At 33.5% G+C, this 72,089-nt stretch overlaps 2 long non-coding RNA genes across 2 annotated transcripts; one reads left to right on the forward strand and one right to left on the reverse strand.

Annotated features, from left to right (window-relative positions):
• The first annotated feature begins 19,729 nt into the window (after positions 1-19,729).
• LOC107937379 (uncharacterized) lies at positions 19,730-23,150 on the forward strand. Its single transcript, XR_001694652.2, has 2 exons — positions 19,730-21,193; positions 21,318-23,150. It is a non-coding gene; the product is annotated as an uncharacterized lncRNA (long non-coding RNA).
• Positions 22,613-23,989, reverse strand: LOC107937378 (uncharacterized). The gene is made up of 2 exons (XR_001694651.2): positions 23,264-23,989; positions 22,613-22,949 (listed from the first exon to the last, which is right to left on the reverse strand). It is a non-coding gene; the product is annotated as an uncharacterized lncRNA (long non-coding RNA).
• Between the last annotated feature and the right edge of the window lie 48,100 nt (positions 23,990-72,089).

Raw genomic sequence — 72,089 nt, forward strand, 5'->3', positions numbered from 1 at the left:
TCATAACACTATGTATCATATGAATACATGAATCTAATTACATGCATTACAACATATATGTATATAATTTTAATTTCTCTTATCTTTATCTCTATATGTTAATGGAAACGTGTTGACTTGTTAATTGTAATTACCGTTCTTTGAAATAGATAAGATCAAACTTCCTCAATTATATGTTTTATAAGAATATATGTATTTGTCTATTTATTTAGTGACAAACCCATTGCTTCAAATCACTTCCGATTACTACTTTTATACTTGCTTAAACAATATAATTATAAATTTATAATCTAATGGAGAAAATCATTTAATAATAAAATATTTTCGATGATTAAATTAATCATAACTCAAATTTATTAAATTAAATAATGAAGAATTATGTTCGGTATAGATTGTTTTAGTATCTATATTTTAATTTGATATATTTTATTCCTCTACGTAATATCATTTGTTAGTTGAAATATATAGTTGATATCTTTAATTATTCTGGTGAATATGTTGAGGTCGAATTTGTTTTAAAAAATATCCGTTCCAACTTCATACAAATAATATATATTGCGTTAAAAATGTGTTTTTAAGAGAAATTCATATAATGATTTTAATCAGAATGGTTATGAGGTTAATTATTTAGACTAACTAATATCGTTATAAAAAGTATAGGATCAATTTTTTTCAAATTAAAATATAAAGACTAAATCCTAAATGTGAATATAGTAGAGAGATCGAAACTACAATTTTATCATTATCTTATAATGACTAAAAAAAAGAGATGTAATTTAACACCCTTAATAATTTCGGTAACTAATATAATTTATAAAAAAACACTTATTCCAACTAATTATGCTAAAATAATTTTTTTTGTTAAAAAAAAAAGAAAAGGAAAAAGAAAAAAAGTATCAGACTTTCATTATACTTCTCTGAAACTTACGCAAAATCTTACGACCTTTGATTTGGAACCTAAAACTTTACATCCCAGATTTAATATTTTTATTTGCTTATTTGACATTTCACGCATGTAATATTGATCACGTGAGCACTTTTTTGTTTTTAAAAATGCTACATAATTGAGTTTAATCGAATTTTTATTACGATATTATCAAAATAAAAGTATTAAATTCTTAAAATTAAAAAGAATAATTTCTTATAAAAAAGTATAAGGAATAAAAGTTCTTTGCAAATTTTGTTTGCAAAGTGAATTAGTATTTTACTTCAACTAGTATGGAAAATGGAATTAAAGATGTTATATTATTATAGATGTAGATAGTTTTTTTTTCCCTTCCTTCAATGATTGAGAGTTCTAGCATAGATGGTACAAGACAATTTGTCAAAATTTGGAGCTTACCTACTTAATTTAACTTTCTTTTTTAGTTAACATCATTCTAAAATAGAACCCAAAGAAGAAAAATAAAAGAAATGAGAAAGATGCATATGGTTTGAAGCTCATTGGTTAGCATCACTTTCATTCACCAGCAGCCCCATGTTATAGATCATTTAGACAAATATGGTGAAGGATTGACAAAATATATTCATATTGTCTATATTCTACTAAACAAAAGGCATTATGATTTGTCGTATCCTATATGAAAGATAGATACATAAGATACCCAATAGTAAATAGATCAATCATTTTTATTTTTCTTAATGGATGCCAAGAAATGTAAATTTTACTGATTATTAGAATTTCTACACCGGTGAGTGGAAAATTTAGAACATTTTTCGTGTTGTTTGTGTTTTCTTTTCCCCTTACACCTAGTCTTGTCTTTGGTGTACTATGTATATATTGGAAAAGGATTCGGTCTATTAATTTCTTTCATCCATTAATATTTGATGTTGAACATTCAAAATTATAAAAATTAAGGAATTAAGTAGATTGAGTTTTAATTTAATTGGTATCAGTATTGTTGTCAATGCAAGATGATGTGGGTTCGAGTGTACTATAAAACATTATTCTCCTATTTAAGAGTTGGGGAGAGGTTATGAGCAGTTCTAGGTATTGTATAAAAAAATAGATATAATAAGAACTTATAATGTTAAAAGAAAATTTATATATTAAATGCGAGTCAATTTTTAAAAATTAATTATTGATAGACAAAAAGGTAATGAAAGAAAGTCAAATTTGTTTACTCTTTACCTTATAATAATAAATTATTTAAACTAACTAATATTAATAACAATATAAAAGTAATGGAACTAAATTATGCCAAATTAAAAAATAAGTACTAAAACTAAAATATGAGAGGCACCAAAAGTGAAAACCAATCATTACCTTACAAAGACTAAAATTGGGGCAGCGACCAATTGTGCCAACTTAAAGTGTAAAGACTAAATCAAAATTTTGAATATAATAGAGACACCAAAACTGAAAATAAACCATTACTTTACAAAGACCAAAAAAATAGGGCAGCTGTCGCTGCCTCCTCTCACGGGGAGAATTTATACAGTGTGGTAATTTATTTATACAATTTTAGTGATCTATAATATAGTTTGATAAAAAGAAGTTGATATGTTTTGCTGCTAAACAAAGCATCAATTTTTAGTTAACAACAGCCTGGTGTTGGTTTAATTGTTTGGGTGTTTACTATTTTAAGCATGGACTAAATTCGAGTCACGCTAATTACGTTGCTATTAGAACTTTACCTTCCTCTTATAATTCATTTAATTCATATTACATAAAATCAGATTTTAGCTCTAAAACTATCATTTCACTTGGATTAATATTTTCATTTTTCTTAAAATAAAAGACTAAATATTAACAGAAAAAAACAATAATTGTTTCGGTTCAATAAACAAAGAAAAGAAAAGGGTTTCGTTTATTTCCTATTTCAAAAGATTTCAAAATTATCGGATGATTGAGTGAAAAATATCAGGTAACTGGCTTTGAGTTTAACCCAAATTTTGGGGCTTTTGAAATTTTCTACTCAATTCATTAGGAGAAATTTTGGGGATTTGACAATCAAGAAATCCTTTGAAATTCAGGGTATTCAGGGTTTGGTTTGGTATTTTTAAATAAGATTAATATTTGGTACCTAAATTTCATACTGTTTCTTAATTTAGTACCTAAATTTGATACTTGTCAAATATTTTACAAATTACTCTAATATACTAATAATGTTATTTTTGATTAAGTAGTAAAAGTAATTAATATATGGCCGACATGTGATAGATGATATGATATTTTTTTGTATTTTATTTGTTCAATTACTTTTACTTTTATTTTATTAATTGCAAATAATGAATTTATTTTAATTTGGAGTTTTAAAAAAAATCTTTTTTTCTTATTTAATATTAATTTGTTAAGCATAACTCCATATATATTTTTTAACATGAATTTCCTCTAATACTGATAATATTTTTTGTAGCATAACCAAAAAAGATTTAACACCGTTAGTGTTTTGCATAATTTGTATAATATTTAATAAATTTAGGCACCAAATTGAACCTAAAAAAAATTAGGTACCAAATTAGGAAAAAAAAATAGCAAGTTTATGTACCAAATTGGGTCCAAATTAGGAAAAAAGTATCAAGTTCAAATACTGAATTGAGCCAAATAAAAAGTTTAGACACCAAATTTTATATTAAATCTTTTAAATAAGAAAAGCTAACTAAAATGAAGGACAATAATCATCTTTTGTTTGTTTAGATAATTTGTTTTTAGTAAGAGAGGGAAAGTAAAAGATATTGAGAATTCTTCATTTTCCCTTGCTTTACTTTATTTGTATTAACTATTTCTTACATTACTAAGAGTATTTAATTTTCAAATTTATTTGTTAAAGTCGATTGAGTCTTAGTTTGATTGGCATCGACATTATTGTCAGTGTAGAAGGACATGGGTTTGAGTGCGTTGAAGTGCATTATCCTCCTATTTAAGGGCTGATAGGGGTTATAAGTAGTTTTAGGCATTTTATCAAAAAGAGCAAATATGATAAGAACCCGATTAATATTCAAATTTATTTCTTAAAAGATTTTCAAATTTATTTGGTATATATTGTTTAGTTTATTAACTATTTTTTAAATTAATATTAAAAAAATAACAATCTTATCTTATCTTTATCTAGAGATTAATGTATCAAATTATTTTTTAAAACTATTTTTCTTTGTTAAAAATATTATTCAAATGCTACTTATGAAAAGGCCACACACAAGATAAAATATAAATATATTGTTTTATATTTTAAATTTAATTTAATTATTCTTATTGTTATTTATGTAAAAGGATGAAATTGGAAATTTCATTCAAAATAAATCTTTTTATTTCTTTTCCTTTTTTAGTTTTAATTGTCCAAACAAAATTTAAATATATTGTTTCCTTTTGTTAACCTTCTCTTCCTTTAATAATATTTATCTAAACATAGGGTTAGGTTTATGATAAATTTGTTTCATCGATACAAACTGAGAAATCTCTTAATCGATTTTTCATATTAATCGATTTAGTTTTCGGATATATGCTATGATATTTTAGTCTTTTGGTCAAATTTTCATTTTTTTAATAATTTTAGCATAATATTTTGGTTTTTTTTTTGCTTTTTAGATTTCTTATTTTGTCTTTTTTATACTTTATGTGTATATAGTACCAAATATTTTAATAGCTATTGTATTTGACACGGGTTCAAATTGCTTGCAAAGAATCTTTGGCTTTTGGGGCAATTCTACAGGCCATTATAGCAGGGATTTTCGAAAGAGGTTAACAAAGGTTAGTGTGTTGTGGCAGACAAAAGTCTTACTATAGGTCCCATATGCATTTTATATTGGATTGAAAATTTGTATCAAAAGTACTATGTTGGTCCCATTTGCATTTTATATACATAATGTTCTTAGGATTGATTCACACTCAAATCCTCTTTTATTGACTTCGAAAACTATCTAAAACTAATGGAAAATTATATTTGATTTGTCACATACATGGCAAATGTTAGTTGATTGTGTCACATACATTGCATGTTTGAGTTTGAAAACTATATACAATGAATTGGAAAATTATTTCATGCAATGTAGTACCATGGCTTGCCAAGAGAAAGAGTTTTGGAAACTATTAGAAACCCAAGTTTATCATTGTTGGGGAAGGAGTTTGATTTTGAGGTTGATATCGATTACTTAGAGTCTAGATATGTCTTAGAGAGTGGTATTAAGGTCATTCATGCCAATAATTCCTTTATTGATATGATTCACTCGGAAACATTTTTAGCAAGTTGGATTTGTATGTGGAACATATAATTACCAGAGATGATTAAATTGTGATGGTTCCATTATTGCCAAATATGGCAAATAAGGATCCTAAGTATTCTAATGTGGTAGATAAGCATTCTAGGGATTCTAGTGAGGCACATGATGATCTTAAGTATGTAGGAGTAAATGTGGGTAAAGTGGGTGGGTCTACTACGGATGTGGAAGTAAAATGTGGATGAGCATAATTCAAATGTTGTTAATATAGCCACAATTTCCACTGCCCATACAATAAGTGACATAAATGATGATACTATGTTTGGGTCCCATAGGGGCAATAATGAAAATAATGATGAGTTAGGAAACTTTGATGACATGGGGATTTAGGATGAGAACTTGTTGCCTAATGATGAGATTAGGGAAATAGGAGAACTAAAATAATGTTGGATCAGTTGCAGGTGAGGAAGATCATGTAGTTGGGGGCAGAAAAAGCTAGATCTACAAGATTGAACAATGGAGGTGTAGGTAGTAGTGATGATACAAATTACTTAGAGTCATCAAATTATGGTGGTTTTAAGGTTAATGAAGATGGGAACTTGTATGAAAAATTGTAAAAAGGTATTATTTAACCTTGTTGATTTAATGCTTAGATTTGAACTTGAAATGATATTGGAGGGTTCAAATTAGTTCAAAGAAACATTGGACAAATATTCAGTGGCAAAGAAGCTTGATTTTACATTTCAAAGAAATGATAAACATAAGGCTAGAGCCAAATGTAAAGCCAAATATTGTTTATTCTAGATATTCTCCCCTAAGGATAACAGTGATGGGGTTTTCATGGTAAAAACTTTTTGTAGATCAACGTAATTATTACATAACCTTTTTAAACAATAAATCTAAATCTAAGTTTTTAGCAAAATATTATCTAAGGCATTTGATAATTATGCCTTGCTTGAAGTTAATAGAGATGAAAATACATGCTAAGGAAGAGTTTAATATCGATGTGAATATGACCATTTGTAATAGAGCCAAAACATGGACATTGGAGCTAATCAATGGTAGAGTTGGGTATGAGTTTTCCACGTTATAAGATGTTATAGTCATTTTAAAAAACAAAGATCCAAAGGCAATGTGGATTTGATGATGGAAAGACCAAAACCAACTGAAACCCTTAAGTTTAGTGGACTATGTATGCTTTAGTGCTTTTAAAAATGGCTTTAAATAATTTTGGAGGCCTACTATTCATTTGGATGGTTGTTTTTTCAAGGGCCTCTTCAAAAGTGAGTTGTTATTTGTTGTTGGTAGAGAGTATAACGATCAAATTTATCCTATGGCATGGGTTGTAGTTGAGGTAGAGAACAAGCACACATGGGCATGATTTCTGCATTACCTTTAGAGTGATCTTGAGTTGCTTGATGATAAGGGATTCACTATAATGAGTGAAATGAAAAAGGTAATTATCCATTGCCAATCATATTTGTGTTATGTGTTGATTTTCCATTAACCAATTTGAATGTTTGTTTTATGCAGGGTTTGAAGGAAGTGATACCCCCATTGTTGCCAATGCTTGAGGAAAGTTTTTGTGTAAGACATTACTTTTGTCAATTGGAACGTGAAAACAAAGGAAATGATTAGTCAATCATCTTTTAGGACAATTGCAAGTAAAAAATATATGCCTTTTTCAAGACTGAGGCAAGTATGATTGGTTTCATTAAAAATTAGCTTTAGAAATCCTTTTTTAAAAAACCTTAAATGTCGGTCTAGGGATTTCTTCTTAACTTATTATCATTATCATGTATTAGATAAAAAAAATTTTAAGGCTTTTAACTTTCCAATTGTGTCCTAAGATCAAACAAGCTCAGTTAAACATAGTAGCACAAAAACATGCCAACAATGAGTACGGATTTACAGATTAGATTTGTCACTTTACAAAACTTAGCATGCTTTTAGAAATTATACTAGTAACATTAACATACCAAATAGTCTTAATTAGTTACAAAAAGATCATTATTCCTAAACTTACAGCCCAAAACACAACCCGAACAAGTCTAGCCGAGATGGGCTCACACGCCCGTGTGGCCAACAAGTTGTAACCTATTGGGCCCGTATGGCGCATACAATCAGATAAACGGCCGACACACCCGTGTTGCCCACACGACCAACCAAAAGCCCATGAGGCTCACAGGGTTAGCCATACGACTGTGTGACATGTCTGGCAGATTCTATTCCGCACACTTTTTATATGTTTTCGAGTTTAATCATACCCCTGATTACTTCCGGGATGTTGGCAAAACAAAAACGTACCAAATTTTGTACGACATCCACAAACAATCAATTAACAACTTACAATGATTCAACCCAAACTTCCTAAAACATTTGGTCATTAACAGTAGGCATTCGACCTATGCAAGCTAAATCATTGCAAATCAACCCCTAAATTGACGTTTTGAAACTTACCCTTGAAGAGAAAAGGAATTGTTAAAATCCTCAACTCGCCGAAAGAGTATACACCTCATGATCCACGCCTAGCAAAATCACAACCAAAATTAAACCGATAGACCTCCCAAAGATACTGAAACAACCTTCCTAAGAAGAAACTAATGAATTATACTTACTTAAAGATTTTAATAAGAAAATCATAGTCTAGATGACGGCAAGATAGAAGAGAAGATGGCAATGAAGAAATAGCTGCAAGCATCAGTATTAGAGAAAGATGGCAACAAATGAAAGGAAGGAGAAAGAAAAACGAAAACAAAAAGGAAGAAAAAAGTCAGAGAAAACAAAAAATGGGAAGAATGAGAGTAGTGGGAGTAGTGGGAAGATAGGAATGTCAAAGTGGGGGAGAAATTTTAAAAGAAAAATTCTCAAATTCTTAAAAAATAAAATATAATAACACCAAATCCTAACCATCAAATTATCTACTAACCCTATTTGACTAATCAGAGTTTGAATTTGACCCATACACTGACTATCTGGGTAGAAGAATAGAACAGGAATAAAATCTAATTCAATTTTGGAAACAACGAGATTTGAACTAGTAACCTAAGGGTAAACTAAGGTCTTACCACTGAACCAATAAGCTCATTCTTATCAACAAGCTAACAGGAATAAAATACAACTCACATGTGAACAGCTAAATGAATGAACAAAATAATAATAATTCAAGGGAAGAGATTTAAACACAGAACCTCAAACACATAAAAAAATCAATTTACTTGATACGATTCTTACAACATTTATTAAAAAAAAAAGGATGTGACCACTCTTAGTTCACTAACCAATTCCTACCAACCTGATTTTTAGGGTGTGATAGTTTCATGAAAACCATTATATAAAAAATTGATTATGCTTATAAGGCCTAAATTAACAATTATGGTTATGTGAATATGAAAAGCACCCAACGTGCCTTTCTGTATGATTAAATAATGAGTTGTCTGACAAATATTTAAACACTAAAACTAAGAATTATGCCTATATATGAATAATAAATGTGTTACTGGCCTCAATTAATATAAACTACTTATGAAGATAATGTACCCTGCTAACCCTTCATTTACATATATTCTCTACTCCCTTTGAGTTTTGCACTCACATTCTCTCTTGTATGTTTTAGAGGATTTGTAGTTATTTTCTCTCTAATGTGTTTTTGAAGGAAGTTGTGCGATGCCTAATTGCTAAGCGCTTACGTGCTCTCTAAATGGGTCCCGTGTAACAACCTGTTTTTAGTCAAATCAAAGCAATGGTTTCAAGATCACAAATCTAATATAAAAATATTTATTTTATTATTATTTTAATTTTTACAGTATGATAGAATAATTTTGTGAAAATTTCGTTAAAAAATTTTATCGTTTGATTAGTCAATTTGATAAAAAGGACTAAATCGCGTAAAGTGTAAAAGTGTTGTTCTATTAGCTAAAGGTGTCAAATAGCTATAGAACCTTAAATTTAAGGTTCTTATGTGGTAATTAGTCCATTTTTTAGTAAGTGGACATTTATGGGCATAGAATGGATGATTTAAATTGTTTATCATTAAGGGTATATTTGTAAATTGGTAAATAAACTTAAAATAATAAAACAAAACCAAATTTAGTCTTCATATCATCTTCTTAAACCAATTATTAGGGCTAGAAGAATCCATTTTAATGCTCTTCATTTGGCTATGCTATTTTGCTAATTAAGGTACGATTTTTGTTCCGTTTTTAATGATTTCTATATTTTTAAGATCGTTGTAGCTAGGTCTAGCTAGCCTAGGGACTATTTCGCAAAAATTTTAAAGAATTTGAATGTTTCCATTGATGAATAAGCATGCATTGTGAATTTTCTTGATAGATTATGAATGCTTGTTGATAAATATACAAGTTTTGTTAAGTGATTTTTAATGAAAATGCAAAATAGGGATTAAATTATGAAATGTGTAAATGTAGTGGTTAAAATGTGAAATAAGTGAGAAATATGGGCTGATATGGACCTATTTGAAATTTGGCTAGCATGGGTTGTGGTTGAATTTTATGAATTTGTGATTTTATGAAATAAAGACTAAATTGTAAAAGTTGTTAAATTCTAGGGGTAAAAGTGTAAATGTGATTTAATGTAAATATTGGACTAAATTGAATAGAGAGATAATTAAATAAGCTATTTTTGATTATATGTATATCAAGAAAAGTGAAATACAGACTTAGATCGGGGAAAGAGCAAGGTTACAGAATAGTTGACTCGTTTAGCCATTTTTGTATCCGAGGTAAGTTCTTATGTTAAAAGTTTCATTAGAAATGTAATTTATATTCTTTGATATTGCATGAACTGTGAATATGAGACTACGGATATGTTTGATAGTGATTCGACGACAATTCGGCATTCGAAATCTAGATTGAACTTATAACAACCTAATTTTCAGTGGTGTCAGAATAGTAATTCGAGATTACTAAATCCGATGAATAATATTAGAAAATTAAATAAAAATAATATTTATAAGTGACTGAGATATTGTAAATATTTTTTTAAATAGGTGAAATTAAAATTAAAGGAGAAATAATTAAATAAATCGAGTCGAAAATGGGGTAGCGAGACCTCAATTTCATAAAATTGAGTCAAAAATATTTTTATAAATATTTATTGAGTGTTAGTAAAATGTTATTAAAAGCTCATTAGAAAATTTTAAATTGAGTGTTAGTAAAATGTTATTAAAAGCTCATTAGAAAATTTTAACGTTTGGGTGATCAATTAAATAAAAAGGACTAAACTGAAAAAGGTGTAAAAGTTTTTAGAAGGATTAAATAGGTTAGTTGACAAATAATTAAGGATCTAAAGTGTAAATAAGCTCAAGGGAGATATTTTGGGTGGCACAAGCAGAGAAAAATCAGAAAAAATTGAGGAAATAAGGGTAAAATTGGAAAATTACAAAATTAACTAAATAAATATAGGACTAAAGTGGAAATATCTAGATTTCTCTTTATTTTATTCATTTTCATCAGCCAAAAACACCATAGGAGGGTTTTTCTAAGATGGTTTTTCATAATTTTTGCATCAAGTGTGTAAATTCTTGCCTTTTCTTGTAATTTTTGTGTTTTTAAAACTTTTGCAACTACTAGCTTTTGATTCTATGGATGATGTTGGAAGTTGCCATGGATGAGTGCTGAAATTTTATGATGAATTAGGATGAAATTGAAGCTTTAATTTGGCTGTGAGATGATTTTATTAAGTAATTTCAATAGAAATTGATGTTTATGACCTAATTGTGAAAAATGTTGAAATTAGGGTTTGGTGCTGAAATTCTAATTTTCAAAGGTTCTGAAGTAGTTTAAAGTGATAGAATAAAGTGTTAATTGAGAAAAACCAGCTAATTGAGAGGTTAATTGAATAGGGACTAAATTGTAAAAATTATAAAATTTTAGGTAAAAATGTAATTTTAAAAATTGAAGGGCATAAAGCATGAATTGAATTTGAATTGAAATAGATCCTAATGATTAAATAATTTTATATTTTAGATCAAGTATCTAAAGCTAAACGAGGAAAAGGAAAAGTTGCCGAATAATCCCTGAAATATTACAACTTTTACAAATTGGCCCAGGTAAGTTCATATGGTTGAATTGTATGATTATTTTTTAAGTTAGAAATGATGTGATGTTATCTACATTTTTTTAATGTATAATTAATAATGTGAAACATTATAAAGATTGTATTGGAAGTTCAAATTGAGGAAAATGGAGGATTGAGTACGTTTGTGTTGTGACAACTGATGAATTGACGGATAAGATCATGGTTAATCCATGGCAAAGTTATTACACGTAGGTATGGTATTATCCATACTGAGCTATGATTAGAGGTGTGCATGGGTCGGGCCGGGCCGGGCCGGGCCCAGACAAAATTTTAGGCCAGTTTTTTAAGCCTGGGCCCGGCCCAAAATATGGGCCTAAAAATTTGTCCAAGCCCGGCCTGGCCCAGCCCATATTAAATTTTTTTAGCTTATTTCATTAAATAAAAAATTTTTAAAATATAATAAATCAAATACATTTAAAACAAATATTAAAACAAGAAACAAATAAAAATGATACTAAAACAATTCTTAAAACAATACACAAATTGAAAATATAATAAAAAGTGATTATATTAAAATTGAAAATAAAATATAAATATGATTAAAAATAAAAAAATATATTTAGTATATAGTTCGGGCCAGGCCCGGGCCAAAACAGTTTTACCCGAGCCCGGCCCGTTTTCTAAACGGGCCTCATTTTTTTGCTCAAACCCATATTTCGGGCCTATATTTTTACCAGAACCCTTCCATTTTTCGGGCGGGCCTTCGGGCCAGGCCGAGCATGCACACCTCTAGCTGTGACATATAGGTATGGTATTATCCATACCAAGCTATAATACGTAGGTATGGTATTTTTCATACCGAGTTGTGAAACGTAGGTATGGTATTAACCATACAGAGTTGTGAATTATAACACTGAGCAAACGACGTACTCAAATCTGCAAGCCGTCCCTTAATTTGACATGTATGAGTAAGTGATAGTTGAGGTTAAGTGTTGAATTATGAATTGATATTTGGGTATTAACCTCAATTGAGTGAACTCATCATTTGAAATTGTATTTGACAGGAATTGAATGTTTAATATTATTTATTGAAATGGTTGTGAATGCTTGGTAAGATTCTTATTATGAACCTATGAACTTACTAAGCTCCCAAAGCTTACTTTGTGTATTAATGTTTCCTATAGATTTGCGTGATGTCGGTGGATTGGATCAACACATCAGGAAGCACTATCCAGAATTCCACTGGTAGATTTTGAATACAACTCTTGATTTATATGGCATGTATAGGACAAAGTTGTAAGATGTAGCTTTAAGACATTGAAATATGTATACTTGAATACATATGTTTTGAAGTTGGATTTAGTAAGGCAATGAATGAAGTTATGTTTGGTAAACGTAGGTAAAGTAGTATTATGTTAAAATGGTTAATGAAAACTTGTGATTTTAGTTGAATTGGTTGCTTGGCTGAGCATATTTGTGTGCTTGGATATTAAATGCAGGTAGGTTGTAAAAAAGGTGAGAGATGTGGTCTTAAAATGGTCTATTTTCGTCCACACTGGTAGACACATGGGCGTGTGTCTAGACCGTGTGTGACACATGGTCTGCCTCATGGGTATGTGATCTGGTCGTGTGTCCTCTGCATCTTGAATTTTAGTTTCGAATTGACCACACGGGAAAAGACACGGCCGTGTGTCTCAGCCGTGTGGAGGACACGACTTTAGGATATGGGCATGTGCCCAGGCCGTGTGAAGTCTGCACCTAAAATGTGAAATTTTAATTACCACTCGGCTTAGCAACACTAGCGTGTGCTTAGGCTGTGTGACTTAAATTTCTTCTTGAATGCAAGTTAGAGAGTTACACGAGCAAGGGACACGGGCGTGTGTAACGACACGGCCTATCTATACGGGCATGTCCCTAACCACGCGGGCGTGTGGCCTTGTTTTATGATGAAATTTTTCTAAGTTTCTTAAATGTTCTGAAAGTTCTCAATTTAATTCTGAACCATCTCGTGTGCCCGTATAATAGATGTTAAGCATATGTTTGAATGATTTTAAATGGAATGAAATTTTTTGGTCTAGTTTTGTATGATTGATTATGTTTAAGTCTGATAATGCCTCGTACCCTATTCCGATGTTGAATACGGGTACGGGGTGTTATAGAACCTTAGGAATAGATTAGGATACTAGTGAAATGTCATTAAAGGATACACTGATTTGGCTTCGGGCCATGATATCAGCACTTCGGGTGCGAGTTACTCTGATTTAGCTTCGGGCTATGATATTGGCACTTCGGGTGTGAGCTACTTTGATTTGGCTTCGGGCCATGATATTGGCACTTTGAGTGTGAGATTTATTGAGTTAGCTTTGGGCCATGATATTGGAACTTAGTGTGCGAGAATCCTGAGTATCCGACTTCTATTCCAAATGGTTCAACGGGTATATTGAATATGTGAATTGGTGAGAAATAGATCCGTATCAGAACAGGTATGTATGGAAAACTATTCGAGCAACGAGATAAAGGAAGTTGAAAGCTTATGGTTAATTATGTGGTTAAATTCTATGTTAACTTGGTGATTAATGTTTAAATGCAATTTATGTCATTTATCTTGAGATATAAATGAATGGTGATATTTATTTCTTATTTTCATACGAGCTTACTAAGTTATAAAGCTTACTTTATTTATTTTTCCATGTTTTATAGTGATCTCAAAGCTGTCTCAGACTCGAGAATCGTTAAAGACATCGTTACACTATCCAACTATCAATTTGGTACTTTTGAGTTTAAGTTTTAAAAATATGGCATGTATAGAGACTTTCGTCATTTTGGTTATGTTTTAGTAATCAGTTTTGCCATTTGAATCGGCTTGTAAATGCCTATGTTTTGGTTTGTATATATAGCCCTAAGAGGTGGATTGTTTTGGTACTTTTGAATCATGTATATGTAAGTGTATGTGGCTTGTGTGATGTTTTGAATATTGGACATGTTTTGTTGTGGATAGTTAGCATTATAGTTATCTAATAGCCAAGTTTTGAATGGTTGAAAGACTTGAAAGTATAGGTCAAATGATGCATAGTTGATAATGGTCATATTGATGATTTAAGGAAGTAAAGTTTGGTATAAATGGTATGGTATGTTTTGGTGATTTGTGGTGATTTGTGTATATGTAAAATGGAAGTATAGGTTGTGCATGATTTATGTTTGAATTGGCTGGTTTAAATGATTAGATATGCTATGTATTGGTGCCAAATGATGTGGTGTAGGTACATGCAAGTTTGGGTGGCAAAATGGCTTGGTAAATATCCTATTTTTTGTCCACACGGGCAGAGACACGGGCGTGTGTCTTAGCCGTGTGTGACACACGGTCATGTTACACGACTATGTGTCCCTTAGTGTTGAAAATAAAATCAAGTCAGTATGCTCCACACGGCCTCACACACGGGCATGTGACATGGCCGTGTGGCATAAGTCAGTATACCCAACAGGTTTGGTATGGCCTAGCACACGGCCTGGCACATGGGTGTGTATGGCCATTTTTAGGGCAAACGAGCGTGTGTGTTGACCGTGTGACCCAAGTCAAAGAGTTACACGGGGTTGGACATGGGCTGGGACACGGCCATGTGCTTCCATTTCGAATGTCCACACGACCTGCGGCATGGGCGTGTCTGTTGGCTGTGTGAGATACATGGGCTGGCCACATAATCGTTCAAAAATTTATAGGCACGGGCGTGTCTGTTGGCCACAAAAGTTTTTGAGAAAATTTCTTAAGTGTTCAAAAAGTTTCTAAAGTTATCGGTTTAGTCCAAAACCACTCCTAATGTATGTTTAGGGCCTCGTAGGCTCGTATTAGGGATGAAATGTTTGGTTGTGAATGAATTGTATATGAATTAACTAAATGTATGTTTAAATGTGTTGTAAGTTCGGTAATGCTCCGTAACCCTATTTTGAAGTTGAATACGGGTGAGGGGTGTTACATCCCGAGTATTTGAGTTACATTTGCTAGAGTTTTCTATGGGTTATAAATTGAATAAGACACAAAGAAATTGAATAATTGAGAAAGCTAATTAAGATGAGAGGTTAAGTGCTCAACTATAAGGGAAAAGCTACAAACAAAGTTATATATAAGCTTTAAAATGATGATAAGAGATTGAAATATCTTCATTCTGTATGCTCCTAATGAAAGAAATGAAAATATAAGTTCATTTATATGTATGGAACAAAAAGGGCCATAAGTGAAACTTATGTGAAATTGTTATAAAAATTATAGCTAAAAGAATTCTATACTTGAATAAACTTCAATTGATCACTCCATAGGAGTCACCTATTTGAACTTCATAATACGATTAGTTAATAAACCATTAATATGTATGTTGAGTCTTTATAATTTAATAATAATGCTTGAATCTACTAGTAACACTAAAATATATTATTAGTGAAAACTATAATAATCACTTTGGAGCTCAACACTAATAAAGAACAAGATAAATATGTTTATCCTTGTGTACTTACTGAGTTCATTGAGCTCACGTTTAAACATGTAGATTACGGACTTGTTAAGAAGGTTTTGATTTAGGTTGGGAGCATTGCATCACCATTTAAGGTTGAGGTTGTATTTCATTTATTTTAGGTATCATTTTGTGTATGAACATTGACATGTACATAAATACTTACATTGAACTTTAATTTTTTAATCTTTAAGTTTGATTTTTAATTCAACCCATTGATGTTTAAACTTGTCTTATAATGAATTGAACCTTTTTCTTATGGTATGGAAGTATTGGATATGATTTTTAATTTAGCCCCAGGAGATCAAGTTTCAGTACTTATATTAAAGGTAGCGGAACATTGGAAGTTAGTAGCTAGAAAGCTACAATAAATAGCTAATTATCGATACAATGGTACTAGGTAAGAAACATAGAACTAAGTACTAGAACATGGGGGTTATGTATCGATACCTAGCCCTCTAGATAGTGCCACTACACTGTTTTGTGAGTTTTAAGCCTACCGAAACTCGTTTTTGTTTTTAGATACTTCTAACCACCCACCTAATGTTTGTAAGTAGTTTTAGAATAACTTTAAAAACTCCAAGGTGTTTTTATTTGAATTCTTTAATTTCTTAAATTGTTCCAAAATTTGATTTCTTAAATGATTTACAATATTTTTTCAATATACAAACTCTAGTGGCATCTCTCATTCGTACCAAACGCGAGACGAGTGAAGGGTGTTATACTGATCAAAATTTAACTTGCAATTCAAACAAATATTTTCTTCAACCAATTTTATCAAACACCATTAACAAATAAACACTTCAAATGAATACTTTCTAAAACCATAAACTAATTTACCCTAAAACCCAAAAATCCACTAACATACGAACCAACCATGAACATTCAAATTTCATTTTGATGAAAAACTTGATTAGTGTAGGTGATTAGGAAATATTCAAATCATATGTACCAACCAACAAAATGGATCACACATCAACAACATATACTCACCAAGTTGGTTTCACCTATTATGAAGATTTTACACAAATTTTGCAAGAGCAATAGATATTTTATTAAACCCATAATTTTGCAACCATAAACACTAAAACTTAGTCTTACCAATCAACCCCATCATTAATTAAAGACTTTTTCTTTTAATACTTAGTTTTTTATTTTAAGGAAAAAGAAATTATAAATACAAGTGAAAAAAAGTGATTAAAATGGTGTGAATAAGTTCACATGTTAATGTTTTATTGGCTTTTCGTGCCACATTTGTAACAACCCATTTTTAATAGTGCCGAAAATAGTGGTTTCAAAATCCCGTTTCCAACAATTGAGTCAATAAATATTATAATTTAATATTTACAAGTCTATATTAGGGTTATATTGAATGTTGATCCATTAGTTTTGTTGATTGAATGATTAATTAAGGAAAAATGACTAAATTATAAAAATGATAAAAGTTTAATTGTTATTAATTTAATTTAGTTTAGGGACCAATTGAACAATTGGACCCATTTATAATTAGGAATAGTGGAAGATGATATATTCGTCCACTAAGTTGCTTAATTACACTTATTTTTAAGTAATTAAAGTTTAGGCTAATTAAATAATTTTTATTAATTATAACTAAAATATATAAGACAAAATAAATAAAAATATTTCCTTCATATTTTCTTTCCCAATCGTTTCTAAAAAAAGAAGAAAACCCTATTCCAATGTTCAAGCTTCCATCCTTAATTGGTAAGTCATTTTTAGTCATTTTATTGTAAATTTTATGTTTTTGAAATCCTGAAAGCTTAATTTAGCTAGCTCAGAGATTAATTCGTGAAATTGTTAAATATTTTAGATGTTGCCATTGATGCATTTGGAACCTTTTAGTGTTAATATGCTAGTTTGTAAGCTTAGAGATGAAATAAGGGCTAATTTGTAAAGTGATATTTGCTAGTTTTGAGTTTAGGGGCTAAAATGAAAATGAACTAAAAATATATTTGGAAATAGGGCCTAATTTATAAATTAATAGCTTTTGATGTGGTACTATGAATGAGGCTTGAATGGTAAATGTTGAGTATATTAGGTTAATATTTGAAATGTTTGAATGATACATTTTGAGAGGTTGATTGGGAGTGTTTATAATACTATGATTTGGTATCAAAATTATGTGCAATTGTTTATAAAGTTTTTGTTGTGAAATGGTGTCCTTGAGGCATATTGGTTAGTTGATTAGGGCATTGGATTATGTTGTGATTTGGCATATTTTGAATAGGTTTAAGATTGGTTAGTAGCACTGGTATAAGTTTTTGAATGGTTGAATTGGTATATTGCACCTAAAGGTACAATTTTGTTGCACACGGCTGTGTGTCTCCACATGGGTTGGCGGCATAGCCGTTTGACCATTGGGGTAAGTTAGTTTATGATTCACATGGTACCTGATGCCAGCCTGTGTAAGTACTGTAGATATGGTCACATAGTTTGCATACAGTCTCAACTTGTTACAGAGCCCTGGCACACAACTGTGTGACTTTTGATGAATTTTTGCATTTTGTCCCACATGGCTTCAGTGAGTTACACGGCTGTGCGACTCTTTTTCCACATAGCCACAGCTTATCACACGGCTTGGGTGCACGATTGTGTGACCATTGTTTGCAAAAATTTTCATACTTTTTGTTAAGTTTTCAATTAAGTCTTTATTTGTTCCCGAGTTGACTTAAGAGCTTTTGTAAGCTTGTTTGAGACTCGGTTTTGATTGCAAATGGTTTGAAACATGAATATATGAAATGTTTTCTATTTCTTTTAAGTTAAAGATAATTATGAATGTGATTTATTCAGTTATGTGTTGTGCCATCCTGTAGCTCGAGATAATTATGAATGTGATTTATTCAGTTATGTGTTGTGCCATCCTGTAGCTCGAGATCAGCGACCAAACCGGGTTAGGGGTGTTACAACATGGGATTTGTTTTAACAAAAATGTGAAATGGGATAACAAGATAGAAGAAACGATTGTACAAGGGCCAAAGTGAAGAAAAAAATTCCTAAAACTCCAAACTAAGTGTTTGTGAATAGTACAAGTGCCAAATAGGTATTAAGCCATTATAATAATATTCAATAGAATTAAAATTTAAATATTTATAACTTTTTATTATTTATAATTAAGAAGTACGAAAAATAATTACTCTACTGATATAAAATTGATAACTTTACTTAACGTTTGTTCTAATGGTAATTAGAACAGAGACGGTTTATGAAAATAAGTAAAGGAAGAAAAATGCCACAACCAATCTTTATTTATGCAGCCTTAATAAAGAACAATTCATCATTCACCACCCAATAATAACAAGACAGAATTTTGACCAAGTGTTAACACAAACGCTCTAGTCAACGAAACCAGCAAGATAGAATTTCGAATAGGTGTTAACACAAAAACTCTAGTAAAAAAAAAACCAACACTTAATATAAGAAACAAATAAAACAAGTTGATAAAGAACAAGATACTCAAATTTTTTAAAGTTATTCGACTCTCTATATCGATATCTCCCCAAGGGAGAATGCCGCCTATTATAGGTTAAGAATGTAGCAAAATTAACTCCTTTAATTTAGCAAATAAATCCTTGAAAAAAACCCTTGTGAGAATTTGATAATTATCTCTAAAATAAAACTTCAATCACCAAAGAAATAATAGGACTTTTGTTTTTATTTAATCATCTCAAGCACATCAAGCAATCGATTGGGAGTCTTAACATCCTAATTGGACCAAGCTATTTGATTTGACAAACATGTCATACTCAAGCAGGCCAAACTCAGTTGGTCGAAATTTCACAATACCCATCCTAACAAGACATGAAGAGACTACATCTCCTACCCAAAAAAAGTAAATTAGCAAAACAAAATTTTCAAGTTAGAAGAACATTGAACTCAATTGGAGATAAAATTTGAAATAGACAAATCTAATTGATTAAACCCATTTACATATTAAAAAAATTTAGTTCAATCTTTATACTTTACTTTAAACTTAATTATTTATATATATTTTTTGAAAAGATCGACTGGATTTAAAACGAATGGAACAAAACAAAGTTTGCCTCTCACTTGGACATTGGACCAAGGATCAGGCCTTAAAATATAAAAAATAATAGAAGACAAACAGACCTAGAAGACCAGATTCCTAGTCGGCCTCCAACAAGACGGCCCAACAAAATAAAACTTAAAGAAAGAAACCTACTCTAGATATTTCCAGCCGATAAGAAGATAGCTGTATCCCAATAACGTCTTGTCTTTTCAATGCACCAGCACAGCTCTTAATAGCAGAACCCTTCAAATCCCATAAAATCTTTTAGCCTTCTGTTACACATTTCCAAATGACCATTTCATTTCATCAATCTGGAGCCTGTGGTCTTCTCCTTTCCAGTATTCTCCAAACATGCTCAGGAACTCTTCCATCCAGGTAATGGCCTTCATTTACTTTCAACGCTTCCTTTGCAATCACATGAGCAAAGATGTTTTCTGACTTTGGAATATGGTGGAAGTGTAGTTTTTGGAAGAAATGCTTCATATCTTGAATTTTCTTATTATAGCTCTAATAATTGAGTTATCTCTGTCTGTATTCTGGCATTTTTTTTATAACAGTTCTTGAATCTCCATTTATGTCGCATTCATGAAGACCCAATAAAATTCCTAATCTTACTGCTTGTTCTCTTGCATGTGCTTCCGCCGCAAATGGTGAGGCAACATTTTCATGAATGACCGATTTTGAGACCAAAATATCCCCTCTCATGTCTCTAACTAGCAACCCCGATGCGGATCTGGAGAGTTGTTGGTCAAAAGCCCCATCAAAAGAAATGACTACCCTCGTCCACCAATCTTCATGAGTAAAAACCCTTCCTATATCAGAGATAAGTAGTTTCTCTTCTAAGCTTTGCAACTCTGAGATATAACTGCTTATTTATCGTGAGATCTCTCTGCTTGTTCTATTTTTACTTTCATAAAGCAATTGGTCCCTGTTTGACCAGATAAGCCAAAGCCCACAGCAAAACAATCTGCACTGCTCTCTTGTTCCTCGATTGAAGACCCAAGTAAACCACACCCAAATGCCCTGAATATTATTATTAAGCACCCAAGAGAAATCTAAATACCTCCAAACTTTCGTCGTTGTAGGACACATTCTAAAAACATGATTGCTATCCTCCTCAAACTGTTGACATCTGGGACACCAGACTTTATTTGTAACTAGCCTCAATTTAAGATTAGCAAGCGTAGGGATATAATTCCAGGAAACTTTCCAAATTGTAACTTTAATTTTCTAAGGGATGTGTAAACCCCATAGTTTTCTGTAGAAAGCTACATTTTCAGCCTGTATAATATTATTACTAGGAATCCGAGTAGTCTTTTGTAATAGCTTATAGGCATTTCTAACCGAAAAGGTGTCTGATGGTTCTCCACCCCAAACTTGGAAATCATCATATACAGACCTTGCCAAAGGGATCAGCAGAATGTTCTTTGCAATACTCGTATCAAAGGTATAAAAATTAGATCCGCTTTCCATGTTCTACTTTCTTCCTCAATCAAATCTGAGACTAACTCAATATCTGCATTTCCTCATTGGTGCTGTAACGTATTCTCTTCATAACCCGGTATCCAAAGATCGTCCCAGATAGAGATATGGTCCCTATTTCCAATTCTATAGCACAAGCCTTTTTCCAGCACTCCTCTAGCTGACCAGATGCTTTTCCAGGTAAGTGAAGGTAGGTTCCTTAATCGCGCATTCAAAAAACCTGTCGACAGATAATACTTGGCTTTCAAAACTCGAGCTAACAACGAATTTGGATAAGTAATTAAATGCCAACCCTATTTAGCTAGTAATGCGATATTCAATTTGTCAAATTTTCGGAATCAATACCTTCTTCCCCCTTGAAAGAACATAAATCCTTCTAGGCGCACCAATGAATGCCTTTCTTATCCCTACTTTTTTGCCACTAGAACTTTGCTATTAATCTCTCCAATTCTGTACAAAGGGACTTAGGAAGTAGAAAGTATGACATAGAATAAGTTGGAATGGATTGAAGAATCGCCTTAATGAAAACCTCCTTATCTCCTTGAGAAAGATGTTTAACACTTCAATTATCTATTCTCTATTGCAGTCTATCTTTCAAATTTTGAAAAGACGCTTTCTTCCTTCTCCCCACTAAATTAGGCAAACCTAAGTACCGTTCAGGATCAGTTGAGCAATGTACTCCAAGCACTCTAGTTACTAAACTTATATCCCTTTTTTGAGTATTAGCGCTGAAGAAAATAGTAGATTTGGAATAATTAACCTTCTACCCCGAACAGCCTTCATATTCGTGCAAAATCTGCTTTAATGAAATCGCCCCTCTTTCTGTAGCTTCGACGAACAGAATGCAATCATCCATAAATAATAAATGTGAAACCTGTGGACCGCTTCTGCTCGCCTTAACTCCATGAAGAATTTTATTTTTCATTGCTGATCTCATAAGACTAGATAGGCCCTCCCCACAAAATAGAAATAAAAATGGGCTCAAGGGATCTCCTTATCTAAGGCCTCTAGAAGGATTGAAAGTGGAATCAATAAATCCATTAAAAACTACCGAATAAGAAACTGTAATAACACATTTCATTAGCGAATATACCCAATCGAAGTCAAATCCCATTTTTTTCATTACCCTTTCTACGAAGCTCCATTTGACCCTGTCATACGCTTTGCTCATATCTAATTTTACTACCATAAGACCTTTCTTCCTGACTTTTTTATGCTTCAGAGTATGAAGAAGTTCATAAGCCAGAATCACATTATCAAAAATCAATCTCCCTGGCACAAAAGTACTTTGTGCTAAATCAATACACTTGTCTATCATAGATCGGAGACGATTAGCAATAACTGTAATAGGCCCAATTCGCCCGGCCCACAATAAAACCAAAAGTAAATTAAAATAAAATAAATAATAATTCCATAATGTCCAAATCTTTACAAACCATCAGTCCCAAATAATAAAATTAAAAGCAGCCCAAATGCATTTTCTAACCCAATTGAACAAACACCCAAATCCCCTTAACCCAATTACGTAAAATTTGACCCAATTAAATAAATCCTAAAACCCAATTCTAATAGCCCAAACCCGAGGCCCAATACACCTAAAAAGGAGAACAGCAGCTGAGAGCACCAAAAGTTTCGAGAATATGCCAGAAAGTTGGGCTCCCATGAGTTGCTCCTCGCACGGCCTCCTTCGCACGTTTCCCCGCTCCTCCGTACAACTGAGCCTGCAAAAGAACACACCAGAAGGAGCCAATAACAGAATTCACAGCAAATGACAGTAGGAAAATAGGATTTTAAAATCCTTTATTTATTTTGTAAATCTGGCTATAAAAGGCCATTGATGTAATCCTTTAATTTTTACGCACACAGTACGCATATTACGCACACCAGATATAAAAAATAGAGCATTTCACAAGCATTTTTTAGAGGTGATTTTCTGTTTAATAATTTCTTTTTTGAATTCGGTTGAATGACTTCATTTTTTATCTTTCATTATTGTATTAAAAAATAATAGAAAGAAAGAGAGAAGATATCTCACCTTATGGATCGGCCATAGATCCCTCTTTGCTTCGTCAGACTTGAAGTTGAAAAAGAGGTCTCAAGGCCGAAAATTATCATCAAAAGGCCACATCTGTCGGTTGTCATTTATGAAGGAGGATTGGCGCTGGTGTTAAAAGGGGAATCTAACGGCGCCATTCACCAATTGTGATGTTGAAAGCGACGGCCGAGTGAGAGCAAATCTCTAGGGTTTTTTGCCCTTTTCAATCTGCCCTGCCGAAATAAGCTTTTAGAAGCTGTTTTTTCCCTTTCATTGGCACCAAGGGACGATGCCGTTTAAGGCATGGATCTGTAGCCTTAAAACGACGCCGTGTAGGCCTGCCCAGCCCGATCTGGCTCCTTGACCCCTAGGATCCGCGTGTTTCTGTGGGGAGGGATAATTGTGTAAAAGACCCTTCTCTTCATGCGAGTATTCAATTGTGTTTTATCTGTTTACTTTGTATTTTTAAAATTTGGCTATAAAATTTGTGCATGTTCTTATTTTAATATGCGGTACGGCACAACGTTTTGGGCTTGGGAACATTTCCAATTCCAGTCCTCGCACATTTGTGCGCATGGCACATTGATCCTATTTTACAATTATTTCATTTCTAAATTGCCCATCTTATTTCAATTTTGTTTTAATTAAATTTTTATCCTCATTTTTTTTATTTTACTGCATGTACATTGTCTTTTACATGTTTGATTGTTGGCTGTGATATTTCAAGTTGCTTCGATAATTGAATTTTGTTTTAAAAAACATTATTATAATTTTTTGTCTTTTATTCCATCATTTTAATAATTGGTGTATTATTTGTAATAAATTCATTTTAGTTTATGTATGCTATTAATTTATGATATTTTATAATCTCTTTTGAATTCATTCACATATTTTAATGTTTATATCCTTTTTTGTGAAATTCACTTATTTTATGTGTCATTTAAGTTATTATTAAGCCTATATTTAGTACTTATATTTAACTTACATTCGTTATTAAAACTATGATATTTTTACATATATAGTTTTTTAGTAAATTTGTATCTAATTGCTATTTAAATCTATTACGTGTATATTTTATGATAAAATTAAGTTAATTTTATAATTCATATTTTAACTCCATGTTATTTAAATATACAACTATTTCTAAGGTGTCTTCACATGTATATAACTTATATTAAATTATTTTTGCTATAGTACATGTTATTAATTTCATATAACTCTATGTAAATATTTTCTATGTATATATTTTCCTTTCAAGTTATCTATGTGTATAATATATTTCTTTTAAGGACCGTATTTTAAATTGTACAATTTACTTATTTTTCGCACTTCCATATCTCATTATTTTTTATGCATATATCATCGATGTGCACCATCAATCCAAATCAATTTGTTACATGTAAAATTATGTTATATATTATTTGTTTCAAAATTTTCTTTATAGATATAGTTTTATAAATATACATCACTAAATTTATGTATTTTGTGAATATAGTTTTTTACCTTTCGTGTATATGATTATATTTTTAAAATTTGTTACATGTATAATTTATATATTTACTTAATTTTTTCATACATTATTAATTTCATGCTATTTTCTTTAAAAAATAATTATTCCCAAATTTATTTATATATACATGTTTTATGAATTTATTATGTACATTATATCTTATCATGTGTTTTATTATTCTTTTATATTTATATGTTATTTAAGCTATCATGCATGTTGTCAATTTTTAAATGAATTTGTGCTTAAAATATTTTGCATATTATTCAATTCAAATGCTTTATTCAACAATAATTATTTCAAATAATAATATATCCCTAGTTTTTATACAAACTTGCCAGCTTATATTATGTATTCATCAATTCATCATTATTTCGAAAATGTCTTATACTATATTGACTTCTAATTCCATTTTATCTTGTACATATTTTGTGGATCATTTTATATTGTGCCATGTTAATTATTGTGGTATATTACTTTTGTGCATATTATTTCATGTTCATCAACACTTTTTTATACAAATGTTTTGTTACAATGCATTAAGTACTCCATCTCTTTTAAAACCAATACACGTGTTTTGAGCTAATTTCTAATTTTCCTTATTAGTCAAAAATTTTGAAATAAGGCAATATCCAATATTTGGGAATTTAGGGAAATTGTGCCCTACCGTGCTGGGTATGATTTTCTCGTTGGACTAAATATTCGGATATCCTTTTAACGCATGAGTTTTTTACAAGTCAAAAATCAATCGTATTTTTAAAGGTATAAAGGATCGTGTCCAATCGTGCTGGATGTGATGCTGCATATCTTTGAAACGAGAGAATTTTGACCCATAATTTGAACTAGTCAAACATTTTAAAAAAGGAATTACACTTCGAAAGATCATTTAAAAAAAACCTTAGATATAAGGATAGCATCGAATCAATTTGGTACCAATTTTTGGGCGCAATGAAGGTTCTCACCCTTCCTCATGCGTAACCGACTCCCGAACCCATTTTTGATTTATACGTGAACCAAAATTGTCTTTCATGGAACAAAACGTTTTAGTAGGTGGCCTAATCACACCTAAACTAAGAGATTGGTGGCGACTCCACATTTTTGTTTTAAAAGTCAATCCCCATTATTTTCAAAATAAAAAAGGGTTTCGACAATAATTTTAGTTATCAATTTGTATAACACATTACACAAACTAATAGGTCAAAATTGCATTATATTAGAGGGATTCGCAATTTTTGGGATTAGCACAATATTTGTCTTATTAATTAAGCTCAGATCCGTACCTTCATTCAATAAGTTAAGGCAATAAGACGTGACATCTTCTCCAATAATTGACCAGCATTTCTGGTAGAATCGTGCTGGAAACCCATCCTCAGCTGGTGCTTTTGTTGGTCCCATTTCTTTGAACGCTTCATGAATCTCCTCCTTTGTATATTCCGCCTTAAGTTTTAAATTGTCCTCCTCAAAAATGCAACGATCAATACTTGACAAAATGTGATTATAGTCCTCTCCTTCCAGCCAGAGAAAGATTAGGGTTTGGAAGTTAGTTACGCGCGAGGAAGGTATCAGCACCCTCGCGACACCCAAAATTGGTATCTTGTAAAACACGCGTTGTCTTAATTCTCAAAAATACGAGTTCAATTTAAATTTTAATCGTGATCCGACCAAAACACGAGTGTAGCGACGTAAAAATTTACTTTGGTCGCTAATTGGGGGTGTTTGATTGAAAGTTTGAAAACTGGCATTCAGTTTTATTTAAAAAGGGAGTCGCCACCGATCTTTTTTCTTGGGTGTGACCGGACACCTAATGAATCCTCTTTTTCAAAGAAAAATTCATTTTTGGATAATAAAAAGGCCGAGTTTAGGTCTATGTCAAGATTCAGAGAAAAATTAGGGTTCGGGAGTCAGTTACGCACGAGGAAGGTATTAGCACCCTCGTAACGCCCAAAATTGGTATCTTATTAAACATGTGTTGTCTCAAATTTCAAAAATGCGAGCTCAATGTAACATTTAGTCGTGATCCAATTGAAAAGATGAGAAATTTTAGTTTTTGGTTTTTTAGGATGGTGTTCCGTCTTTAACACGAGCCGACAAATTCCATCCAACATAGCAATGAAATTCAATGACTTAATGTTAAATCGGTACATTGCTTTGATTATTGAAAATAATTAGAAAATGCGAATGGGATTTTCGAACTAATGTAAAGCAAATTGAGATGTAATAAATGGAAAAACTAGAAATATATTGAAGCAGATAACAAATATGACAATAATATTAAAAACACTAACAAATGCATGCAAGATTAAATATAATTATAATATCAAATACGAGAACACAACGAATATATATATAAAAACAATGACATTAAGAGCGTGTACATAACATATAAAATATACATATATATATATAAGATGTAAGATGTAAGATGTCAAAATATAACATAGCAATCGAAATATATACATGACACGTATAAAGATATGATGCCTAAAAGATACATATGTATAATAATACTAAATATATACATACTAAATACATATATACATAGTATAAATGAACATATACAATGTATATTAGGAATACTAGAAAACATAGAAAATATATTTATATACTAATGATAATAATAAAAGATGTATGTACACCAAATCACATAAAACAATATTAAAATAAAATGATAAGTGACAATATGAAAAATATCAAGTATATTAATGAATATAATATTATATGAAAATAATACTAAATAAAAATATATATACACGTATAATTAAAATATATGTGCTAATATCAATAATAAATATGATAAAAAATGTAACAATAATATATACATGACATATATATAAATACAAAGTAAAAAAAAGGTATATATATTCGTAATATATAAAACGTATAGACAATATAATATTAAAATATACATAATATATACATATATAAAACATATATTAAGATTAATAATAATAATAAAGATGATATAAAATATGTACATGAAATAATAGAAACATACAACTAATAAAAAATAAATAAGGGAAATATACGATATACAACATATGCGATATATATATTAGAAGTGATAACTAAAAATATTTATGCGATAAAAATACATACGTATATATAGTAATAACGTTAGAAATACTTGATATATAATATTTAAAATATATATACATAATACAAAAACATATATAACGTAGTATCAAAATATAAATACAATACATACATTTTGAAACTAATAATAATAAAAAACTATTGATAATACTTCACGAATACATACATATTAAGAATATACATAATAATATATATTATTAAAAGTACGTAACATATAAATATATATATGCACATAGTACAATACATAATATGGGCACATTAGAAATAATAATAATAATAATAATAATAATAATAAATTAAAGTAGAGTAACGAAAAAAGGTAAAAATGACAAAATTGAATTAAAAACTAAATTTTGGGGCCAATTGAAATAAAAATAAAAGGAAAGGACCAAAATGTCACGCGCGCATAACTTAGGAGGACTAAAACAGCAAATGTTCCCTTTCAACAAAACGCAACGCATGGCAAAGGACCAGATCACAAAGCGCAACAAGTTGTGGGGTTAAATCGAAAATAAAAAATAACTTAATTGTAAAATCATAAGAAAGCGGAAGGGCTGAAAGCGCAATTAGCCCTCCAATTAAAAAACACGTGGATCCAAGCGAGTAGGGTCGGGTCGATCTGATCCACGCTGAAACGGCGCCGTTTCAGCCCTGAATTTTTAGTGCCAAAACGGCACCGTTTTGAAAGGCTATAAATAGCCTAAAAATCCGAAAAAAATCATTTGAGAGGGGAGAAAGAAAAAAAAAAGGAGAGAGAGAGGGAGAGAAAAGGGATCCGGCCAGGGGGCCAGTCACCGGTCCGGCCATCAGACCCTCGCCGGCGCTGGCGCCGGCCACCGTGAGAGGTAAAATTCTCAATTTTTTGTTTTTTTTAAATATTTTTTTATATGTGTGTATATATGTAGATATTTAAGAGTATGGGGAGGGGGGAAAAATCGATTCAAAATGTTAAGAAATCACCTTAGTTTCGGATGCTTGATATTCTGTTGTTTGGATTCTCCGATTTTTGTGTTCAATCCTTGCTTGTCGGTATTGAATATATTTAAGGTTTGAAATTTTAACACTGATTTTTATTCATTGCCAACCCCTTTTACATTTTCTTTTGATGGCTTTATAGCCAAATGAAATACAACCTTTTTTCGTATTTCGTGTTGTCTGCTGTTTCTTTTCTGCTTTCTTGCAGGTGCAGAGGGATGGTGGAGGTGACAAGGGTTGGTGCGGCGCTGGTCAGATTGCAAAAGGTTGGTGCGGCGCCGAACATGGGGTTAGGTAAAGGGAGGCTAGGGTTTGGGGTCTTGGGCTTTTGTTGGGTGTTGGGTTTAGTTGGGCTAATGGGTATTGGGCTGATGGTTAGCAGATGGGTAAATTTGGGTTTAATTTGTATTGGGTTTGTGGGTTTAAATGGGTTATGGGTTAGTTGGTATTTAGGTGGGTTATTTTGTATTTGGGCTTTGTGTGATGATTTGTAAAGGTTTAACATCGGGCCCGGGCAATTTGGGCTTATTTATTTTTTTTAAAACCAAAAGAAAGCTAGTTTAGGTCTACGTCAAAAGCCAGAGAAAGATTAGGGTTCGGAAGTCGGTTACGCGCGAGGAAGGTATCAACACCCTCGCGACGCCCAAAATTGGTATCTTGTAAAACACGCGTTGTCTTAATTCTCAAAAATACGAGTTCAATTTAAATTTTAATCGTGATCCGACCAAAACACGAGAATTTTTAAATTTTGATTTGTTAGAAGGGCGTTCCGTTTTCAACACGAGCCGATATGATTCACCCAACATAGCTGTAACAGCCCGATTCTGGGCCTAGTCGGAATAGTAGTTTCGGGACCACAAATCCGACGAGGGAAAATATGGTTATTATTATATTTTTATGATCTACAATTTCACGGAAAATTTTCGTAAAAATTTCGTTCGAAAATTTCGACGTTTGGGCACTCAATTTAGTCAAAAGGACTAAATTGTAAATAGTGCAAAAGTTGAGTTCTACATCTTAGAGGTGTCTAATTGTTATGAAATTTTAAATTGGAGGTCTTTATGTGGTAATTAGACCATTAGTTAGTTGATGGACAAAAATAGACATAAGAAATGGGTGAAATAGATTTTTTTTAAATGGGGGCATTTTAGTCATTTGGTTATTAAATAGAATTAAATGGGAAAAAGATGGCAAAATATGCTCATCTTCTTCATGGTGAACGAAATCAGCAAGGGGGAAGCCATATTTAGGGTTTTTAAGCTTTCAAGCTCCATAGTAAGTGATTCTAAGCCCCGTTTTTAATGTTCTTCGTATTTTTGGAGTCCCGGTAACTTGGTTTAGCTTATTCTACCATTAATTCATGTTAGGGTTCATATTTGGAAAAATATCCATAGGTGAAATGTGTTTATTTTGCTGTTTTATGGTGGAATATGAAGCTAGAGATTATGTTAAACAACTTTTGCTAAGCAATTTTAAGCGAAAACGGGTAAATAGACATAATCGGTAAAAATAATTAATATTCAAAAGTATGTGTTGGAGTGGGAATTTGATGTTTCCATAGAAGGGAAAAATGTTCAGCGTGTTATAAAACTTAAGAATAAGTGATGAAGTTTAATTTCCGAGCTTGGGGACAAAAGTGTAATTATGCAAAAGTTTGGGGGCAAAATTGTAATTTTCAAAAAAGTTGGGTGGTGGATTATTTTAATAAATGTGGATTTTAAACGAGTTAAATTTGCTATTATAGATCAAGAAAGACGTGAAGAGTATATCAAACGAGGAAAAGAAAAGATAGTGGAGTAAAGTGCAAAATTACGATATTTTGCACCGAGGTAAGTAAACACGTGACTTAATGTATTATTTTGATATTATTTGATATATGTTGAGATTTATTTGGAATTAAAATAAATGTTTGGCAATATCCTAAAAATGTTGTTAAATCGGGAAAGGTGATAAAGGGTTGCAATATATGGGTTATGGGTTGAACACTCGGAATAAGCCGTAGTATGTTGTATATAAAAGGGGTTGCTGTGTGCTGATTCCCCGATTTATGGGTGGTGCTATGTGCGTGATCCACCATATCTTTGAAATGTGAAAGGGGGTTGCTATGTGCTGATTCCCCCGAGGGGTTGCTAAGTGCTGATTCCCCGGTTCATTGGTGGTGCTAAGTGCGATATCCACCATATCTTTGAAATGTGAAAGGGGGGTTCTATGTGCTGATTCCCCCGAGGGGTTGCTAAGTGCGATATCCATTGTATATTTGAAATGAAAAGGGGGTTGCTATGTGCTGATTCCCCCGAGGGGTTGCTAAGTGATGATTCCCCGATTCAGTGGTGGTGCTAAGTGCGAGATCCACCAAATAACGGTTAACATTCCGAGTGTTCAACGAAAAAGTGTGGAAGGTGAATATTGCCATATGGTGGAAAATTTTATGGGGTAAATATTGAGTTGAACACTAAATCGATCCATGTATGAGATGGGAGAAAATATCAAAAACGAAAAAGGAACGATTTAATTATAAACTGTGTTGAACAACAGCAGTTGGGTAACTTTGAAAAATCACCATAAATGGTGGAAAATGAATGGGAAGCTGAATAATACATGAAATTGAAGCTGGATGTGTCTGTTTTCATATGAAAAAAATAGAATAAGCAAAATAGTTGTATTTTTGGAGATATCTGAATTTTACTAAAACAGGGCTGGATTGATTTCGAGATCCCCTGTTCTAACTTTGGAAAATTACCAAAAATTGAAAAAAAAATAATTATGGTATGAAATTTATATCCCTGGAATCCTTATTGAGTCTATTTTTATTAGAAACAAGAAAACCCATTTTTCAAATTTTGTACAGAGAGTTAAGTAAATTTTAGTGAGGAAGGGTCAGAACCGTTGGGCAGTGAAACAAGGGAAGGTTTAATGAATAAACTGTACTAATTGGCTGGATTAAAAATTCTGAAATTTTTATGGTGAAATGGTATATGAGTCTAGTTTCAGGGAAAATTTACGGAACTCAATTTGGAGCCCTGTAGCTCCAGATAAAAATAAATTAGCGACTATGACACAGAAAAACAGCTTGCTGGAAATTGCCTAAACAATAAAGTTATTCATGAATAAGTTTATATTTTGGTGTAGTTATGGGAGTAATTACTTATTTATCATGTGTTTACTTACTAAGCTATATGCTTACTCGATTTTATTTTTCTCTTGGTTATAGTGACTTCCAACAACTCGGAAATTGGAACGAAGTCAGACAATCATCTACACTATCCTTCACATTTGGGGTATTTTACTACTAGTGTTCCGAAATTTTATGGCATGTATAGACACTTTATGTAATGTGGGATCATCATGTAAATATATGTTATGGTTCCCTTTTAAATGTAGTGCTTATTAATAGTTAAACTATATGTGTGTTTATACAAATGAAATTGGTTGGTATATTGGAATGTGTTTTAAATTTGCAGAAGGTTTAAGCAAAAAAAAAAATAAGTAGGAATGCTGTCGAAAATTTTTAAAAATTTAGTAATACCTCATATTCTGTTCCGGTAAGGAATACGGGTAAGGGGTGTTACATTTTAGTGGTATCAGAGCTACGGTTTAGTCGGTTCTCGGACCAATAAAATACGTGTGGAAGTCAGTCTATACATGCCATAAAATTATTGTGATAGTGTGATGATTTCTGACAATTTAAAATTTTGTTTTATAAAGTAAATGGATCCTGATCGAAGTGTGGCAGATGATGTTGAAAGTAACGCGCCGGCTCTCGCACAAGGGACCGCGCAGGAAGAGAGTAGACATGAGACACATGGACAGGATGAGGCTCGGGAAGCCTTCCTCCGAATGATGAGTGATTGGTATATAAAATATGTCCGTGTAAATCCGAATGTTCCTCCTCCTCCACCCCCTCCTATTCCTCAACCGGTCCCCGTAGCTCCACGGAGTGCCGAATTGGTGAGATCAAGTAAGCCACCTGTTGATAGAATTCGAAAGCATGGGGCTGAAGATTTTAGGGCCAATGTTGATGATGATCCGGAAAAAGCCGAGTTTTGGCTTGAAAATACTATTCGGGTATTTGATGAATTATCTTGCACCCCTGAAGAATGTTTGAAATGTGCTGTGTCTTTATTGAAGGATTCGGCATATCGTTGGTGGAAAACATTGATATCGGTGGTTCCAAAAGAAAGAGTTACTTGGGACTTCTTTCAGGAAGAATTTAGAAAGAAATATGTAAGCCAACGATTTATTGATCAAAAACGCAAAGAGTTTCTCGGGTTGAAACAGGGCCGAATGTCCGTAGCAGAATATGAACGGGAGTTTGTTCGGCTTAGTAAATATGCCCAGGAATGTGTGTCTACGGAGGCTATTATGTGTAAAAGATTTGAAGAGGGGCTAAATGAAGACATCAGATTGCATGTTGGGATTTTAGAGTTAAAAGAATTTGTGGTGTTAGTTGATCGGGCCTGTAAAGCTGAAGAACTGAGTAGAGAAAAGAGAAGGGCAGAGATGGAATCTCGAGATGTAAGGAAGAGGACAATGGGCAGAACATTTCAATCTCATTCGAAGAATTTTAAAGGGATGGATCCACGATCAACTGGTTCAGTTGGGTATTCACGCAGAGACCGAGGGAGGTCGTATTCTGGAGCTACAACTCGAGCTACCTCTGTAGCAAGTGTGGGCAATGTAGGAAACACCCGGCCTGAATGTCAACAGTGTGGCAGGCGACATATTGGTGAGTGTTGGGGATTTAAACGAGCTTGTTTCAGGTGTGGTTCCCAAGAGCATTATGTAAGAGATTGCCCTGAGAGAAGAGAGGAAGAAAATTTGCCAAGAGCTGGATCGGGTGATATTGTTAGTAGAGGGAGACCGCCGAGAAATGTGGGAAGCAAAGTCAGTGGTAAAAGTGTGATGAAAGATGCAGTTGGAGGATCAGAAATTAGAGCGCCTGCCAGGACTTATGCCATACGTGCTCGAGAGGATGCCTCATCTCCCGATGTGATTACTGGTACATTTTCTCTTCATGATATAGATGTTATTGCTTTGATTGATCCCGGCTCTACTCATTCATATGTATGCATGAAATTGGTATCTAGTAAGAAATTGCCTGTTGAAAACACTGAATATGTAGTTAAAGTATCAAATCCATTAGGCAAGTATGTCTTAGTTGATAAGATTTGCAAGAATTGCCCCCTGATGATTCAAGGTTACTGTTTCCTGGCTAATTTGATGTTGTTACCATTTGATGAGTTCGATGTTATTTTGGGGATGGATTGGTTGATATTGCATGATGCCAAGGTGAATTGTAGACAGAAAATTCTTGAATTAAAGTGTGAAAATGGTGAAATTCTCCGGATTGAAACAGAGGAGCCGAATAAGTTGCCTATGGTGATTTCGCACATGTCTGCTCAGAAATACTTGAGAAAGGGATGTGAAGTTTATCTTGCTTATGTGTTGAATACTGATATAACTGGGTCGAAGCTTGAATCAGTGCCGGTAGTCTGTGAATTTCCAGATGTATTTCCAGAGGAATTGCCTGGGTTACCTCCGATTAGAGAAGTTGAGTTTTCTATTGATCTGTTACCTGGTACTGCACCGATTTCTATTGCACCGTATCGAATGGCTCCGACGGAGTTGAAGGAATTAAAAGCTCAGTTACAAGAGTTGACAGATAAAGGATTTGTGAGACCGAGTTTTTCTCCTTGGGTTCTCCTGTGTTATTTGTGAAAAAGAAGGACGGCTCTATGAGACTTTGTATTGACTATCGTCAGCTCAATAAGGTGACCATAAAGAACAAGTATCCTTTACCGAGAATTGATGATTTGTTTGATCAATTAAAAGGGGCAACAGTGTTCTCCAAGATCGATCTGAGGTCTGGTTACTATCAGTTGAGAGTTAAAGAGTCTGATGTGCCGAAAACCGCCTTCAGAACGAGGTATGGACACTATGAATTTCTGGTAATGCCTTTTGGGTTGACTAATGCTCCAGCTATTTTTATGGACTTGATGAACTGAATTTTTCGGCTGTACTTAGACAAGTTCGTGGTGGTGTTCATAGATGATATTTTAATCTATTCTCGGGATGAATCGGAACATGCAGAACATTTGAGAACTGTGTTGCAGGTTCTGAGAGAAAAGAAATTGTATGCTAAATTCAGCAAAAGTGAGTTTTGGCTTCGTGAGGTTGGATTCTTGGGACATATAGTTTCAAGTGAAGGTATTCGGGTTGATCCAAGCAAAATTTCAGCAATTGTTGATTGGGAGCCACCAAAGAATGTGACTGAAGTTAGAAGCTTCCTGGGCTTAGCTGGGTATTACAGACGGTTTGTCAAGGGATTCACTGATGCCTTGAGCAGAAAATCTTTATTTTCTTTGAGAGCTATGGGTACGATGTTAACTTTATCTGATGATGGCTCAATGTTGGTTGAATTGAGAGCTAGACCGTTATTTCTTCAGCAAATTCGGGAATCTCAAAAGAATGACAGTAAATTGCAAGCCAAGAGAGCTCAGTGTGAAGCAGGTGTTGAATCAGATTTTCAAATTGGTTCAGATGATTGCCTGATGTTCAGGGACAGAATATCTGTACCGAGAAATGATGAGCTAATTCGAACTATTTTAGGTTAGGCACATAGTGGTGATTTATCAGTCCATCCGGGTAGTGTGAAAATGTACAATGATTTGAGGAAGTTGTATTGGTGGCCGGGCATGAAAAAGGATATCTCGGAATTTGTAACAAAATGTTTAATCTGTCAACAAGTGAAGGCTGAGCATCAAGTGCCATCGGGTTTACTTCAACCGATAACGATTCCAGAATGGAAGTGGGACAGTATCACGATGGATTTCGTGACAGGATTGCCTTTAACTCCAAAGAAGAAAGATGCTATTTGGGTAATTGTGGATAGATTGACAAAGTCAGCCCATTTTATTCCGATACGCATTGATTATTCACTTGACAGGTTGGCTGAATTATATGTTGCTGAAATAGTGAGACTACATGGGGTGCCTAAATCTATTATATCGGATAGAGATCCGAGATTTACTTCGAGGTTTTGGATAAAGTTACAGGAAGCCTTGGGTACGAAATTGAATTTCAGTACTGCATTTCATCCGCAAACTGACGGACAATCTGAAAGGGTGATTCAAGTTCTTGAAGACATGCTCCGGTGTTGTATTTTAGAAATGAAGGACAGTTGGGAGAAATATCTACCACTGGTTGAATTTGCTTATAATAATAGTTATCAGTCAAGTATACAAATGGCACCATATGAAGCATTATATGGGCGTAAATGTAGAACCCCTTTATATTGGACTGAACTCGGTGAGAATCGGATTCATGGAGTCGACCTGGTGAAAGAAACTGAAGAAAAGGTGAAAATAATCCGTGATTGCCTAAAAGCTGCCTCAGATCGGCAAAAGTCGTATGCGGATTTAAAGAGAAAAGAAATTGAGTTTCAAGTGGGTGATAAAGTGTTCTTGAAAGTATCCCCATGGAAGAAGATTCTGAGATTTGGTCGTAAAGGCAAACTAAGTCCACGTTTTATTGGACCATATGAAGTTACCGAGAGAGTTGGCCCTGTAGCATATCGGTTAGCTTTACCGCCAGAGTTGGAAAAGATACATAATGTATTTCATGTGTCGATGTTGCGACGTTATCGTTCGGATCCTTCACATATAGTTTCTCCTACAGAGATTGAGGTTCGACCAGATATGACTTATGAAGAAGAACCCATAAAGATTTTAGCTCGGGGGGTCAAACAGTTAAGAAATAAAAGTGTAGCCTTAGTGAAAATGTTGTGGCAAAAACATGGAATGGAAGAGGCTACGTGGGAACCGGAGGAAATTATGAGGAAACAGTACCCAAACCTCTTTTCCGGTAAGATTTTCGGGGACGAAAATCCCTAAGGGGGGAGAGTTGTAACAGCCCGATTCTGGGCCTAGTCGGAATAGTAGTTTCGGGACCACAAATCCGACGAGGGAAAATATGGTTATTATTATATTTTTATGATCTACAATTTCACGGAAAATTTTCGTAAAAATTTCGTTCGAAAATTTCGACGTTTGGGCACTCAATTTAGTCAAAAGGACTAAATTGTAAATAGTGCAAAAGTTGAGTTCTACATCTTAGAGGTGTCTAATTGTTATGAAATTTTAAATTGGAGGTCTTTATGTGGTAATTAGACCATTAGTTAGTTGATGGACAAAAATAGACATAAGAAATGGGTGAAATAGATTTTTTTTAAATGGGGGCATTTTAGTCATTTGGTTATTAAATAGAATTAAATGGGAAAAAGATGGCAAAATATGCTCATCTTCTTCATGGTGAACGAAATCAGCAAGGGGGAAGCCATATTTAGGGTTTTTAAGCTTTCAAGCTCCATAGTAAGTGATTCTAAGCCCCGTTTTTAATGTTCTTCGTATTTTTGGAGTCCCGGTAACTTGGTTTAGCTTATTCTACCATTAATTCATGTTAGGGTTCATATTTGGAAAAATATCCATAGGTGAAATGTGTTTATTTTGCTGTTTTATGGTGGAATATGAAGCTAGAGATTATGTTAAACAACTTTTGCTAAGCAATTTTAAGCGAAAACGGGTAAATAGACATAATCGGTAAAAATAATTAATATTCAAAAGTATGTGTTGGAGTGGGAATTTGATGTTTCCATAGAAGGGAAAAATGTTCAGCGTGTTATAAAACTTAAGAATAAGTGATGAAGTTTAATTTCCGAGCTTGGGGACAAAAGTGTAATTATGCAAAAGTTTGGGGGCAAAATTGTAATTTTCAAAAAAGTTGGGTGGTGGATTATTTTAATAAATGTGGATTTTAAACGAGTTAAATTTGCTATTATAGATCAAGAAAGACGTGAAGAGTATATCAAACGAGGAAAAGAAAAGATAGTGGAGTAAAGTGCAAAATTACGATATTTTGCACCGAGGTAAGTAAACACGTGACTTAATGTATTATTTTGATATTATTTGATATATGTTGAGATTTATTTGGAATTAAAATAAATGTTTGGCAATATCCTAAAAATGTTGTTAAATCGGGAAAGGTGATAAAGGGTTGCAATATATGGGTTATGGGTTGAACACTCGGAATAAGCCGTAGTATGTTGTATATAAAAGGGGTTGCTGTGTGCTGATTCCCCGATTTATGGGTGGTGCTATGTGCGTGATCCACCATATCTTTGAAATGTGAAAGGGGGTTGCTATGTGCTGATTCCCCCGAGGGGTTGCTAAGTGCTGATTCCCCCGAGGGGTTGCTAAGTGCTGATTCCCCGGTTCATTGGTGGTGCTAAGTGCGATATCCACCATATCTTTGAAATGTGAAAGGGGGTTGCTATGTGCTGATTCCCCCGAGGGGTTGCTAAGTGCGATATCCATTGTATATTTGAAATGAAAAGGGGGTTGCTATGTGCTGATTCCCCCGAGGGGTTGCTAAGTGATGATTCCCCGATTCAGTGGTGGTGCTAAGTGCGAGATCCACCAAATAACGGTTAACATTCCGAGTGTTCAACGAAAAAGTGTGGAAGGTGAATATTGCCATATGGTGGAAAATTTTATGGGGTAAATATTGAGTTGGACACTAAATCGATCCATGTATGAGATGGGAGAAAATATCAAAAACGAAAAAGGAACGATTTAATTATAAACTGTGTTGAACAACAGCAGTTGGGTAACTTTGAAAAATCACCATAAATGGTGGAAAATGAATGGGAAGCTGAATAATACATGAAATTGAAGCTGGATGTGTCTGTTTTCATATGAAAAAAATAGAATAAGCAAAAGAGTTGTATTTTTGGAGATATCTGAATTTTACTAAAACAGGGCTGGATTGATTTCGAGATCCCCTGTTCTAACTTTGGAAAATTACCAAAAATTGAAAAAAAATAATTATGGTATGAAATTTATATCCCTGGAATCCTTATTGAGTCTATTTTTATTAGAAACAAGAAAACCCATTTTTCAAATTTTGTACAGAGAGTTAAGTAAATTTTAGTGAGGAAGGGTCAGAACCGTTGGGCAGTGAAACAAGGGAAGGTTTAATGAATAAACTGTACTAATTGGCTGGATTAAAAATTCTGAAATTTTTATGGTGAAATGGTATATGAGTCTAGTTTCAGGGAAAATTTACGGAACTCAATTTGGAGCCCTGTAGCTCCAGATAAAATAAATTAGCGACTATGACGCAGAAAAACAGCTTGCTGGAAATTGCCTAAACAATAAAGTTATTCATGAATAAGTTTATATTTTGGTGTAGTTATGGGAGTAATTACTTATTTATCATGTGTTTACTTACTAAGCTATATGCTTACTCGATTTTATTTTTCTCTTGGTTATAGTGACTTCCAACAACTCGGAAATTGGAACGAAGTCAGACAATCATCTACACTATCCTTCACATTTGGGGTATTTTACTACTAGTGTTCCGAAATTTTATGGCATGTATAGACACTTTATGTAATGTGGGATCATCATGTAAATATATGTTATGGTTCCCTTTTAAATGTAGTGCTTATTAATAGTTAAACTATATGTGTGTTTATACAAATGAAATTGGTTGGTATATTGGAATGTGTTTTAAATTTGCAGGAGGTTTAAGCAAAAAAAAAATAAGTAGGAATGCTGTCGAAAATTTTTAAAAATTTAGTAATACCTCATATTCTGTTCCGGTAAGGAATACGGGTAAGGGGTGTTACAATAGCGATGAAATCAACGACTTAGCGTCAAACTGATACGTTGCCTCGTGTATTAAAATTAATTAGAAAACAAGAAAATGATTTTCGAAGTAATGCAAAGCAATATTGATAAAAATAAATAAATGAAAGAACCAGAAATATATTGAAGCAAATAATAAATGTGATAATAATTTTAAAAACGATAAAAATGTATGCGATATTAAACGTAATACTAGAATTAAACATGAAAGGGAAACAACGAACGTACATGTACACGCATATAATAATGGTTAATATGATTATGAAAACATGATATTAAAAATATTAATAATGCTATATATACATATATAATACGGTGTTAAAATACATACATCGTATAGATATTAAAAATATATACATAAGATAGTACAAAAACATTAAAACGTATATATACATGACATACATAATATGGTAAAAAATCTATGTGATATAATATTGAAAATATATACAATATGGTATTAAAAAGATAGATATATAAAACATAACACTAAAATATATACACCAAATATCTAAGAATATATATGTAATAAAGTATTAGAAACTTGTACACGACATATATAAAAATAAGGTGTTTAAAATACATACATAATATAGTGTTTAAGACATACACATAAGATAGTACAAAAACATAACTAATATGGTATTAAAATATATACATATAACATAGTATTTAGGAACATATATAAGATGATATAAAAATATATACAAGGAAGAGTATAAGAAATATATAACTAATACATTAAAAATATATACCTATACTAGAAATTATAATAGTATATATATAAAAAAAACTATTCGTACACTACGTAAATATGTATATATATATAAATAATAATGATGTTTAGGAATATACTATAATAGTATAAAGATACATAACTAATAACACTAATGCATGTACATAATAACATATAAAAGTATGGTATTAAAAACATTTACATAATAGTATGAAAAATATATACATATATATATAATATAGTGTTAGAATGCTTACGTAATATACATAACATGAATACTAATAATGTTAAAAAAACAACTTATTAACAATATTATATAAATATATAAAAAAAATATGTACGTAACATATATATTAGAAATAATAATAGTAGCTATAGTCATAATATATTAATAATAAATAATAAAAGGAATAAAAATAACAATAATAAAAATGAGAATCATGAGAATAATATAAATAATATTAGAAATAAAATAAAATAGCAAGGATAATATGAAAATAAACTTAAACTAAAAAAAGGACTAAATTTGAAACAAAAAACGAACTGATTTTAAAAAGAAATAAAGAAGAAGGATCAAAATGCAATACGTGCGTAACCTAGAAGGACCAAAACAGAAATTACCCCCTTTTTTCAAAACACAACGTATGTAAGGGGACTAAATTGCAAAACACAACGTAATTTGGGCCAAATTAAAATAACAGAAAACTTGATTGTAGAATAACAAAAATGCGGAAGGGCGCCCTTCCGCTATAAAAACACACGGATCCTAATTGGAGCGGGTCGGGTCGACCCGACCCAAGGCCAAAACGGCGCCGTTTCAGGTTAAATGGGGGGGACCAAAACGCACCGTTTTGGTCCCTATAAAAGACAATTTTTTTTAAAAAAAATTTATTTGAACGGTGAAAAGAAAAAAAGAAGGAGAGAAGAGGGAAAGGGGGAGGAAATTCGGCCATGGGCCGGTCACCGGTCGACCGTCGGACTGCAGTCCGTCGCCGACGCCGGCCACCGTACACGGTGGCCAGAAAGGTAATTTTTTTCTCTTTTTTTTACTATTATTTTTAATATATATTTATTAAATATGTGTTTATAGATATACGTATACATATTCGTATGTATAAGAAAACGAAAGAAAAAGAAAAAAGAAATCTAAAACTCAAAATTCGGAGCGTCACCTCCTATTTCCTCGATTCTGATTCTTGTATTCTGATATTCACTGCTTTTGGTGTTTTTTATACCTGAAATCCATTGCTTGGTATGGCCGAATATCTTGTTTTATTCATGAAAAGAATCGATCCCTGTTACAAAGTTCCTGTTGGCTTTTTATAGCCTCTTTTTTTTTTTTTAAATGCTCCTTTCTTTTAATTCTTACAGATGCAACTTGTAGATGGTGGCAATAGTGGCATGGCAGAGACGGTGAAGCAGGTGGAGCAGGTGAAGCAGAGGCTGGTATAGGCGATGGGACGTTGCTGTGACACCCCTAATTTTACCCTAGTCGAAAAGTGGTTTCGGGACCACAAAATCGAGTCACAAAAATAATTAATTGTTATATTTTATGCTTATTATTATTTATGAATAAGTATGTGTGAAAATTTCACGCTTTAAATTTTGTCATTTGGATGTGAAATAAATAAAAAAGGGCCTTATGTGAAAAATCTTGAAAATGTCATAGGTTAATTGGAAGTGGCTAAAAATTGCATGGTTTGAAGCATGAGGGACTTGCATGTCAAACATTCCTTTTTCTTGGTAGTGGACGGCAAGGATGGGCACGAATGACACATTTTGGCATTTTGTGCTTTGTATGTTAGTAAATAATGTTAATAATATATTTGTTTATATTAAAGAAAATGGTTTCATAAAATAGAAATAATAAAAGTTAATGAAATAAATGAATAAAACATGTTTGGGGTGAAAATAACAAGGCCATTTCTTCTTCTTCTTGCCGTGAGTTGAGAAAGAAAATAGAAACCTTTGAGCTTAGGGCATTCGGCAAAAGAAGGCTTCAAATAAGGTAAGGTTCATGTTATTTTCTTTGAAAAGTTGTGAATTTTGGTTGGTTTTGAAGCTAGCAACAAGACCCATGTGAAAATTTTTGTGTTCATGAAGCATGTAGCAATCGGTCATGAGCTTAATAGGGTATATTTTGTATGTTTGATGATTTTGGGAGGATAATTGATTCTAGTTGAGTATGAACAAACTAAATGTGCTTGATGGCTCAAATGAGCTTGGAAAGTTGGCCAATGTTGTTTAAGTTCATGAATTAGGGCATAATTTCATTCGGCCATGGAAATTGAACATGGAAAAAAAATCTGGTGTGGGATATATGAAGCTGAAAATTTAGTTTGAAGTGTGGTAATTGTGTTAAAGATGAACATTAAACCTTTATGTTTTATGGTCTTGTAAGTTAGGTGTAAAACCCATGGCCTTTTTATGCTTGGCATGGAATTAGTGGTTAAATGAGTTATGAACCTATTATAATTTGAAAATTTGATGGTTTTATGGAGAAGGGGGCATTCGGAAATAGAGGTTAAATTATAATAACCTCACCTTAGTGAATTGAAGTAAAATTTGACTCTTTATAGGATTAAATTACCAATGACCGAATGTGATGAAATTGTCAAGAAATAAATTTGATTAAATGAGATTCAGTTAATGGTGGGTGTATAGAATAATTGAATGCTAATTTGATTAACTCTCTAATGGTTAAATGTGTTAAACCTTAAAGCATGATTTAGTTTAACCAAGGGAGAACTTGTATATTTGTAGGAGGGCATGTTTGAACGTGTATTGATAATTGATTTTGAAGGTTCGGCTTTATGCCTTGATAGTTGGTTTTGAAGTATATGATGTCTTGGTATAAATATATGTGCATTCGGTTACTTTCATAACATGCATTTAAAGTGTCCTTTGGATACAATTGCTTATGCACTTGAGGGTATATGAGTTAATTTTCTTTATGGCAAATTTGGATAAGAAGCTAACTAATAATATGCTAAGGTAGTCATGTGGATAATCGGCTTTGTGAATATTATTAAAGGTGTAATTAGTTATATGCATAGGTCATCGGTAAAATTGACCACATAACTAGTATATGTATATAAGGCGACATGGTGATACCTAGGTAAATGTATTTGGGATGGTTTTTATGAAATACCGAATGTGTGCAGATGTATCGAGGTGTTGCCTTATGTATGAGTTTCATTGAGAAGATTTACCTTGTTGTTTTTAATGATATAACAAGGTGATTAAAATAGTTTAAATTTTGTTAATTAGACTCAAGAGCATAGAGGGGCAATTTTGGATAAAGAGAAAGTAAACGAATAGCCGTGGATATCTAGTCGTCGACCACTTCCGAGGTAAGTTTTAAGTGATTAAACGTTGAGTAAATTCAATCATAATAGGACATGATGAGTTGATTTAATAAGATATGATGTGGCCATGTTATGTTCTAAGCTCAAATGGTAAGTTCTTAAGTGTTTGAGCTTGGGAATTTAAGTGTAATTTGAAATAGTCTGCTTAGGACAGCAGCAGTAATGTGACTTTAGAAAATCACCATAAATTTATGGACTTGGATTAGAGGCTGAATGAAACATGAAATTAAAGCTTAATGAGTCTAGTTTCTTATAAAAGAAACCGTGTAAGCAAAGGAATTTCCAATAATGAGATATTTAAAGTTGTGTGAGACAGTGCAGAATGACACTGTAATCCTCTGTTCTGTTTTTAGAAAATCATTATAAATTGTACAAAAATTTTTAAAAGACAAAATTTATATTCTAGATGCCTTAGTGAGTCTAGTTTCAAATGAAATAAACTAGAACATATTTTGAATTTTGTACAATGAGAAATTTGATTCGTAGTGAAGAGTGGTCAGCATAGTCAAACAGTGAAATAGTGGAAACTTGAAGAAAAATATGGCATTGATTGGCCAAACCAAAAATTCTGAAAATTTGTTGGATAAAATATGTATGAGTCTATTTTCAGGGAAAATTAACGGCACTTCATTTGGAGTTTCGTAGCTCCATTTACGAATAATTTAATGACTGTTGCTCAGGAAAAACAGCTTGTGCTGAATTTGTGATTATGTTGTAAACCTTAATAAAACTATTTGAGTTGCTTATGAGCTATCGATTAAATATTGGTAATCAAAGTACCAAATCCGTATTAAAGTGAAGCTATAAGCCGTAAATGACTAGTATACCTAGTCAATTTTGTTATGATGAAATTGATGTACAAGGTGTGTATATGTGATAAGGCCTAATGGCCGATGTGATGAATGTGAAAGTGTATATATGTGATAAGGCCGAATGGCCAATGTGATGAATGTGAAAGTGTGTATATGTGATAAGGCCTAATGGCCGATGTGATGAATGTGAAAGTGTATATATGTGATAAGGCCAAATGGCCAATGTGATGAATGTGAAAGTGTATATATGTGATAAGGCCGAGTGGCCAACGTGATGAATGTGAAAGTGTATATATGAGATAAGACCTAATGGCCGATGTGATGGATGTGAAGGTGTATATATGTGATAAGGCCAAATGGCCAATGTGATGGATGTGAAAGTGTATAAATGTGATAAGTCCCGAAGGGCATTTGTGTCAGTACTATATCCGGGTTAAAACCCCGCAGGCTTTATGCGAGAATATTATCCTGATTAATGTCTGTAGGCTTCGTGCTCGTACTATATCCGAGCTTTAAAGACCCGACGGCTAAATGCTAGGATTCAAGTAAGACTTCGGTATTGAGTATCTGCAATAAGTTACCATCAAATAAGTATTATGCATTTAAGATGTTCAGGTACGTATTACTTACTCATCGGTGGAGTGATTTTGAGGTGAATTATCAGTATCAAAGAGGTGGGTAAATGTGATTAATATTATAACTCCAAATATGAGAATGATCTAATTGGTAATGGTATGCTTGTATAATGAAGTATGTGATGAAATATTCTTATGTATTAGTGCATATTCTGCCCAAAAGCCTTATGATTTGAGTATGGGTTGGGTTCAGCTAGATGTGCCAGTACAAGGTAAGGATTATGTTTTGTAAGCTTACGTATATGTGATAAGGAATATGTTTGGTTCTTTATGTGCCTACGGTAATTTAGTACTTGTCATGTTGAAATACTTAAAAATATGGATGTGATTATGAACAAGTGGAAAGGATTATTGAAAGTTGAAAATTGATGATGAAGGTGCTTTGGAAATATTTGACCATCTAGGTCATTATCATTCGAAAGTATATATGTGACAGCCAAGTGATGCGTTTATTGATATTATAGTTCGAGATGAAGCTCTAGATTAACTTCATCGAACAGTTGAAATGAATGACCAATGATAGTGAATGAGAACACTTTGTTTTGCTTAAAACTTACGAAGCTTACAAAAGCTTACTCTGTTCGATCATGTTTTGGTTTATAGGTTGTGGATTCTGACTACCAGTTCGGGGATCATCAGTACTTCGTCACACTATCTACCATTACTGCAACTATGTAATTAGACTTAGCTTATGGCATGTATAGGATAGACAATATAGTAGAATGATATTTTGACTATTGTACATAAGCCATATGAAAATGGCATCTTTTGGATGTTTACTTATAGAAGTTTACATTTTATCCCTGGCTGTGTTTAGTGTTTATCCAAATGAATGATCTAAAAAAAAAAGTTTTACCGTTTTGTCATGAGTTACAAGTCCGGTAATGCCCCTTACTTATTCCGGCGATGGTTATGGGATAGGGGTGTTACAGTTGCGGCGCTGAGTAGGTTAGGGTTTCAAAAATTGAAACCCTAAGTCAGAATTTGGGTCAAGAACTTGGGCCTCTTATGTTTGGGCTAGGGTTAGTTTAGTTAGGTTAAATTTGGGTTTGGTTTCTTTCTGGGCTAGTGGGTTGTTGGGTAGGTTTAGTTGGGTTTTGATGTAATTGGGGTTTGGGTAAGGGTTAGCTGATGGGTTGTTTTGTACCTGGGCCAAAATTGGCCTGTAACAGCTGCCCCTCTTTGCTTATTATCGCGTAACGAGAATAGAGCAAAGAAAAAAAGAAAGGCCAATTTTGTTCAGTCTTGCCGGGTCCTGACTTCTTTGGGTGCTCTTCTTGTTCAGGTAGTCTCCTTCCACCGCCGTATTTTGCAGCTTTGGTTCAATCTATTGCATTTTCCGACATATGCCTTGTAGCTTCAATCCGCTTTACTGTAACTTCAGAAAGATAAGATCTACAGCTTCAATCTGCTCTTCTATCGCTTCAATGAGATAAGGTTTTGGTCTTCTCTTCTGCCCCTTTAGAAAGGCAAGATCTGATATCCTCAATCAGCTCTACTGCAGCTTCAGGGAGACAAGTTCTGGTGTCTTCAATCAGCTCCAATCTTTGTTCTTTACTCGACATGTGATCCTGAGCTCAACTCATTTCTCGCAATATGAATTGACTCTTTAAAACAGACATTAAAACAGAAATTGAAAATAGCTCAGCACATGAGCCAAGGCTCAACTCACCTCTCGCAATATGAGTTGGTTTTTGAAAACAAAATTATAAAAATAGATTTTGAAAATGCCTCGACATGTGACCCAAGGCTCAACTCACCTATCGTCATATGAGTTGATTTTTGAAAAATATAAATTGAGAAAAACAGAAATTGAGGATACCTCAGCATGTGAGCCGAGGCTCAACTCACCTCTCGCAATATAAGTTGATTTTTGAAACTTAAAAGCAGATTTTGAAAATACCTCGACATGTGACCTGAGGCTCAACTCACCTCTCGCAATATGAGTTGATTTTTGAAAAATATAAATTGAAAAAACAGAAACTGAAAATACCTCAGCATGCGAGCCGAGGCTCAACTCACCTCTCGCAATATGAGTTGATTTTTTTGACAAGCAGAAATTGAAAACCAGGAATTGAAAATTCCTCAGCGTGCCCTGAGGCTCAACTCACTTCTCGCAGTATGAGTTGATTTTTTTGAAAAATAAAGATTGAAAAAACAGGAATTGAAAATAGCTCAGCGTGTCCTGAGGCTCAACTCACCTCTCGCAATATGAGTTGATTTTTTTTTGAAAAGCAGAAATTAAAAAGCAGAAATTAAAAAGCAGGAATTGAAAATTCCTCAGCGTGCCCTGAGGCTCAACTCACTTCTCGCAATATGAGTTGATTTTTGAAACATAAATTGAAAATACCTCAACGTGTCTTGTGGCTCAACTCACCTCTCGCAATATGAGTTGATTTCTGAAAACAGAAATAAAAACATCAAAATACCAAAACCTGTCATTTGGTAGAACTCAGGTGTCTTTCCCTTTGTTTCAGTATAGCTATCATCACATCTTCTTGCTCTACTGGAGTACCTGTATATGTCATGTATGATGTCATCATGATATGCACATGTTGGTCTTAAATGCCTATATGCCTACATGATCATGCTATGCGCCTTAGGCATGTTTGTCGTATGTCCTTTTTCATCACAATTTTTGATGATCTGCGTTCATTGATTTGACTCTCGACTTTCTCTTCAGGCTTTGTACCCTTCTTCAAGCTTCACGAGTAATCGACGTTTCTCAAATATCACTCTTTTGCCCCTGGTTGAACTTTGTCCTTACTTTGAAACTCTTGTATTTGTCAAATTTTCATCCAGGTAATGCTTAACATTTCTTTTGTTTAGAGTATGTCATTTCACTATTTATCGTGTAAATAAACCATATAATGAGTTGCATGAAAATGGTCAGGTAGGGACAAAAAAGGATACCTCACATTTATTTATAGTAGACGAAGAAAGTTAACCAATGATAGTAAAAATGTCATAAAGAGAAAAGGGATCGCATTCAATGGATACAAATGCTCTAGTTATTCAACATATGAACTCTTCCATGTTTTTTAATCAAGAATCTTTCCAAACATGGCTTCTTGCGTAGAAGATTTCGAGCTTTCAAAAATACTTCAAATACTATAGTCTTGCTGTTTGACCCATCGTTTAAAACGTCTTACTTTTCAAGTCCAGTGTTTGCTTCATTAGAATGCCCTTTCGGGTTTTCATCCTAATCTTTCGTGTTAATCAAGATGCCCTTTTCAAGTTTTCACCTTGATCATCTTTTTCTTTTTTCTTTTTTTAAAATACCATTTTCGGGTTTTCATCTTGATTTTCTTTTTTCAAGCATAATATTTCTTTACAGCATCTGAGTTCACTGGATTCGGCAACTCCTTCCCATCCATCTCAGTGAGAATCAAAGCTCTACTCGAGAATGCTTTCTTTACGACGTATAGTCCTTCCCAATTTAGTGCCCATTTTCCTCGTAGGTCTTTTTGTATTGGGAGAATCTTTCTCAGCACGAGTTCTCCTTCGTGGAATTCTCTTAGCCGTACTTTCTTGTCATGGGCCGCGATCATTCTTTTCTGGTACATCTGTCCATGACAAATTGCCTTCAGACGTTTTTCTTCGATAAGGTTTAACTGGTCATATTGAACTCGAACCCACTCTGCTCCTCTAATTTCGACTCCATTAAGACTCGTAGAGAAGGGATCTCAACTTCGATAGGTAGCACAGCTTCCATTCCATAGACCAGAGAGAAAGGAGTTGCCCCCGTAAATGTCCGCACAGATGTGCGAAATGCATACAAAGCAAATGGTAGCTTTTCGTACCAGTCTTTATATGTCTCGGCCATTTTTCCAATAATCTTCTTAATATTCTTGTTGGCCGCTTCGACAGCTCCGTTCATTTTCGGGCGATAGGGTGATGAGTTATGATGCTTTATTTGAAATTGCTCACACACTTCCTTCATCATCTTATTGTTCAAATTCAAGGCGTTATCTGAAATGATTCTTTCAGGCAAACCATATCGACAGATGATTTTTTTTCAAAAACCTGCAAACTGCAGTCTTCGTCACACTGGCAAACAAAGCGGCTTCTATCTATTTGTGAGGTAATCGATAACCACAAAAATGAACCGGTGTCCATTGGAAGCTTTTGGGGAAATTGGCCCTATAACATCCATGCCCCACATAGAAAAAGGCCACAGAGAAGTCATGACGTGAAAGGGCGAAGGGGCTCCATGAATTTTATCACCATAAATTTGACATTTGTAGCATTTTTGTGCAAAACTAATGCAGTCACTTTCCATCGTCAGCCAGTAATAACCGAGTCTCATAATCTTCCTGGCCATAGTGAAACCATTGGCATGTGTCCCAAAAATTCCTTCATGGACATCTTCCAGTGTTTTCCTGGCTTCAACAGCATCCACACATCTTAAGAGCACTTGATCTTTTCCTCTTTTGTACAGGATGTCCCTATCAAGAACAAATCCTGCTGCCATTCTTCTGATTGTTCTTTTGTCGTTCTCATTTTCTTGTTCGGGATACCTTTGATTCTTGATGTATTCTAAGATATCATGAAACCATGGTTGTCCATCTGGCTCTTTCTCAACGCTGAAACAATGTGCAGAGACTTCATATATGCTCATTTGAAGAGCCATTATTTCTGTTTCTCTATTCGCTTTGAACATTGAGGCCAAAGTGGCCAGGGCATCAGCCAATTGGTTTTCTTCTAGTGGAAAATAATTAAAAGTTATTTCTTTGAATTCTTTAATCAATCCTGCCACTAGGTCACTGTATTTGACTATTTTCTAATCCCTCACTTCCCAATCTCCACGGATTTGGTATATCACCAATGCTGAGGCCCCGTATACCTCTAGGATTTTGACATTTCGTTCAATAGCTGCACGAAGTCCCATGATACAGGCCTCATATTCCGCTATGTTATTGGTACAGAAGAAATTCAGCCTGGCAGTGAATGGATAATGATTCCCTTCTGGTAATACTAAGACTGCTTCAATCTCATGCCCCAATGCGTTCGATGCACCATCAAAGCTCATCTTCCATGACTTCTCTTTGGATGACTCACATTCTTTTTGTGTAATACACATCAAGTCTTCATCTGGAAAATCAAATCTCAATGGCTCGTATTTATCCATTGTTCGAGTTGCTAAGAAGTCAGCTATTGCGCTTCCTTTTATCGACTTTTGGCTCACATAGACAATGTCGTATTATGATAGTAAGATCTGCCATCGTGCCATTCTTGCTGAGAGTGCAGGTGATTCCATCATGTACTTTATTGGATCCAGCTTTGAAATTAACCATGTCGTATGATACAACATATATTGCCTGAGTCTCCGAGCTACCCAAACCAGAGTGCAACAGTATTTTTCAGTGGACGAATATCTTGCCTCATATTCAGTGAACTTTTTGCTGAGGTAGTAGATCGCCTTTTCTTTCTTTCGTAACTCGTCGTGTTGCCCCAGTACGCAACCCATTGAATTTTCGAACACAGTCAAATACAATATCAATAGTCTTCCCGGAGTTGGCGGTACTAGCATTGGAGGACTAGACAAATATTGTTTTATCTTATCAAAGGCCACCTGGCATTCCTCATTCCATTCTCCCGGGTTATGTTTTCGAAGAAGCCGAAAGATTGGGTCGCATTGGTTGGTAAGTTGAGCGATGAATCGGGCGATATAGTTTACCCGTCCTAAAAATCCTCTGACTTCCTTTTGCATGCGCGGAGGTGGTAACTCTTGACTGGCTTTTATTTTATCTGGATCAACCTCGATACCTCTTTCACTGACAATGAAGCCTAGCAGCTTTCCTGAGGTAACCCCAAACGTACATTTGGCTGGATTAAGCTTTAGTTGAAACTTTCTCAGCCTTCCGATCAACTTCTTAAGGTTCACTACATGCTCTTCTTCCCCTCGGGATTTAGCAATCATATCATCGATGTAAACCTCTATTTCTTTATGCATCATGTTATGAAATAACGTCACCATAGCCCTCTGATATGTTGGCTCAACATTCTTTAACCCAAATGGCATCACCTTATAACAGAAAGTTCCCCATATTGTTACGAAGGTAGTTTTCTCCATATCCTCAAGGGCTATCTTGATCTGATTATACCCCGAGAATCCATCCATGAAGGAAAACAATGAATGTTTTGCTGTGTTATCCACCAACATATCAATGTGTGGTAAGGGAAAATTATCTTTAGGACTTGCTCGATTCAGGTCACGATAATCTACGCACATTCGTACTTTGCCGTCTTTCTTTGGTACCGGAACTATGTTAGCCACCCATTCTAGATATTTGGAGGCTTGTAGGAAACCAGCATCAAATTGCTTCTTAACTTCCTCTTTTATCTTTAACAGCATTTCAGACCTCATTCGTCTTAGCTTTTGTTGAATGGGTTTGCATTCTGGCTTTAATGGGTGCTTATGGACCACTACATCTTCATCCAATCCTGGCATATCCTGATATGACCATGCGAATACATCTTTGTACTCACGGAGCAAAGCAATCAAATTGTGCCTGGTGCTCTCTGAAATAGAGGTCCCAATCTTCACTTCTTGCTTCCTTTCTTCAGTTCCCAAATTTATTGTTTCAACAGATTCTTGATGAGGCAAAATCTGTTTATCCTCTTGTTCCGCCATTCTTAGTAAGTCAGGAGACGAGACATAGTCTTCAGCATTTTCTTCGGCTTCGAATTCTCCTAAACAAACAGCCTTCTCAAAATCGATTTCAGGACTCGTAACGGGTTTGTTCATGCTGTTGATATCTGAGCACCTGAAAGTTGAATGGAAAAGGAAACTATAGAGGAGCATCAAAGTATTGGGACCAACAGGCATGATGTGAGATATATGCAATGACAGATTGTGAAATGAGGGAAAAATTATGAAGTTAATGAGAATGTAAAGACTATGACAAAATGCATCTCCATTAATGTTCATTTATATGATAAAAAGCAAATCATAAGCTCTTACAAAAGAATCCCTACAATTACTTAGGGGCACACAAAAAGAAGAGTGTTAACATTGAGCATTACTATGGAGAAGATTTAGAAACTACAAGGAGATCCACGGCAGTCCAATTGTTCAAAACAAATCCAGGAGGACAAGGGCGTATCATTGAAACATCTTTAATTGCATCACTTCCTTTGTCAATGACATTTATACTGACATTCTGAAGACCCCTTTCAATTAATAACAGTGTGCTTCATGGATTATCTTGTCCGGGGTATATCATTCCTGCAAATGTAAATATTTTTGACAAATGAGGGTACTTTATGGGCTCTCATTCTAATTTTTGGCCTAAGGTTCTTGCGATCCTTCTTTCTTGATCTTTCTTCTATTGTTTTCTTCTTTGACGCATGTCTGGCTGGAACCCCAAACCATATCGGGCCTTGTGGTGCACTGGCTTTAAAGCCTTGACTATTCCTTGCAGGTACCTTACCAAACCTTTCCTTGCTCGGGCTCCTCTTCCCACAGTCATCTTGATGCTCGTCCTGGTATTTCTCGACAGTTTTGGCACGAGAATTCTATTTCCCTCGGTGACGAATGTGGCATTGACAAATTCAAGGGATCGGAAGGAACATTCTATAGCATCTTTGCTCACTTCCAGGTACGGTGCATCGGCAGAGATAGATGCGACAATATCTCATTCTCCCTCGACAGTGACCAAACAGCCCTCCATGATAAACTTTACTTTTTGATGCAGAGAAGACGGAACTGCTCCAGCAGAATAGATCCAAGGTCTTCCACGAGGCAATTGTATGATGGTGTAATGTCCATGGCTTGAAATTCAACATCGTATATATAATGGCCCACTTCCAGAAGGATCTCAATCTTTCCCATGACTTCACGCCTTGTCCCATCGAATGCCCTTACCGTGGAATGACAGGGCCTTAAATAGGACAGATCCATCGGAATTCTGAAAAGCGTGCCAAATGCATGACATTGAGTGCCGACCCATTATTGATGCGTACGTTCGGTATTATGTAGCCCTTGCAGCGAGTCGTAATATGCAGTGCTTTCAGTGAGCCTCTATCATCACTAAAAGAGATGAAATTGTCCGCGTTCAAATTATTCACCCACCTATCAAGCTTCTCAACAGATATGTTGTTTGCTACGTAAGCTTGATTTAACACATTCAGTAAAACGTTCCAGTGTGGCTCTGAATTTAACAGTAGAGATAAAATCGAGATTCGTGCTGGTTGCTTATTCAATTGTTCCACCACATTGTATTCACTGTGCTTGATAAATTTCAAGAATTCCTGTGCTTCCTCCTTATCCACGGTCTTTTTAGCTTCTTGCACGGGAGGAATTTCCTGCTCGACTTCAGCCTCGTACATTGGTGTCTTTCCTTTTTGTTTCAAATCACTATTCTTCTTCACTGGTTCGACCTCTTTCGAATAACATCTCCCACTGCGAGTGAAATGACCTACTTCTCCAACGTTTCCAGTCGTGGTTTCAGATTTTTCACCTTTAAGTGTGACGATGTTGATATCGTATTTCCATAGTACTGCCTTGTCGGCCTTGTAAGGGAAAGGAGATGGTACTTCAATGATCATCTTTGGTTTTATCGGTTCTTTCTTCGCATCGTAATAAATTATTAATGGTCGATCGGCGCTATACGGGAAACCTGACGATTGATTGTCAGAGGCGCATATTTCTCCTCTATCGGCCTCTTCGCCTTTGTAAAAAATCCCCATCTCCTTATTATCCATCATATCTTGCAGTAATCTACTGAACTCCTCGCAGGACTGAATGTCGTGCCCTTCAATACCATGGAATTCGCAAAAACTTTGACTTTTTGCATTTCTTCCTTCGAAAACTCTGTTGAGATGACAGAGCAACCCCTTTTCAACTAGTACCTCCCAGATTTTCTGCAGAAGTGTTCTTATTTCAGAAACCCATCTTCTACTTTCCCGTTTGTCCTCTTCTTCCACTGCGCTCACATTCCCTTCGGTGTGGTTTGGGAATGGGTTTCCAGCTGTACCACCAGTACCATCAAATTACAGACTGCCCGCATCGATGAGTCCTTGAACTCTTCTTTTGAAGGCAAGGCAATTTTTCGTAGAGTGCCCCTGGTTCCCGGCAATGTATGCACAATTAGCATTTGGATCATACCATTTCGGTTATGGAGGCTTAAGGGGTGCCATGTAATGGGGAAATACTAATTGCTTCTCCAAGAGTTTTGGGTACAGTTCCCCAAACGACATAGGAATAGGAGTAAATTGCGATTTCTTAGGATTGGGTCTTGCTGGCCTTTGTTCGTTTCTGGGTTAGCTTTGAACAGGTACATTACTTTGTGGGAATGTGGCGATGGGTCTTTGGTTGTTCGTAGCATATACGGGATAGGAAGGAGGTGATGCTTGGTAGTAAGGGTTTTGAGGAGGATAATAGAAATTTAGAGGTGGATAATTTCAAGGTCAGGGTTGGTTTGGATATGAGTTTAGAGTGTAATGGCTTCCAGCTCCCACTATATGGGTTTCTGACTCTCTTTTCTTTACGGGTGCTGCCCTTCTTGAACTGTCAAAACCTTCTATCCTTCTACTCTTTATGGCATCTTTAATAAGTTCCTTGGATATCACAATATCCGCAAAGTCCTTTGTGGCACTTCCTACCAACTTGTCATAGAATGGCGCTTTCAACATGTTGATGAAAAGGACCGTTATCTCAGTCTTAGTCAGTGGAGGCTCACTTGGGCCGAGATATCTCTCCACCTTTGCGCGTACTGCCTAAAACTCTCCGTTGGCTTCTTTTCCATCATCTGCAGGGTTAGTCGATCAGGCACCATGTTAGATACATGCTTGTATTGTTCGCAAAATGCTGATGCCAAGTCTTTCCATGATCGGATTCTTTCTCTACTAAGTTGATTATACCATTGAAGGGCCGATCAGGCTAAGTTGTCCTAGAAATAGTGTATTAACAATTTATCTTCATTCACATAACTAGTCATCTTCTGGCAAAACATGACAGGGTGCACCTTTGGACATCTCGTGCCATCGTATTTTTCGAAATCTGGTACTTTGAATTTCGAAGGCAGAACCAGATCGGGCACCAAGCTGAGCTCTTTGGCACTCAATGCAGAGAAAGCTTCAGTACCTTCTATTGCTTTGAGTCTTTCTTCCAAACTCCTATATTTATCTTGAACATCATGACCATCCAATTTCAACCTGGCTATCCCTGCTGGATCGTCCAAATCTGGAACGAGTGGATCAACAGGACTAGCCCCCTGGTTTGATACAAATATTTCTTGCCCCAGATTGGTAGGTGGCGCAGGTCGTTACTCCAGGCCTGTAGGTTCCCATTGAGCGTACCTTCTTTGTGTTGCATGGGCGTGCGGTGGAGTAAATCCTGGAAGATGGGGCAGATCCTGATCGAGGTTAACCCTTGACTGTGGTTCCACAACGTCAGGGTTCATAGGTCCCTTTCCTTTTACCAGAGTCGACATCATTTCCATCATCTTGGCCATTTGATCCTTCTGTTCGAGCGATTATTCTCGAGATCTCACCATTAAGTCTCTTGTCTCTTGCTGCGACTTGGGCAACTGCTCTTGTAATTCCCTTTGAATTCTTTCCATCCTTTCAATCCTTTCACTAAATACAACCTCCATTACTCTAACTTGTCGGCGTGTCCTATACAAATGGTGTGGTTCTAGTCTTGTGGTATTACAACTGCGAATTGTATGTTTTAACCTCAGCGAACGATTATGGGATATGCAATGAATGAATGAATGAATGAATGCATAAATGTCAAATGAATGTTAGTCATGCATGAATATGCAAGAATTTAGTGTTGATTTCAAGACGGCCCCTATTTAGGCATTTCATTTATCATAAGAGTCCATTACAAAATATTTTGCCATTTTCGATTCAGCCATTACACAAACTTCCTAGCTATATCGCCATATTTCTTTACTCGTGCTAAGAATTCTGATATGTTTGATCTTCGACTTGGAGGGAATTGGCAAATGAGAATTTTAGCTTCTTCCGCTAATTGTACCATGTGCATGGCTACCCTACGAACTTCATTGATCAAATAGCTAAGTTGCATTTGTCTCTATCATACTAACTATTATTTTCTTCCAAAGCCTCCAAGAGAGTATCTAGCTGTTTTTGACGATCTTGCAGCATGTCTTCTAAATATCGTATCCTCTCTTTTAATTCTTGACATTTAGATCGACTAGTCATTACCTCGGCAGACACAGCTTCATATTCGGCATTCTTCTTCCTTAGCTCTATCATAGCCCGCGCAGCCTTTCCTTCTTCTTTCTTTGCTTTCCCTTTCCAGAATTTCATCCCTCCTTTGATGTTGCTAATTTCCTCCTTCCATTCTGCTAATGATTTGCCCAACCCACTATTTTTTATGGTGCCTCTTAACTTTTTATTTTCCAAATTGAGGTCCTTTAAGTCATTTTTTACGACTTCAGCTTCTTTTTGTGCTTTCTCGATTCTAGATCTTTAAATCTGAACGTCGATCTTCAGTTGGTAGTTTTCCTCTTGAAGAGCACTAAGGTCCTAAGACATCTTGGCCTTTTCTCGTTCAAATTCTTGTCTTGCCATTTCTAGCTCAGATGACACTTCTTCCGAGAAAGGATTCTGGACGGTGTAATTTGTCGACGAGATGTACTGACTATTCATTCGTTGCTTTCTCCATATGACATAATCTTAGGTGAGAGTGTCAGCGTATAGAGCTAACTTCATGAGATGAATTCTTTTCCAAGCCTATGCAATATCTCGGACCCTCTTCATATATCCCTCACCCACAAAAGCAAACTCAAACTGTGCTAATCCTCCGGTGGCGGGTATGAATTTGTCGTGAAGAAAATTGTCTTTGGACCATTAATGGAGCGCATCCAATTCCTCCCCATAACCTGAGTAGTGGCACCCAATCTTGATTTCCAGCCTTGTATAACAGAACCGAATGGCGAATCCACGGTGCTCTCCAGGTTACATCTTCGGCTCGAAGGTTCTGAAAAACTGAAACCCAATGGTCTTCGGTGACATCCTTTGGCCATTCTCTCTCAAGATAAGCTTCCAAAGGAGCAAAGGTTTTTGAAAACATGTGGTACGGTGTGCGCTCTACTTTCCATAAATGGCTCAAAATCCAAACATTGAGTAACTGCGCGCATCTGATAAAGCGTCCTTTCCCCGTTTTCCTACAACTATTTAAGGATCTAAAGGTCTCGGCCAAGATAGTCGGGACAGGGTTGATTCCTTGCTTTAATCTTTCGAAGAAATCCACCACTGCAACATCTATGTGTCCAAGGACTTTGGGGAAGACGATCAATCCATAAATGGCCAAAGCGAAAAGATTCACTCTCTTCAACATATCGGGATGGCTTAGAACCAAATCTCGCAGGGAAAACCACGGGATACAGATGACTTCATTCTTCTTCTTTATTTGTTTTTCGGCCCATGTATCGGTCATATCTGTCAATTTCACTATTTTTTTCTTGAAGGTCATCGGCTTGGGCTCTTTCACATATATTTTGTGGAATTGCACATTATCGATACTAAGCAAAGCAGCGTATTCTTCTATAGTCGGGGTCATGTCTTCCTGATTGAAAGTAAAACATTGATAGGTCGGATCCCAAAATCTGACCATGGCTTGAATCAATCGTTCGTCAACGTTGAAATCAACGACTTAGCGTCAAACTGATATGTTGCCTCGTGTATTAAAATTAATTAGAAAACAAGAAAATGATTTTCGAAGTAATGCAAAGCAATATTGATAAAAATAAATAAATGAAAGAACTAGAAATATATTGAAGCAAATAATAAATGTGATAATAATTTTAAAAACGATAAAAATGTATGCGATATTAAACGTAATACTAGAATTAAACATGAAAGGGAAACAACGAACGTACAGGTGCACGCATATAATAATGGTTAATATGATTATGAAAACATGATATTAAAAATATTAATAATGCTATATATACATATATAATACGGTGTTAAAATACATACATCGTATAGATATTAAAAATATATACATAAGATAGTACAAAAACATTAAAACGTATATATACATGACATACATAATATGGTAAAAAATCTATGTGATATAATATTGAAAATATATACAATATGGTATTAAAAAGATAGATATATAAAACATAACACTAAAATATATACACCAAATATATAAGAATATATATGTAATAAAGTATTAGAAACTTGTACACGACATATATAAAAATAAGGTGTTTAAAATACATACATAATATAGTGTTTAAGACATACACATAAGATAGTACAAAAACATAACTAATATAGTATTAAAATATATACATATAACATAGTATTTAGGAACATATATAAGATGATATAAAAATATATACAAGGAAGAGTATAAGAAATATATAACCAATACATTAAAAATATATACCTATACTAGAAATTATAATAGTATATATATATATAAAAAAAACTATTCGTACACTACGTAAATATGTATATATATATAAATAATAATGATGTTTAGGAATATACTATAATAGTATAAAGATACATAACTAATAACACTAATGCATGTACATAATAACATATAAAAGTATGGTATTAAAAACATTTACATAATAGTATGAAAAATATATACATATATATATAATATAGTGTTAGAATGCTTACGTAATATACATAACATGAGTACTAATAATGTTAAAAAAAACAACTAATAATGTTAAAAAAACAACTTATTAATAATATTATATAAATATATAAAAAAATATGTACGTAATATATATATTAGAAATAATAATAGTAGCTATAGTCATAATATATTCATAATAAATAATAAAAGGAATAAAAATAACAATAATAAAAATGATAATCATGAGAATAATATAAATAATATTAGAAATAAAATAAAATAGCAAGGATAATATGAAAATAAACTTAAACTAAAAAAAGGACTAAATTTGAAACAAAAAACAAAGTTTTGGGGCGATTTTAAAAAGAAATAAAGAAGAAGGATCAAAATGCAATACGTGCGTAACCTAGAAGGACCAAAATAGAAATTACCCCTTTTGTCAAAACGCAGCGTATGTAAGGGGACTAAATTGCAAAACCAACGTAATTTGGGCCAAATTAAAATAACGAAAAACTTGATTGTAAAATAACAAAAATGCGGAAGGGCCAAAAGCACAATTAGCCCTTCCCTATAAAAACACGCAGATCCTAATTTTTTTCTTTTTTTTTTACTATTATTTTTTACTATATATTTATTAAATATGTTTTTATAGATATACATATATATATTCGTATGTATAAAAAAATGAAAGAAAAAGAAAAAAGAAATCTAAAACTCAAAATTCGGAGCGTCACCTCCTATTTCTTCGATTCTGATTCTTGTATTCTGATATTCACTGCTTTTGGTGTTTTTGATACCTGAAATGTGACAGCCCTAATTTGACCCTAGTCGGAAAGTGGTTTCGGGACCACAAAACCGAGTCGCAAAAATAATTAACCGTCATATTCGATGCTTATTATATGTGAACATGCATGTGTGAAAGATTCAAGCTTTGATTTGGTCATTTGCATGTGAATTTATTTAATAGGACTTATGTGAGACACTTTTGAAATGTGATAGGTTAATTTTAAAATGGGCTATTAATGCATGTTTTGAAAAGGATGGTTGTGCATGTTAAATTACCCATTTTAGATAGTGGCCGGCCATATTACTAGTTAAAATATAATATATGAATTTTATATTAACATTATTTTAGTTAGATGGCTTAATATCATGGAATTATAATAATTAAAAGTAGAAAGTGGGTGAAAAAAAAAAGGTGTTCATCTTGTTCTTTCTAGCCGAATGTAAAGAAAAGTTGGGGAGAAGAACCATTCGGCCACCTTAGGTTTTCATTAAGGTAAGAAGTTTAAGTTAAATTCTTGAAATTTAAGTTAATTTTGAGTTAGTTACCAAGTTCTTTAGGTAACCCATGTTAAAATTTTGATTTTAGGAATGAGTAGAACTTTCGACCATGATAGTTAATAAAAGATATGGTTATTGTTTCATGCTAATTTAGATGAATAACGGTAGATAGGTGTTTGAACTAAACAAATGATCATATGGATGCATTAGATGCTAAGTGGGAAGAATCGGCTATCATGTTTGATGCCATTGCCGAACATAAATTTGTTTATAATTGAATAATGTGTGTGTTTTGAGTTGATAGAATAAAAAGAATGCTTAAAATGTGTTATAAGCAAATAAGAGTTAAATTAAAGTTGCTAAATTACCATTGTTTTTGCCAAATATGTGCTTAATTTAAAGAGGAGTTTGTTGAAGAATGTATGTGAACATGGTAAGTGTATTCGGCTTAGTGAGTAAATGAAATGAAAATTTGGAATTGATTTTTTTTTATGTGTATGTATGACCAAGTATATTTGGCCACATAAGTAATATAAGTACATGATGTTATATTATGATTATTGAGCTTATGTATGTGGGTGCATGTATATTTAGTAATATAATGATGTTTGGTTTTGAAAGTTGAATGATAAATTATTACCTTAATTACATGAGCATTTGGCGAAAGTAGCATTTGTGTATGAACATGTATTAGTTATGAAATCAGTAGGTTTAAGACTAATTGTGGTAATGATAATATATTAGAAAATGAGTTTGATATTTGATTACCGAATGTGAATAATAAGTAAACACTATTGATCAAAATATTAAACATTTCTATTTATACTTATTTAGCTCAAGAGCAAGGGGAAACAAAGTTGGATAGGGGAAAAGAGAAAGCAATAGAGTAGTCAATCCACAATCGTTCCAATATACCGAGGTAAGTTCGGATAGTTACATTTAGTACATCTTGATAATGTCTTGACATGTGAATAATAACTGTACCATGCTTAATTGAATTCTTTGTAAATAAATATATAAGGTGCTCAGTAAAAGAAGAAATCCGGACTTAAAGTCCGCAGGCTATATGCTGGAATAAATCCGGACTTAAAGTCCGCAGGCTATATGCTGGAATAAATCTGGACTTAAAGTCCGCAGGCTAAGTGCTGGAAAAATATCCGAGTTAAGGACCCGCAGGCTCATGCTAGTAATGTATTCCGAGCCTTAAGATTTGACAGAATCGATGCCAGCAATGTAAGTAAGATTGTAAGCTCGAACGTCCGTGGTAAAATTCGTTGCATAGGTACAATGTATTTTATATGTTAATGTTTGCGTTACGTACTCGGATTTGAATTGATTTCTATGTGAATTATTAGTATCAAAGTACGGTATATATGGTATACATATATATGTGAGTGAATGAAATTCGGTATTTGAGGATAAGACAATGATATAATTGGTGAATGTAAGTTATCATATGAAAGAATGTGGTTAAAGGTAATAGTATAAGCCTTATAAATAATGGAATATGTACTAGAAGTTTTTCCTATGTGTATATATATACATACATATTCGGCCAAGTGATGATTAATTAGAATATTAAATGTGAATTTATGTACTCGATTTTAATAACAAGTTTTAAATTGTTTGCATTACTTAAAACTTATTAAGCATCAATATGCTTACTCTGTTGTCTTAGTTCTTTGTTTTATAGATCCTGCTCGTTAGCTATCGGATTCAGGAGTTTTCAAAGTCAAAGTCGTCCACACTATCTAAGCCCTTTCGGTACTTTTGTAGCTGAACTTTGTTAATGGCATGTATAGGATTGACTTTGATGTTAATTAAGTATCTTTTTATAATGTATATATGTATTACCATGCGAAAATGGCTTGTTAAATTATTATATGTATTCCATATAGTTAATGTGTATGTGTGGTTGATATTCGATTAATGTTTTAAATGTTTTAATGTGAATTAAACTTAGGAATTATTGGTATAGTGTTAAATGAAATTTCGTGCTTATTTTGTAACACTCCTTAATCCCTCCGGCGACGGTACGGGTTAGGGGTGTTACATGAAATCCATTGCTTGGTATGGCCGAATATCTTGTTTTATTCATGAAAAGAATCGATCCCTCTTACAAAGTTCCTATCGGCTTTTTATAGCCTCCTTTTTTTTTAAATGCTCCTTTCTTTTAATTCTTGCAGATGTAACTTGCAGATGGCGGCAACAGTGGCGTGGCAGAGGTGGTGAAGTAGGTGGAGCAGGTGAAGCAGAGGTTGGTATAGGCGATAGGACGTTGCGGCGCTGAGTAGGTTAGGGTTTCAGAAACTGAAACCCTAAGTCAGAATTTGGGTCAAGAACTTGGGCCTCTTATGTTTGGGCTAGGGTTAGTTTAGTTAGGTTAAATTTGGGTTTGGTTTCTTTCTGGGCTAGTGGGTTGTTAGGTAGGTTTAATTGGGTTTTGATGTAATTGGGGTTTGGGTAAGGGTTAGCTGATGGGTTGTTTTGTACCTGGGCCAAAATTGGCCTATAACATGTGGATACAGTTTTTTCTCCACCTTTGCGTCGCCTGCTTATGAAAAAAGGCAGTATTTTTATCTCCTAGTTTTAGCCAATTAACTCTAACCCGTTGTTCCCAATACCTCTCATCTTTTTCAATCTCAAAATTAAGATCCACCTTTGTATCAATAAGTTCTGCCAGATTCTCATCACTTCTATCTTCTTCTAGCAATTTTGTCAGCTTTAGATGCAACATCTCTTTCTTTGCTTTTCTACTATATCGAATTCTAGCCGCCCATTTCTGCAACCCTATTTTAACACGCTGCAACTTGTTTAATAAGTCTTCTGAAGAATTTTCCCAAATACTCTTCACTTCACCAATAAATGACTCCTCCAACACCCACCATGCTTCAAATTTAAACCTCCTCTCCACACACCTCAAATCTTTACATTTAGTATTGATGAGCAATGGACAATGGTCGGAGAAGGAATGTGATAGATGTCGAATTTGATAATCTGGAAATAAAGCTAGCCAGCTGTCAGTAGCTACCCCTCTATCTAACCGTTCTTGAATATTAGTCTCTGGCAAATTACCCCTCTCCCATGTGAACCAATTACTAGAAAAGCCCATATCTATTAAATTTCAATCCTCTAGCACCCTTCTAAAAGCTTCCATTCTTCCTTCCTCCAGTGGTAAGCCTCCCTTTTTCTCACATCCGTACATGATCTCATTGAAATCCCCACTTACCAGCCATGGGAGTTCCCTAGCTTCACACAATTGTCTTAAAAGATCCCACGTTGCATTTTTATCTTGGTGATAAGGAGATCCATAAAATCTGGTAAATCTCCATTTAGTACCTTCATCCACATCATCTATTATCACATCAATATGGCTAGTCGAAAAGCTTTGAAGTAAAACACTAATATCTCATTTTCATGCTAAACACAATCCACCTCTAGAACCAATTGATCCAACCTCAATCTCATTGAAAAAACCATAACTTATTCGAACCTTTTCCATGCGACTCCTGTCAATTTTTGTCTCCATAAAGAAGACCATTTGGGGATTATGTAACTTCAACGTGTGTCAAAGTCTTTGAACTGCCCGCTAACTCCCCAAGCCACAGACATTCCAGCTTAAGATTTTCATTGAGCCCGATCAGCTTGCCTCTTGGCAGCCGCCGATAATAAATGTGTGGAATCCCTTATACCCTTATTTCTCACCTCCATGAAGTTTCCCTCTTCTCTTACCGTTAATCCTTCACTATCCCCTCTTTATCACTTTTTACCTTCTTCCCCCATTAGCACCCTATCCTCAAGATCATGATCCATTGTATTAAAGCTATCTGCCATCCCTGAATTTTCACCTTAAGGGTGGGATTTATACAGTCCCCCCTCTAGATTTATTCCCAATATGGGATCTATATTGCTCCTAACTCCCACTTTCTTCTCAGGAATTCCCAAAATACCCCCTAACATTTGACTTCCCTCCTGATTTTCGCCCCATACTTCCTCCCTTTCCTCACGTAACCAAACACTTTTCATAGCCAAAGCCCTTCGAGATGGGCTCACAGCATTCAATCCTATCCCAATTCTACAACTTCCACCCCTATCGCCATTTTTGCTTCACAAAATGAATCGCTATGCCCCAAACGACCGCAATAAAAGCAAAAAAGAAACAAACGTTTATATTTAAATCGAACATATGAACATTGGCCATTAAACATAAGCTGTTTCTTTCTTCTTAAAGGCCGACGTATATCCACTTAAACTCGTATCCTTATAAAATTACAATTCTCTTTCCCCAACTTAGAGCTGTCGTACTCCATAAAAACCCCTATAAAATTCCCAAGTTGCACAACCAAACGTTCAGAGAAAAAACCAAAAGGAATATTATGGATCTGAACCCAAAAGGGTGAAAAAATTAAAGAGACATTCAATGGGTCCTCCCCGTTTTGCAACTTATGTAACAGCAGTAAATGATTGTTAAAGGTCCATGGTGAACCCTTTAAGACCCTTTCCATATCCATAATATGAAAAAATTGAAACAAATACCTTTTTTTCCCCCAGATCTCGAATTTGAACACCACAGACAGGATGCCACAAATTTGCCATGGTACTTTTCATTACTGGAAAATGGATGACACTAGCTGTTAAAAAGCAACCCACTAATTGAAAAAATCCCCTCACCCTATCTATATGTGATTCCACTTGAATTTGCAAAACCTCATCTTCTTCCTCATTAATCGAAAGTTCAGCGAAATCAAATTCCATAATCAAGACTCACGTTAAGTAGCTATTGTATTTTCCAAAGAAAAAAGTAGATAGCAGTAGGGCAACACTGCGCCACCTAGTCAATACAAAGACAAAAAACAAAAACCCTAAAACCTGCCAGAGATAGTAGACAGAGACGTGCTAGAGATAGTAGATCGAGAAGAAGGATACCTTAATTATTTATATTTAAATTTGAGTTTTAAGTTAATAATAAAAAATTTTCAAAACTAATTAAAAAGTAAATAACAAATCGATGAATTTCGCAAAATATTAAGACATTTGTATTAAATCAAATCGATAATTAAAACTATCCAAATTCAACTCAACAATAATCTTATCCAAATTCTATAAACAAGGTTCACTCTTATCTTCAATTGAAACTTCATTTGTGAAGAAGAATGCTTGGATAAGAATTCTAGCAACTTCCAACCATTGTCTAAGAAACGGCTTTACTAGTTTCCACCATACAAAAAATCCCCATCGGAGAGACCCGAGGTTGAATGGCTAAGCTAGAATGGACAATGAACCATGGATATGGATGGATTGGTGAATCAATCAAATAATACCAACAATATTATTGTCTTTGAAGTTGGAGCTGACATAAAAACAGCTACGTTAATGGCTCAAACCCACGTGTCTTCATCAAGTTGGACCGTCCTACCTATAATTGATAATTCTAATTCAACCCAAGTCTTTTATCCAATGTACAATGAAGATAAATTGGTGGAGAAATCAAATTAAATCTTTTTTTCCTTTTCTTGAAAGAAAAACACGTAGTAGCTGAAGGAGCTAAAAGGTGTCAAGACTCTTGCCTATTTTTTTTGGAATTTATCTTTTACCTCCTTTTGATTTATGTTATCTTATCTTATATTCGATAATATCACATTTTTGTATTAAAATTATTATATTTATATTTAAAAATTTCTATCACCTTCTATTATCCATTTACTTTTCAATTTTTTAAGCCATAAGCTTTCCTTTAAGGAAGAACCTTCTCTAGAGGGTTAGATTGTAATTGATCTCTAATATGTTAACAAGTCTTCAAATTTTTTGTATATTGAGAAATTTGTATAAGTTGATATACAAAACATAGACAACGCCTTATTGTTCATAGAGAAACGTATTTTGTGAGTGCATTTGAGAGTAAATAATTTGTGTTACAACCTAAATCCTCAAGTGAGAATTTAGAGGTGAGTGATTTGATCTTTAGATACATAATTGAGGTTTTTATATTGAAGACTGTTAGGACATGGTTCGCTTGTTGTATTAGTGAAAAAGATAGTAAATTTACTCACTGAGTTAGACTCTGCATACATAAGGAAATCGAATTATGTAGACAATCTTTTGTGTCTATTGTTTACATTATTTTTGTATGTTCGTCACAGTGACAATCGAAGTGGCCACTACAACCAAGCATTTCCATCCAAGCACTTAGTTTTAAAAGAAAATATCAACGCTATAATTCAATATTTTCATTTTTAACCAAAACCTCGTAATATATATAATATGATTAAATCATACAAATAATTTATATTAATTACTTAAAAAATTATTTTAAATTTAAATATATGTTATATCTTCTCAAAAACAATCACTTTTTAGTGATAATACTAAATAGTTAAGTCTTAAATCAAAATTATTAAAAATAGTTTTTTTCACATGATTTAAAAATAGAAAGATATTGTAGCCTTTTTGAAAGTTGAATTCTCCCCCTCCACAACAATTGCTTGAATCAAATTTCATCCCTTCGATAACAAAGAATTGATCAAGCAAGGCGATTCTTCAACCAATAAAACAAAAGCACAAAAAGAAGATAACAAAGAGCTACTAAAAGGGGAGAAAAAATAACAAAATACAAGAAATGAAACATAGAAACGAAAAAGAGCCAATGGGGTTTGTCTACTTGCGTTGCACTAAGATTCCATTGCACAAAGGAAAAGGATTTGCACTAAACACAAAAAAGATATAAAATATAATATAAATAAATAAAGTAGAAAAAAGAAATGGAAGAAAACCCCATGAAGGAAATGCCAAAATCAGATGTAGCTCTCATAAGAATAGCAATATTTCTTGGCCACATGCCCTTTGTCTTGTGGTCTATTAAATGCATGTTGACAAACCAATAGCCAACAGACCACTGATATTATTGGTTTTCTCCCATTTTATTCCATTTTAATTCTTTTGATTTATACAAAAGGAAGTGTTGTAGTAATAGTTTGAATTAGAGATTTACATTTAAAGTTCTATTTACCTTTTCCATTTTTTGATTTATGCCAAAATGAAAAATCTTTTCCTTTTTCTGCTTCAAGAAATAGTAAACCCAAGTTAAATTCATATTCATGTCTCATGCAAACATATGACAAATAAATCCAACTCCACTTCAATACTAGCTATTAAATATGTATGTATGTATATGTATAGTATACATGTATGTCTATATATATACATGAGTGATACCCCGTTCTATGTATGATATGCTAATAGGTGGTTTTGGACACGAAAAAAAAAACTAAGGAATTCTATTAGAATTCATATTTGATATATTGGATAATATATAATTTAGTCATTTATCTAGTTGGTTTCTAAATTTTTTTTTTTGGATCTAGTTGGTCCCTAGTTTATATTTCATCAATCAAATTGGTATCTCCGCATTAATATCGTTAGTTTGTGCTGATGTGGTACTACTAACTAATCTAATTGTGTGACATAGCAGTCTCTTAAAACACTACGTAATAAATACAAATTAAAAACATTAAAATTTATAAATTTAAAATTATATTTTCACATGCAATTCTGAGAGGTTGACAAGATACAAATTCAAAGACCAACTAAATTTTTTAAAAAATTTAGGGACTAACTAATTATAAATAAATAAGTTCAAGTGTATAAAAGGGCGGGGAGGAAGTTATCCAAATTTAAATTTGAGACTTGATACCAACAAATAAAGAATTAAGTAATGTAAGTTGTTTATCACTATACCAATGATTACTGTTGACACCATTTTTTGGATGAAAACGGGGTCGACTTAGATTTTGAAAATAAAACGAAAAATGGGAGTCGCCACCAATCTTTTTTGATGAGGTGTGATCGGGTCACCTCGTAAAACGGTTGTTTTTAATAAACGATTTAGATTTTATTAAAACAACGATTTTTGTCTACGAAATTCAGAAAAATGGGTTCGGGAGTCGGTTACGCACGAGGAAGGATTAGCACCCTCGATGCGCCCAAAATTGGTACCTAGTTGATTAATTAGTGTCTTAGTGTCGAAAATTGAAAATTTGAAGAGTTTTTTAAAAAATACGATCCTTAAAAGAAAATCTGATATCGTGAATTGAAACATAAGATTCTCTTGTTCCGAAGGAATATCACATCCAGCACGTTAGGACACGATACTCTAAACCATCGAAACCAAGATCACCTTATAGTTTAATGAAACCATACCTTGAAGCTTTAAGAGGATATTTGGCTATTTAGTCAAACGAGAAATCGAAACCCAGCACGTTAGGGCACGTTTTCTCGAGTTTCCAAACGCGAAATATTACCTTAATTTAAAACTTTTCTTTTTTTGAATAGTTGCGAGTACAATACTCGAACGAGATGGATTTGTTTTATTTAGAAAAAAATGATAAAGCAATCTAAGTTGGATAACTATGTTGATGCTTAATTTACAATACAAGGACGTGAACTAACAATGCAATAATAATCGCAGAGTAATGATACATGAATAAGATTACACCAATGGCACACACAATGAAAATAATCACTCAACATACATTATTTAAACATTGGTATTAATAAACAAAGATGAATAAATTAAATAACATATATGTAACTTCAAAATGAGTAGTATAAAGTAAATTAGAATAAATAAATGTAAGATAATTTTTTAAAAGATAATAAATGAGTCTTAAATAAATAAAAGAAATTTTGAAAAGAAAAAAAAATCAATCATATACAAAACAATTTAAAAATATTATATATGAAAAATTTTAAGATAAATAATAATATATATGCACATATGAAAGCATAAAAAGAATATATAAGAATTCTTGGAATGGATAATAAATAAATTAAGACAAATAGCAAAGTCGAATAAAAGGTACCAAACAATTTTAAAATGATTAACATATAATACATCTTAAAGGAGATAGTATATATATAAAAAATATGGAATGTCATATAGAAAAGAAATTTTAAGATAATACACATAAACAAAAATGGTTTAATATAAATAATACGTAAGAATAAAATGAAATAAAACTATTTAAATGAAAAAATATTTATAAAAAATTACACAGTTTAGAAAGCAAATAAAAATGAAATCAAAACAAACAAAACTAATAATAATAAACAAAAGCAATTTAAAAGAAAAAAATTAAAGAACCAAGGATGAAACTGGAAACGAACAAAAATCTGGGGGGTCGAAACTGTAAATAAATGAAACAGGCTGCAAGGGACTGAACTGAAACACGCTCGAAGCGTGAGGGATCTATAGGGAAATATTCCCCAGACCTAAACGCAGTGAGAGTCTGCGCATGGTCTAAGGACCAGATTGAAACAGACACAGAATTCGCAGCCCCAAATTAAAAAAATAAAAAGGTCAGATTGCGCTTCAGTGCAAGATGGAGGGACCAAATGCGCAAATTACCCTTAGGGCAAGAATGCGCAGATCTCTTCCCCTAAACGGCGCCGTTTTGTTTTTATTATTTAAACAAAGAAAAATTTAGAAACCCTCATTTGCAGCCCCTGTTACAAAAAGAAAAAGAAACTGAAAACCCTCTCAGCCCCCTCCATTATCCGGCCATGGTCATTGCCGACGAACGGTCGCGCCGCCGCCGAGGCCAAAGGCCGGTGATGAAAAGATGGCCTTTTAGGCCCTCGCTTCGCGGTCTATTCAAGGGTTGGGCTTTCTTGACCCGAGGGTCCGAAAGAAAATGGTTCAATCCCCCTCCTTTGAACGCGAATCCGACGACGGTGAAGGACTACCGACGACAGGGCTGCGAATCTCCCTCAGGTAAGTTTTGCTTTCCTTTTTTATTTTCGTTTTTTTTAAAAAAGAAAAATAATAATAATAATAAGAAAGAAAAAGAAAGATTATAAACAGTTTCTGCTTTTTTATTTCTATTCGTAAAAATCGGGAACCCAAAATACAATCGTTTGATTCGGCCTTTTATAGCCGATTTAAAAAAGAACTTAAATTTCTTCTTTTGTCGTTTTGTTGTTTGGACTGTTGTTTGTTCTTGCAGGAGGTCTGACACGCGTGAAGGGCCAGTGATGGGCGAACGGTGGCGGCGAGCATGCGAAGAGGTGCCTGACAGAGCACGCGGCGCTGGGAGTGGCAGACGATGAGGCATGCGGCGCAAAGAAAAGCCAAGGTTTTCTGCTGCTAAAATTTTAGTTTCCTGGGCTAGGTTTTTTTATTATTTGGGTTTGGGCTTGAGTTTATAAATGGACTGTTAATTTTGGGTTTATTATTTGGGTTATTCTGTTGGTATAGGCCCGGGCAGATTTTGGGCTTTACAATTACTTATTGTTTTTAATATATTTTCATGGGTATTGTATCTATCCAAAATTTTATTGTATGGGTACAACTTTTAGAGCATAGGTAAGCATTTGACCTAAAGCATAAGGTGAATTATTTAAGGCAAACAAGTTGATGAATGTTGTGATATGTCTATACTTTCTTTGGAGGGGACCTATATATATCCCTCTCTATTTACCTATTATGTCTTATCAACAGAATAAATATAATGTTTGAATCTTCATGTTGTTTTTCCCTCAAGCAATTACATAATTAATTTCTAGCCGTAAAAGTTAAGTACTTGTTGCATTAATATGTAATTAAACTTTAAGATGTAAAATTTAATGATGAGATGAATTATTAGACCTAAAATGATGAATTATTTGAAGGCAAGAAAACAACAAAGAAAATGCTTATTCATGGTGTGAAATGTCTTAAAAACTTTTTTTATGGAGAAGACCTATACATCCATCTATAATGCCTAGTATGTCTAATCAACAAAATAAATGTCATGTTTGGTCTACAAATATATATATATATAATCGTTTACGTGTAATACAATTAACCAGATGATATTAACTATTCATACCGGTGCACAAATAAAGTTAACAGTAAGACGTTTGGAATTTATATTTGAAAACATTATAAAATTGTTGGAGCTAAAAGTTTTATAGAAATTTTATGTTTAGAGTTGAATTATATTTTTTTATTTAAAAAAATTAATAAATTCATTTATACACTTTTGATAAAAAGTAAATTAAATTTTTTATCTATTTTATTATTAAAAATTGGTTATTTTATATCGATATGAAATACACATAACACGTTATTTTTTAATGGTACAAATAAATAAAATATTTAACGAAAAATAAAAAAATTAATGTACTCTTTAATTTAATATTTATAATATGTAATCTAATTCTATTAATAAAAGGATCTCTATAATATTTTTACGTACTTTATTTAATAAATAGGCAGAGTAGAGATAAGTGGAGAGATGAAGAGATTGATGAGAACAGATAAAAGACCTAATTTTATACTTGATTTGGAGATTATTTCGAGTTGTCTTTTGGCTCATGGGTGCATGGGGAATAGGTTAATTTCCTTTGTTCTTTATCAGCAAAGTTCACAAGATTATGTGCAAGATTATGGCTTCTCCACCTCTAAAATAGAAAATTGCTTTATACTCCTTCAAATTTATAATATTTTGAGTTAATATATGGTAAAATTTTAGTTTGTCTCTTTAAAAATAATAAAAATTTGATTTAACTTTTTTAAAAATTATAAAAATATATACTAATTAATACAACGGTAAATTTATATTATAACTTTTATAAAAATATATAATTTAATCTCATACTTCTAAAAAAAATTTTTAATTTTACCCTTATGTGCAAGCTTGACAAAGAGTACGTGTATCTGTAACTTGCCACAAATGTTGGACGTTGAAAGCTATAAGTCTTAATTTCCTATCAATTGTTTTTAAGCTATAATTCAAACCTCATATCTCTTAATTTTCTGTCGAAAAAAAGTTATTTTAGCCTTTTATTTAAGTTTTCATTTTTTTAACTTTTAAACTTATAATTTTTTGTCAAATCACATTAAAATAGATGAATTTTTTTTTAACTTTTGTTGATGTGCCATACATATGGACGACACTTCAGCATTTAATTAATTTTTTAAAATTTTAAAACTTCAAAAAAATATTTAAAAAGTATAAAAATTATAAAAAAATTTAATATTATAAAATCTAAAAAAATCAATTAAATGCTAACATGTCATTCACGTGGCAACCCACATGTATGCCATATCATCAAAGTTAACAAACGTTAACTTTTCTATCGATTTT

The sequence above is a fragment of the Gossypium hirsutum genome, chromosome A06, assembly GCF_007990345.1.
Source record: "Gossypium hirsutum isolate 1008001.06 chromosome A06, Gossypium_hirsutum_v2.1, whole genome shotgun sequence".
Taxonomy (NCBI): Eukaryota; Viridiplantae; Streptophyta; class Magnoliopsida; order Malvales; family Malvaceae; genus Gossypium; species Gossypium hirsutum.